We start from the raw sequence: 72,089 nt of genomic DNA, 5'->3' as shown, positions 1-72,089 counted from the left end.
GCCTTTACAATAAGCCCATCCTCCTATAGCTCATCCCACCAGCATCCACTCGTTGGGAGCTACCAAGGGGTTCCTATGTGGATGTGCTCCTCTACTTGTGCTTAAACACCCACCTCATGGTAGTTCTTGCTGTGCCAGTTCTTCCACAAGTGCCAGTGGCCCTCCAACTGAGAGTCAAACATAGGGGTCGCATACACAGCGCTCATACAGAGCACCAACACTGCCAAGTACAGGGACATCATGGTCAAACAACTGTGGAGAGAGAGAGAGAGCAGAGCTGAGTCAGCCTTGTATTTTCAGTGTAAAGAAGCTATATAGCATAAAATGTTGAATTTGTACCTTTGAAACAACGGCATATCTTCAACGTTATATACAACAACAAAAAGTCTGGGCAGCACCTCCTACTGGAGAGTTGATCAACAACTATCCATTTGGTCTCCCATCCAGTGTTTTAACCAAGGCCAGTTTAGCTTTGACATGTCACTGACTACTACCAATGTGGTATCTTGTGAATGATTGAAACAACATTATATCCACCAACAATCACATCATTAATTTTACTGACACAAAAAGACTCCACCTAGTCTAGACTATTTTGTGTTTAGAAAGTTAACTGAAAAATTGTTTCCATCAGGTGTGTCATTACTTTTCTCCGACATGTTCTTTACTTGCTATACAACCGTTGGATGGAAATGTGGTTTGTGAGAACAAAACAAAAAACCTCCAAACTTCCTTCTGCTCGACTCAAGAAAAAATATTAAACATAAGGAACTAGGATACTACACTACCGGTATTCCAAATTAAATACATTGATATCAATTACTTTGTGATATCCAGAAATATTCGAGGAAAAGTTCGGTAACAGCCGGCAGAAAAAGCAACATCAGAAACGGTAGACTAATATTGTCTTTCTGTATCAATCAAATCAAGGAGCAAATGCCCCTGGTAAATGTAAATGTCCATAACCCAAGATCCTAACACTGTACAAAGAACAGAATGGAAAGCTGTACTTACTTTTCCCCGTCAATTTGCAGTAGCAGGGTGATGATATTTGCTGCTGTTGTTGTGTAGTCAGTGAACAAGACACGACACTTTATACAGCCAGCTATATGTCATATAGTGGTGGGGGCTGGCTTGTGATTGGCTGAAAGGGGACCGTATATCACACCGCCCGCCCGCTGAAAGATAATTTAAAGATCTCAGGTCCCGCCCGGTGTAAATAGCCCAGCATGTGATTCCTGAGCACTTGACCATTTTCATCGACTCCGTAAAGATAAAACATCAAATTTGATTAAACATCTTTAGTGGGTGGATTAGATTACTGGGAAGCAAAAGGGTAGAAAGACACATTATAACATCGAGTCAGTTTCCCTTACCATTTTTTCATCTTCGGTTACTTTGTAACAGTTCTCTCATCATGTGCGCGCGCGGAGGAGATGAGAGCATGGCACGCTGATGTTCATTGAACAGTAATGACATGAATATGGGAAGAAATGTTACATGTAGTCTAGTACCTGAAACTGAGTGGCCAACAACAAACGCCACATATGTTCCTGCTCTGTGAAGCATACAACAGCTTCAGTGTTTGTTCATGTCCTAATATGATAGATTCAAATAATAGCCTGAAGTTGAGAGAATGAACAAATTAACCTACATTTATCTAGCTGAAATATTTAGATTACCTGCATTCTTTAGATACTGATGAGTTATTGTGTGATACTCTGCTGTGTCAAGAAAGTTCTGATGGGCTTGTAAATCACTTGTTTGTGTCAATAATCATTCCAATTTAATTTGAAAGGTTTCTTACAAGCCTTTCAGTGTTTTCCTACCTCTTCTGCACATTCTCCTTTTGTTTTCTTTTTAAACATTGATAATGCATTTTAAACCCACTAAATCAAAACACACAGAAAACACACTAAATCAATACATTGTTTCTAAACAATTGTGTAACGTCACTTTTGCCTTGTCAGCTTTAGGAATTTCTGCCTGTCAACCAAACATTCACACAGGAAGAAGGGGAGGGATTCTCTTCTTGGGCTGCTGCTGAATCTGTTGTTACTGATAGGACACACACACACACACACACACACACACACACACACACACACACACACACACACACACACACACACACACACACACACACACACACACACACACACACACACACACACACACACACACACACACACACACACACACACACACGATAGATGTGTGGTTCGTAAAATGATTGGTTTTGGGGTGGCAGGGTAGCCTAGTGGTTAGAGCATTGGACTCGTAACCGAAAGGTTGCAAGTTCAAATCCCCGAGCTGACAAGGTACAAAAACTGTCGGTCTGACCCTGAACAGGCAGTTAAACCACTGTTCCTCAGCCTTCATTGAAAATAAGAATTTGTTCTTGCCTAGTAAAATAAAATAAAAAAAATTTGGTGTGTCTACAAAAACACTACAGGGAAATCAATGAATGGATGGGTATTGAATAGTTCATTTGGTTTGTTTAAGATTTCCTAGTATTGATCGATCATACAAAGAAGTATGTTTTGATAACAATGCAGTAATGTATCTGTGTAACTTCAAACTTTTGCTGACACTGATTTACAATCGAACAGAAACAGATGCACTTACTCCCCGTGTCAGACATGAAGTGTACTGCAGGTAATGTGACAGTCATGATCATGTGTAATTCCCTTCTCCCAGTTGCTTGTTCCATAGCACCTCTCACTCACATGGCTCTCAGATATCTAAATTCTAAATTCTTATTAACCAATGCTTCTCAAGTGATCAGATTCTTCTCACGTGATCAGATTCTTCTCACAGGCATCTGCCAGGCACATCGGGGACGCAACTGATTGGGTCCTTCTTATCGAGTTCCCGAGGTGCATATTGAAGATATTGGAAGAACTGTCCACATTTACTTTCGTCAGCCAACAAGACGAGTAGGCCTAACGAACAGCAAAAGTACTAGCCTATGTCAATCTACTATCCCCCATAGTATAAAGTTGACCTATTCTATTGGTCAATTTATCCTTCAGTGTGAGAACGAAATATTCAAAACTCAAATTAATAGAACCACTCGCATCAATAAAACATTTCAAAAGCAATGAGGCTGATGCAAAGATCATAATGTTTATCTTAAAATGTTCATAAACGATTAGGCTTTTTCTTCACATTATAAGCGCAGTAATGCACAAACGGCAGTAGGCTATGTGCGAATGTTCCTAAATGCAATCAATTAGCGGGAAACCACCATTCTCAAAAGTGACCACAAATGCTATTATGCATGTAATGCTTTATTATAAAGGTGCATTTTTTATGGTGAAAATGATCTTCCACAAAACCTGAAACTCCGCGCCGCCTCAGGATGCCAGTTAGGTTCTGGACCGGTTGTAAAGCAGATTAATGTTCTTAATTTCAATTAGTTATTTGGTCACTTAGTAGTGATATAAACTTTATCAAAAACATATAGGCCTGTGGACTAGGCTACATGAGGTGTGAGACTATGATGTGAATATATCGTAAGAAAAAGGCATGTGCTGTTTCTTGCCTTACTTGCCTACACAAGCCGGGCATCACTCACAAATTATAATATATCATTGACAAGTGATAGGCTAGTATAGTCATCCATCACACTATTATTGATTTAATATTGTCTTAAAATATACTAAATAATACGTGGGAATTTTGTTTTGATTTAGAATGGACTATTATCATGCACCGGTTTCAGAACAGGGGAAAAATACATGTCATCTATGCACTTAAATAGCGAATGGAGGACTTAATTGTCACGCTAGCCAGGTAGGTTATATTCCTGTTGTAAAGCAAAACAATGTGCTTAATATTAGGGAAGTTGAGAAATATAGTCAGCCTAAACGAAGCTGAAGATCATATTTTTAATAGAAGCCATCACTGTTTCCTCACGCAATTCCATAGCTTGTAGAAATGTTGCGCAACATGAGCTCATGGGCTCTAATGAAGTGTTTGATTAGATTTTTATACACATTTGCATTGATGTCAGAGAGGATTAGAGGGACAATAGAGTGCTGAGTACCAGACAGTTAGCAAGTTTGGTGGGCGAATGACCATCAGCAGCACCAGAGTTTGGAGAAGCCTAATTACCATGACCACAGTAAATAAAAATGTAGCATGACCGTTGAGTCATAGTAATCTCCTTTTATGCACTCTGGACAGTAAATTGGTAGTACCCAACTTGCTAAAGACCATCGGGTCGCTAATGGACTGATACTCAGGGCTCCATTGTTCTTCTTAACCACTCCTGACATCAATTCAAATGCAATCGATAATCACGGCAAACAGTATCTTGCTTTTAAAACTCACCTCACTGTGATTGATCAATTTGAAGAAAGAAGTTTAACAGCAGGTTGAAACTGAGTCGAACAAATGGTCGTTGTGGGTGTTTTTTCAACGCCGAACACAACGACAGTGCTTCCTACGGTTATGATTCATTCAAAACACCCATACGCATATTGGACCCCCCCCCCCCCCCCCCACAAACAATTAAAATAATAATTGTGTCGTTAGCTTTTTGTGTGAAATAAGCTTTTTGTGCATATGGAACATTTCTGGGATCTTTTATTTCAGTTCATGAAACATGGGACCAACAATGTACATGTTGCATTTACATTTTTGTTCAGTGTACATGTCTGATGCCATACCATTTACTTCGTTCCATACATTATTATGTGCCGTCATCCCCTAAATAGTTTCCACTGGCGTCAATAGACTCTTAAGGGTTTTAACCTGCCTCCTCCCTTCATCTAAACTGATTGAAGTGGATTTAAGGGATCCCAGCTTTCGCCGGGATTCTCCTGGTCAGTCTTTGTCATGGAAAGAGCAGGTGTTCCTAATGTTTTGTGCACTCGGGAGTATGTCGCCATGTATCTGATGCTGTGTGGTCAGAAAGAGTATGACATGCCATGCTCTTTTTCTCCAGACAGAATCAGATACATGGTCTAAACAGAGGCTCTATATGAGATTGAACGTCTTTCTGTCTGCTCACGTCTCGGTCAAATAAATGACCAACTCTCAAATATTTGATCTGGATGAGCAAAGCGGTACTGCAGGGCGGAATCCCGAAGGCTCACCGATAAAACACCGTCCATGCAATGCATCTGTAATCAAAAGCTGCCTAAGTTACCGTAACCTATTCTAGACGCAACCGACCGAAAACAGAATAACACACACTCCCGTCTTTCCAAACTAAGAGAGAAAGAGCAAGTGAGCCAGGGAGGGAGAAGAGGGGCAGGCAGACAGACAGTCGGAACCGTGCGCAGAGGCTATGTTTGCATTCCAAACACTTAAAAGACACACCCTATCCCCTCAGCCCTGAAATTAAGTGGATACTTCTGATGACGTTTCATGACGTCTGACGAGTATATACTTCAAATCAATGTTTATTTGTCACGTGCGCCGAATTCAACAAGTGTTGTACATGCTTACTTACATGCTCTAACCAATAGTGCAAAAAAGGTATGAGATGAACAATAGGTAGGTAAAGAAATAAAACAACAGTAAAAAGACAGGCTATATACAGTAGCGAGGCTACATACCAACACCGGTTAGTCAGGCTGATTGAGGTAGTATGTATATGTAGATATGGTTAAAGTGACTAATCATATATGATGAACAGAGAGTAGCAATAGCATAAAAGAGGGGGTTGGCGGGTGGTGGGTGGGACACAATGCTGTTTGCCCGGTTAGCCAATGTGTGGGAGCACTGGTTGGTCATTGAGGTAGTATGTACATGAATGTATAGTTAAAGTGAATATGCATACATACAGTGGGGGGAAAAAGTATTTAGTCAGCCACCAATTGTGCAAGTTTCCCACTTAAAAAGATGAGAGGCCTGTAATTGTCATCATAGGTACACTTCAACTATGACAGACAAAATTAAAAATAAATAAATATTCAGAAACCAGAAAATCACATTGTAGGATTTTTAATGAATTTATTTGCAAATTATGGCGGAAAATAAGTATTTGGTCACCTACAAACAAGCAAGATTTCTGGCTCTCACAGACCTGTAACTTCTTCTTTGAGATGCTCCTCTGTCCTCCACTCATTACCCGCATTAATGGCACCTGTTTGAACTTGTTATCAGTATAAAAGACACCTGTCCACAGCCTCAAACTGTCACACTCCAAACTCCATTATGGCCAAGACCAAAGAGCTGTCAGAGGACACCAGAAACAAAATTGTAGACCTGCACCAGGCTGGGAAGACTGAATCTGCAATAGATAAGCAGCTTGGTTTGAAGAAATAAAATGTGGGAGCAATTATTAGGAAATGGAAGACATACAAGACCACAGATAATCTCCCTTGATCTGGGGCTCCATGCAAGATCTCACCCCGTGGGGTCAAAATGATCACAAGAACGGTGAGCAAAAATCCCAAAACCACACGGGGGGACCTAGTGAATGACCTGCAGAGAGCTGGGACCAAAGTAACAAAGCCTACCATCAGTAACACACTACGCCGCCAGGGACTCAAATCCTGCAGTGCCAGACGTGTCCCCCTGCTTAAGCCAGTACATGTCCAGGCCCGTCTGAAGTCTGCCAGAGAGCATTTGGATGATCTAGAAGAAGATTGGGAGAATATCATATGGCCAGATGAAACCAAAATATAACTTTTTGGTAAAAACTCAACTCATCGCGTTTGGAGGACAAAGAATGCTGAGTTGCATCCAAATAACATCATACCTACTGTGAAGCATGGGGGTGGAAACATCATGCTTTGTGGCTCCCTTCTGCAAAGGGACCAGGACGACTGATCCGTGTAATGGAAAGAATGAATGGGGCCATGTATCGTGAGATTTTGAGTGAAAACCTCTTTCCATCAGCAAGGGCATTGAAGATGAAATGTGGCTGGGTCTTTCAGTATGACAATGATCCCAAACACACCGCCCGGGCAACGAAGGAGTGGCTTCGTAAGAAGCATTTCAAGGTCCTGGAGTGGCCTAGCCAGTCTCCAGATCTCAATCCCATAGAAAATCTTTGGAGGGAGTTGAAAGTCCGTGTTGCCCAGCAACAGCCCCAAAACATCACTGCTCTAGAGGAGATCTGCATGGAGGAATGGGCCAAAATACCAGCAACTGTGTGTGAAAACCTTGTGAAGACTTACAGAAAACGTTTGACCTCTGTCATTGCCAATAACATTGGGTATATAACAAAGGATTGAGATAAACTTTTGTTTTTGACCAAATACTTATTTTCCACCATAATTTGCAAATAAATTCATATAAAATCCTCCAATGTGATTTTCTGGATTTTTTTTCTTCTCATTTTGTCTGTCATAGTTGAAGTGTACCTATGATAAAAATTACAGGCCACTCTCATCTTTTTAAATTGGAGAACTTGCACAATTGGTGACTGACTAAATACTTTTTTTGCCCCACTGTATATGATAAACACAGAGTAGCAGCAGCGTAAAAAAAGAGTGGATGGGGAGGCACACAATGCAAATATTCCGGGTTGCCATTTGATTACCTCTTCATGAGTCTTATGGCTTGGGGGTAAAAAATGTTGAGAAACCTTTTTGTCCGAGACTTGGCACTCCGGTACCGCTTGCCATGTGGTAGTAGAGAGAACAGTCTATGACTGGGGTGGCTGGGGTCTTTGACCATTTTTAGGGCCTTCCTCCCACCGCCTGGTGTAGAGGTCCTGGATGGTAGGCAGTTTAGCCCCAGTGATGTACTGGGCCGTACTCACTACCCCTGTAGTGCCTTGCGGTCGGAGGCCGAGCAATTGCAGTACCAGGCAGTGATTGAAACCAGTCAGGATGCTCTCGATGTTGCAGCTGTAGAACCTTTTGAGGATCTGAGGACCCATGCCACATCTTTTTAGTTTCCTGAGAGGAAATAGGCTTTGTCGTGCCCTCTTCCAAACTGTCTTGGTGTGTTTGGACCATTCTAGTTTGTTGTTGATGTGGACACCAAGGAACTTGAAGCTCTCAACCTGCTCCACTACAGCCCTGTTTATGAGAATGGGGGCGTTCTCGGGCCTCCTTTTCCTGTAGTCCACAATCATCTCCTTAGTCTTGGTTACGTTGAGGGATAGGTTGTTATTCTGGCACCACCCGGCCAGGTCTCTGACCTCCTCCCTATAAGCTTTCTCGTCGTTATCGGTGATCAGGCCTACCACTGTTGTGTCGTCTGCAAACTTCATGATGGTGTTGGAGTCGTGCCTGGCCATGCAGTCGTGGGTGAACAGGGAGTACAGGAGGGGACTGAGCATGCACCCCTGGGGAGCTCCAGTGTTGAGGATCAGCGTGGCAGATGTGTTGCTACCTACCCTCACCACCTGGGGGCGGCCCGTCAGGAAGTCCAGGATCCAGTTGCAGAGGGAGGTGTTTAGTCCCAGGATCCTTAGCTTAGTGATGAGCTTTGAGGGTACTATGGTGTTGAACGCTGAGCTGTAGTCAATGAATAGCATTCTCACATAAGTGGTCCTTTTGTCCAGGTGGGAAAGGGCAGTGTGGAGTGCAATAGAGATTGCATCATCTGTGCATCTGTTTGGGCGGTATGCAAATTGGAGTGGGTGGTAGTGTTTCTGGGATAATGGTGTTGATGTGAGCCATTATCAACTTTTTAAAGCACTTCATGGCAACGGACGTGAGTGCTACGGGTGTGTAGTCATTTAGGCAGGTTGCCTTTGTGTTCTTGGGCACAGGATCTATGGTGGTCTGCTTGAAACATGTTGGTGTTACAGACTCAATCGGGTCACTGGGCAGTGTCACTGGGCAGCTCGCGGCTGTGCTTCCCTTTGTAGTCTGTAATAGTTTGCAAGCCCTGCCACATAAGACGAGCGTCAGAGCCGGTGTAGTATGATTTAATCTTAGCTCTGTATTGACGCTTTTCCTGTTTGATGGTTCGTCGCAGGGCATAGCAGGATTTCTTGTAAGCTTCCGAGTTAGAGTCCCGCACCTTGAAAGCGGCAGCTCTACCCTTTAGCTCAGTGCGAACGTTGCCTGTAATCCATAGCTTGGTTGGGGTATGTACATACGGTCACTGTGGGGATGACATCATCAATACAACTATTGTATTTCCGGCGCCGACAGAGATGGCCGCCTCGCTTCACGTTCCTAGGAAACTATGCAGTTTTTTGTTTTTTTACGTGTTATTTCATACATTAGTACCGCAGGTCATCCTAGGTTTCATTACATACAGTCGAGAAGAACTACTGAATATAAGATCAGCGTCAACTCACCATCAGTACGACCAAGAATATATTTTTCGCGACGCGGATCCTGTTTTCTGCCTTACAAACAGGACAACGGAATGGATCGCATGCAGCGACCCAAAAAAACGACTCAGAAAAAGAGGGAAACGAGGCGGTCTTCTGGTCAGACTCCGGAGACGGGCACACCGTGCACCACTCCCTAGCATTCTTCTTGCCAATGTCCAGTCTCTTGACAACAAGGTTGATGAAATCCGAGCAAGGGTAGCATTCCAGAGGGACATCAGAGACTGTAACGTTCTGTGCTTCACGGAAACATGGCTCACTGGAAAGACGCTATCCGAAGCGGTGCAGCCAACGGGTTTCTCCACGCATCGCGCCGACAGAAACAAACACCCTTCAGGTAAGAAGAGCGGCGGGGGCGTATGCCTTTTGGCTAACGAGACATGGTGTGATGAAAGAAACATACAGGAACTCAAATCCTTCTGTTCACCTGATTTAGAATTCCTCACAATCAAATGTAGACCACATTATCTACCAAGAGAATTCTCTTCGATTATAATCACAGCCGTATATATCCCCTCCCCCAAGCAGACACATCGATGGCTCTGAACAAACTTTATTTAACTCTTTGCAAACTGGAAACCATTTATCCGGAGGCTGCATTCATTGTTGCTGGGGATTTTAACAAGGCTAATCTGAAAACAAGACTCCCTAAATTTTACCAGCATATCGATTGCGCAACCAGGGGTGGAAAAACCTTGGATCATTGTTACTCTAACTTCCGCGACGCATATAAGGCCCTGCCCCGCCCCCGTTTCAGAAAAGCTGACCACGACTCCATTTTGCTGATCCCTACCTACAGACAGAAACTAAAACTAGAGGCTCCCACGCTGAGGTCTGTCCAACGCTGGTCCGACCAAGCTGACTCCACACTCCAAGACTGCTTCCATCACGTGGACTGGGACATGTTTCGTATTGCGTCAGATAACAACATTGACGAATACGCTGATTCGATGTGCGAGTTCATTAGAACGTGCGTTGAAGATGTCGTTCCCATAGCAACGATTAAAACATTCCCTAACCAGAAACCGTGGATTGATGGCAGCATTCGCGTGAAACTGAAAGCGCGAACCACTGCTTTTAATCAGGGCAAGGTGTCTGGTAACATGACCGAGTACAAACAGTGCAGCTATTCCCTCCGCAAGGCTATCAAACAAGCTAAGCGTCAGTACAGAGACAAAGTAGAATCTCAATTCAACGGCTCAGACACAAGAGGCATGTGGCAGGGTCTACAGTCAATCACGGACTACAGGAAGAAATTCAGCCCAGTCACGGACCAGGATGTCTTGCTCCCAGGCAGACTAAATAACTTTTTTGCCCGCTTTGAGGACAAAACAGTGCCACTGACACGGCCTGCAACGAAAACATGCGGTCTCTCCTTCACTGCAGCCGAGGTGAGTAAGACATTTAAACGTGTTAACCCTCGCAAGGCTGCAGGCCCAGACGGCATCTCCAGCCGCGCCCTCAGAGCATGCGCAGACCAGCTGGCCGGTGTGTTTACGGACATATTCAATCAATCCCTATACCAGTCTGCTGTTCCCACATGCTTCAAGAGGGTCACCATTGTTCCTGTTCCCAAGAAAGCTAAGGTAACTGAGCTAAACGACTACCGCCCCGTAGCACTCACTTCCGTCATCATGAAGTGCTTTGAGAGACTAGTCAAGGACCATATCACCTCCACCCTACCTGACACCCTAGACCCACTCCAATTAGCTTACCGCCCAAATAGGTCCACAGACGATGCAATCTCAACCACACTGCACAGTGCCCTAACCCATCTGGACAAGAGGAATACCTATGTGAGAATGCTGTTCATCGACTACAGCTTGGCATTCAACACCATAGTACCCTCCAAGCTCGTCATCAAGCTCGAGACCCTGGGTCTCGACCCCGCCCTGTGCAACTGGGTACTGGACTTACAGTGGTAGGCTTGATTACCAACAATGACGAGACGGCCTACAGGGAGGAGGTGAGGGCCCTCGGAGTGTGGTGTCAGGAAAATAACCTCACACTCAACGTCAACAAAACTAAGGAGATGATTGTGGACTTCAGGAAACAGCAGAGGGAACACCCCCCTATCCACATCGATGGAACAGTAGTGGAGAGAGTAGCAAGTTTTAAGTTCCTCGGCATACACATCACAGACAAACTGAATTGGTCCACTCACACAGACAGCATCGTGAAGAAGGCGCAGCAGCGCCTCTTCAACCTCAGGAGGCTGAAGAAATTCGGCTTGTCACCAAAAGCACTCACAAACTTCTACAGATGCACAATCGAGAGCATCCTGGTGGGCTGTATCACCGCCTGGTACGGCAACTGCTCCGCCCTCAACCGTAAGGCTCTCCAGATGGTAGTGAGGTCTGCACAACGCATCACCGGGGGCAAACTACCTGCCCTCCAACACACTGACACTGACTCAACTCCAGCCACTTTAATAATGGGAATTGATGGGAAATGATGTAAATATATCACTAGCCACTTTAAACAATGCTACCTTATATAATGTTACTTACCCTTCATTATTCATCTCATATGCATACGTATATACTGTACTCTATATCATCGACTGCATCCTTATGTAATACATGTATCACTAGCCCCTTTAACTATGCCACTTTGTTTACATACTCATCTCATATGTATATACTGTACTCGATACCATCTACTCTATCTTGCCTATGCTGCTCTGTACCATCACTCATTCATATATCCTTATGTACATATTCTTTATCCCCTTACACTGTGTATGAGACAGTAGTTTAGCAATTGTTAGTTAGATTACTTGTTGGTTATTACTGCATTGTCGGAACTAGAAGCACAAGCATTTCGCTACACTCGCATTAACATCTGCTAACCATGTGTATGTGACAAATAAAATTTGATTTGATTTGATAAAGCCAATGACTGATGTGGTGTACTCCTCAATGCCATCAGAAGAATCCTGGAACATGTTCCAGTCTGTGATAGCAAAACAGTCCTGTCGTTTAGCATCTGCTTCACCTGACCACTTTTTCATAGACCGAGTCACTGGTGCTTCCTGCTTAAAGTTTTGCTTGTAAACAGGAATCAGGAGGATAGAGTTGTGGTCATATTTACCAATTGGAGGGGGAGGGAGAGCTTTGTAGGCGTCTCTGTGTGTGGAGTACAGGTGATCTAGAATTTTTTTCCCTCTGGTTGCACATTTAACATGTTGATGGAAATTTGGTAGAACTGATTTAAGTTTCTCTGCATTAAAGTTTCCGGCCACTAGGAGTGCCGCCTCTGGGTGAGTTGTTTCCTGTTTGCTTATTTCCTTATACAGCTGACTGAGTGCCGTCTTAGTGCCAACATCTGTCTGAGGTGGTAAATAAACAGCCACGAAAAGTATAGCTGAAAACTCTCTAGGCAAGTAGTATGGCCTGCAGTTTATCACAATATACTGTACTTCAGCAAAATCCAGAGATTTCCTTAGATTTTGTGTACCAGCTGTTGTGTACAAATATGCACAGACCGCCCCCCTCGTTGTTCTATCTTGCCGGTGCAGCGTATATCCCGCTAGCTGAGCGGTGAGGGAGGAAGGAATGCTTTTTAAATGGACCGCCCTTGCCCGGAAATTCGTCACCTGTTCATCCCGCAATGGTTGTTTTCAGCTACCCGTAGTTTGTGGGTGCTTTATGTGCTCTACAATCAATTATGATTGCATGTCTATTTATATTAACTATATAATTATTAATATACGCCTACTGTATGATAGCTAGCAAATTAATTAGCTAACTAACGTAAACTCACTCACTTTTGTACATTGCCTTGGTTCATACAATTGACCTTATTTTAGCGCCCAAAAAACGTAATACTTCCAGATCAACTGTAATGTCAATACCATTGTAAAGCACAATTTCTCCCCTTTCCAACAGAATTCATGCCGAGACCTCCACGCTGTCCGTTTCTGCATAATTCAACAAGGCAATGAGCTCCGTCGGGTCTTTAAAAAAATGCCGGGTGGGGAAGCGAAACTAATGCGTGGTAGTGAGAAGGGAAAACTGTGCGGGAAAACTGCTTTTTTTCACTCGATCTGTCCAACTTATCACCTTATCGCCTCTAAAACACCATAGTACCCTCCAAGCTCGTCATCAAGCTCGAGACCCTGGGTCTCGACCCCGCCCTGTGCAACTGGGTACTGGACTTCCTGACGGGCCGCCCCCAGGTGGTGAGGGTAGTTAACAACATCTCCTCCCCGCTGATCCTCAACACTGGGGCCCCACAAGGGTGCGTTCTGAGCCCTCTCCTGTACTCCCTGTTCACCCACGACTGCGTGGCCACGCACGCCTCCAACTCAATCATCAAGTTTGCGGACGACACAACAGTGGTAGGCTTGATTACCAACAATGACGAGACGGCCTACAGGGAGGAGGTGAGGGCCCTCGGAGTGTGGTGTCAGGAAAATAACCTCACACTCAACGTCAACAAAACTAAGGAGATGATTGTGGACTTCAGGAAACAGCAGAGGGAACACCCCCCTATCCACATCGATGGAACAGTAGTGGAGAGAGTAGCAAGTTTTAAGTTCCTCGGCATACACGTCACAGACAAACTGAATTGGTCCACTCACACAGACAGCATCGTGAAGAAGGCGCAGCAGCGCCTCTTCAACCTCAGGAGGCTGAAGAAATTCGGCTTGTTACCAAAAGCACTCACAAACTTCTACAGAGGCACAATCGAGAGCATCCTGGCGGGCTGTATCACCGCCTGGTACGGCAACTGCTCCGCCCTCAACCGTAAGGCTCTCCAGAGGGTAGGGAGGTCTGCACAACGCATCATCGGGGGCAAACTACCTGCCCTCCAGGACACCTACACCACCCGATGTTACAGGAAGGCCATAAAGATCATCAAGGACATCTACCACCCGAGCCACTGCCTGTTCACCCCGCTATCATCCAGAAGGCGAGGTCAGTACAGGTGCATCAAAGCTGGGACCGAGAGACTAAAAAACAGCTTCTATCTCAAGGCCATCAGACTGTTAAACAGCCACCACTAACATTGAGTGGCTGCTGCCTACACACTGACACTGACTCAACTCCAGCCACTTTAATAATGGGAATTGATGGGAAATGTTGTAAATATATCACTAGCCACTTTAAACAATGCTACCTTATATAATGTTACTTACCCTACATTATTCATCTCATATGCATACCTATATACTGTACTCTATATCATCGACTGCATCCTTATGTAATACATGTATCACTAGCCACTTTAACTATGCCACTTTGTTTACATACTCATCTCACATGTATATACTGTACTCAATACCATCTACTGTATCTTGCCTATGCTGCTCTGTACCATCACTCATTCATATATCCTTATGTACATATTCTTTATCCCCTTACACTGTGTATAAGACAGTAGATTAGGAATTGTTAGTTAGATTACTTGTTGGTTATTACTGCATTGTCGGAACTAGAAGCACAAGCATTTCGCTACACTCGCATTAACATCTGCTAACCATGTGTATGTGACAAATAAAATTTGATTTGATTTGATTTAAAATGTAAATAAAATACTATAAAGAGTTTATATAATGTGTCATTACATACCTCTTTAGATGTTTATGTCAAATTTGAATCGTGTTTTTAGGGCGGTGCTAAAGTGACCTTCAGAAGTAAACAGCGGCTTTGAGAGTCATGATAGCTTGCAGTGATGACGCAAAAAATAACTAGGTACCCCCCCTTACCCCGTCACTGTCCATTTCTTGTTTTTAAACGATGAGAGAAGTGCTACACCTGGTGGAGAGAGATTGTAAGACAGAAATAGTTTCTTTATGCGTGCTGTACGTTATGGCATGACACATCACGATGTAACGGAGGGTCAGTTTTTTCAACTTTTCACCAATACTATAGAGCCATTACCATGTCGATCAATGCTTGAATAGAAACGTAGTTCACACCCCAGATTTTGAAGTCAACACAGTCGCTACAGTCCCATTAGTTTTCTTTGCAGCCTCGTTTGAATGTCGTGGTTGCGCACATTTGTACGGAATGAGGTGAGTTTACGTTAGCGTTAGCCTGCCTAGCTACTGGGAAAATGTTTGATTTCTACAATTTCCAAAAGCTCAACAAATAAAAACATCATTCCTTTAATGAGAGGTGTTTGTAGCACAATTTCTAACTTATTTACATTCGTTTTTACTTACACTTGTATGTTGACTCCATATTGACGTTGAGGTTTTAAGTTTCACCAAAAGTGTATTAAAGTGTATTTTAGGCTACTGTTGGGGTTCGTTTCCTTGTTCCTTGTCAATCATTGGCTCCATTGGTGAAATTAGCATTATGACAATATCTTGAATAAATCATTCAAAACCCGTTATTAATGTAATTGCAGACAAGAAGTTGACAAGAGGAACATAACGCATGTTTCCGAGTAAGTTCTGCATAAAAGAAAAGGTCCCAAGTTATTTTATTAAACCCGAAGTCCAGCCCTAGTGATGTCACTGCCTACGTCATTATCTTTTACTCATGAGACCAAAACCATGCCTACTCAACACTAAAACTGTTGTTTATATAGCTATCTGAAAGCTTAGCAGCAAATGTCCAAGTTAATTTATAGTGGAATGTCTGACTAATCTCTGATCCCCTTACAGTCCCCTGCAGAGTTCTGTCTTCACAGTCGCACATTTCTGGGGTCTCTTTATAAGACGCAAAGAGACCAGAAAACAACTGTGAAACAATACTAAACCTCTATAATGAATATATATTGTTAATCTGTAGTCTAGGACCCTATAAATGTAAGGAGGGCAGGGTCTTATTACCCCCCTTCTATTAATACAACATAAGCATAATCAATTATTATAATATATCAAACATGTGGTACAGCCCCTATCATGACCCCTAGGTGAACCCCTTTCACTACCAATGAGTGTGACTAAGCTATTCTACATTGTGCCAGTGAATTGAAGTTGAGCATCACTAAATGTGTCAGTTTAATTAGGCCTAAATGTGCAATACAAATTATTGTGCCTATATCTTATTTAATGAAACCCGGCTGTTGATATCCTAGGCAATAGATCACAAAGCATGGCATCCCCGATTCCTGACTGAGTTAAACTTTTTGATAATGTTAAGTTCATTTTCTTATCCATAAATCGTTAAAATGCATCTCAAGAGCAAATACTGTTCAGCATCTCAAATCAGCAGGGTGGCTGGCATTTTTGTTTGGAGTGATGTCTATCATGGATTGCTAAAATAATGATGATCACACTTCCTCAATTTAAGTATTATAGGGACACCTATATATTTAACAGCCAAGCAAGAATTATCGGTGTAGCCTATTATCGTCTAGACATGACGTTGAGAATAAATGTAAAAGGCTGTTGGTGGAAGAAGGTGAGGACCAAGGTGCAGCGTGGTACATGTTCATACTTTTAATAATGAAACTGAACACTGATTAACAAAAACAACAACAAGAACAACCGAAACAGCTCTGTCTGGTGCAGACACAAAAACAGAAAGCAACTACCCACAAACACAGGTGGGAACAGGCTACCAAAGCATGGTTCTCAATCAGAGACAACGATTGACAGCTGCCTCAGATTGGGAAGCATACCAGGCCAAACACATAGAAGTACAAAACCTAGAACAAAACCTAGAATGCCCACCCCAACTCACGCCCTGACCAAACCAAAATAGAGACATAAAAAAGGAACTAAGGTCAGGACGTGACAATAAAAACCTCCACTCCAAGCTTCCATCAACAGAGTCAATTGAATGAAAAAAATTATAGAACTACAGGGGGCCGTTTGGAAAAACGAATCACATTCGAATCGTCTCCTGCAATAACCTACATGCTTTGTTAATTACTTAACCAACTTCTTTAGTAATACTAGTCCCATCCGAATAGGGCTAGCATGTAGACCTATAACAGTGGAGGCTGCTCAGAAGAGGAAGGGGAGGACCACTGCAGTGCATAACATGTGGTGAGTAGTTGACTCAAAGTGAGAGAAAGAGACTGGTGAGAAAGAGACTGGTTGAACAGTTTTGAACAAATGAATTTCTTCCAAATTTAAGAAAAAGGAAGAGAGAGAGAGAGGTATTTTTTAAAACCTTCACTTAGCTAGTGAATGTAGCTAGCTAGTTTAGCCTCCTCAAACAACCGTTTCGAAGTAACAAAAGTTTATTATAAAAACAGGGGGGGGCAGGCAAACAACAGGTCAAGGGCAGGCAGAGGTCAGTAATCCGGAGCAGAGTCTGAAAGGTACAGAATGGCAGAAATGGTCAGGGCAGGCAGAGGTCAGAAATCCAGGGTGGTTTGACAGGGTACAGAATGACAAGCATACTCAGGGTCAGGGCAGACAGAATGGTCAAAACCGGGAAAACTAGAAAACATGAACTAGAAAACAACAGGAGCACAGAAAACCGCTGGTAGGCTTGACAAAACAAAACGAACTGGCAACAGACAAAGAACACAGGTATAAATACACTTGGGATAATGGGGAAGATGTGCACATCTTTAGAGGGGTGGAGACACGCACAAAGACAGGTGAAACAGATCAGGGTGTGACAGGGTAAAACAGAGAAGGATGATATGTTAGTTAGCTGGCTATCCTACAGTGAAACTCTTCCAAGTCAAGGTATGTTTTTTCACCTGGTCACAGACAGCTGATTTGTTAAGCACTGAAGCACACAAGCGAAGAGAAAAGTTGAGAGGATGAGAGTGTGTAGATAGTTGTGAGAATGAATTATATATACAGTACCAGTCAAAAGATTGGGCACACCTACTCATTCAAAGTACATCGTAGAATAATAGTGAAGATATCAAAACTATTAAATAACACATATGGAATCATGTAGTAACCAAAAACGTTTTAAAACAAATCATAATATATATTCTATTTTAGATTCTTCAAAGTAGCCACCCTGTAACGATTCTCGTTGGTGGAAGGAGAGGAGGACCAAAATGCAGCGTTCGTCATATTTTAATTGAAAAACTGAACACTACACAAAATAACGAAGAGAAAATGAAACAGTTCTGCCAGGTGAACAGACACTAAAAAGAAATTAAACACCCACAACCAAAATGTACCCCCCCAAAGGTGCGGACTCCGGCCGCAAAACCTGAACCTATAGGGGAGGGTCTGGGTGGGCGTCTGTCCGCGGTGGCGGCTTTGGCGCGGGACGTGGACCCCACTCCACCATAGTCTGTGGCAGCGCCGGAGTGACGGGCGGCACTGGCAGCTCCTGACTGACAGGCGGCTCTGGCAGCTCCTTACTGACGGGCGGCTCTGGCAGCTCAGGACAGACGGACAAACCTGAAGGGAGGAGACAGAGACAGCCTGGTGCGTGGAGGAGGCACCAGATGGACTGGGCTGTGGGTGAGCACTGGAGCTCTGGTGCGCAGCCTTGGCACCACTCCTCCAGGCTGGATGACCACTTTAGCCCGGACCATCCAGAGTGCAGGCACAGGTTGAACCGAGCTGTGGGTGAGCACTGGAGATCTGGTGCATACTACTCGCACCTCTTCATTAGGCTCAATGCCCACATTTGCCTGGCACGGGCAGGCATAGTACGCACTGCACCCTCCCAGCGCCCCGGAGACACAGCAGAGCCGGCGCAGGATAACCCGTGTCGAAACGGCGTACCGGAGACCAGACACGCTGAGCTGGCACAACACGCCCTGGCTGGATGCCCACACTCGCATGGCACTTGCAGGGGGCTGGCCTATAGCGCACCGGGCTATGAGCGCATACTGGCGACACTGTGCGCTTGACCGCACACAGTACTGTGCTTCCTCCGGTAAGCACGAGGAGTGGGCTCAGGTCTCCAACCTGACTCCGTGTACCGCACCCAAAAGATTTTTTGGGGCTGCCTCTCGTGCCTGTCGCTGCCGCACCTCCTCATATCGACGCCGCTCAGCGCTTGCTGCCTCCAGTTCTTCCTTGGGGCTGCGATATTCCCCAGCCTATGCCCAGGGTCCTTACCGTCTAAAATCTCCTCCCATGTCCATGAGTCCAGAGAACGCTGCTGCTCGATACCACGCTGCTTGGTCCTTGGTTGGTGGGTGTTTCTGTAACGCTTCTCGTTGGTGGAAGGAGAGGAGGACCAAAATTCAGTGCGGTAAGTGTTCGTCATATTTTAATTGAAAAACTGAACAGTACACCTAATAACAATGAAGAGAAAACGAAACAGTTCTGCCAGGTGAACAGACACTAAACATAAATTAAACACCCACAACCAAAATGGGGAAAACAAGCTACCTAAGTATGAGTCTCAATCAGAGACAACAAACGACACCTGCTTCTGATTGAGAACCATACTAGGCCAAACAACCTAGAAAAAGGACATAGACTACCCACCCCAACTCACACCCTGACCAACCTAACACAAAGACATAAAAATGGAACTAAGGTCAGAATGTGACACACCCTTTGCCTTGATAACAGCTTTGCACACTCTTGGCATTCTCTCAACCAGCTTCACCTGGAATGCTTTTCCAACAGTCTTGAAGGAGTTGCCACATATGGTGAGCATTTGTTGGCTGGTTTTCCTTCTCTCTGCGTTCCAACTCATCACAAACCATATAAATTGGTTTGAGGTTGGGAGAATGTGGAGGCCAGGTCATCTGATGGAGCACTCCATCACTCTCCTTCTTGGTCAAAAAGCACTTACACAAACTGGAGGTGTATTCAATCATTATCCTGTAGAAAAACAAATGATAGTCCCACTAAGCGCAAACCAGTAAAGCACCCCCACACCATCACTTCACCTCCACCATGCTTCACTATGGAAATCACACATGCAGAGATAATCCGTTCACCTACTCTGGGTCTCACATAGACACGGCGGTAGGAACCAAAAATCTCACATTTGGACTCATCAGACCAAGGGACATATTTCCAATGGTCTAATCCATTGCTCATGTTTCTTAGCCCAAGCAAGTCTCTTCTTATTATTGGGGTCCTTTAGTAGTGGTTTCTTTGCATGAAGGCCTGATTCACGCTGTCTCCTCTGAACAGTTGACATTAAGATGTGTCTGTTGAACTCTGTGAAGCATTTATTTGGGCTGCACTTTTCTGAGGCTGGTAACTCTAATGATCCTCTGCAGCAGAGGTGACTCTGGGTCTTCCTTTCCTGTGGCTGTCCTCATGAGAGCCAGTTTCATCATAGCACTTGATGGTTTTAAAGTAATGATGGACTGTTGTTTCTCTTTGCTTATTTGAGCTGTTCTTGCCATAAGATGTACCATCTTCTGTATACCACCACTACCTTGTCATAACACAACTGATTGTCTCAAACACATTAAGAAGGAAAGAAATTCCACAAATTAACTTTTAACAGGGCACACCTGTTAATTGAAATGCATTCCAGGTGACTACCTCATGAAGCTGGTTGAGAGAATGCCAAGAGTGTGCAAAGCTGTCATCAAGGCAAATGGTGTCTACTTTGAAGAATTTCAAATGATTCCATATGTGTTATTTCATAGTTTTGATGTCTTCACTATTATCATACACTGTAGAATATAGTAAAAATAAAGAAAACCCTTGAATTAGTAGGTTTCCAAATATACCAAAAAATATACGGGGGATTGGAAATTATGCAGACAATTAATTCAATTGATGGAAGCTACAATCTATCTGCGGTATTAAAGCTGATCTACCCTTTAAAAAATGTATTCAATAATAATAATATCTAACTCTCTCTAACAGTACATCAACTGGTGAAAGCTAGCCAAGTTCATTTACTTCTGTTGAAACGGGACAAAACAAAGAATACAAAACATTTCCATACAAACAACAGTTGTTATATAGTAATAATAGCCACCTGAAGCTGAACCGGCTGTGGCAAATTAGCTACTAGCTAGCTAATTTATTCACTTCAGTCTGAGAGGGATTAAGCATTAGCTAACGTTACATGGTAGTTCCTCTAGCTAAAAACTTGTGCACTGGGATTAAACACTAGTTTAGTCTTTTTCTGTTAAGTTAAACAGCAGTTACCTTGCCAGCTACATCACTGATGATGATCAGTCAACTAAAGAGTAGCCAGTTTCTACTCTACTTGCTTTTACAACTTGGAGAAAGAGAGCAACACACTGACAACAGCTGCCTTTTTTCAACTCTCCATTGCTGGTCCAGCCAGCCTTCCGGAAGCTTGCTTTCACACAGCCTGTCCGGCCTGTCCGCCTGCTCTGTGGTGTCCGCATTGTCCTAAATCCAGCAAGCTGAGGTGTCCACATGGTCCTAAATTACACCGGGGACGCTTTTTGTCTCACATTGCATGACCCCCTGTCCCCAGTGAAAGTTGCGTCCCAAGTCATGATTGGCATTCATGTAGTGCTGAGCAATCGCATAGTAGATATTTGTGGTGTGGTTAGCTGTTTTGTGTTCAGCTATTCTTAATTTAAGTGTGTGTTTCCTCTGACCAATGTAAACAAGCCCAAATGGGCATTTGAGCATGTAAACAACAGCTTTAGTCTCAAAATCAATTGATTTGCTGCCGTTTCACCTTAGTCTAAGGAATTCACCAGTTGGAATATTACCTGTTAGAGGTTTATGCCTCATATCCACCGGATGCATCAAACTCTTTGCGTTCTGGCAGAAGTCATTCAGTGTCAATGGAGCAGTCGGGAACCCTACGTGGGGGGTTCCCCACTAGGCTGCAGTGCGTTCTGTGTTTAATATTTTAAGTTGTGCTTTGCCCTGCCATGCAGTGGTACAAACGGAAGTGCACACAGACTCCAACTAGCTAGCTTTTAGCTAGTTGAAAAGCAAAGCATATGCGTCAAGTACGGAAAATGCGGGCTAGACATCTGACAAAACGCGTATGCATCTGGTGGATATGGGCATGAGGATGATTACTATCATATTTTAGGAGCGTGTTCTTACTGCAAGATTTGTGAAAAATAGTAGTTTCAAGCATATCACCGTTGCTTTTTAAAATAGCTAGGTCGAGGAAATTGACAGAGGAAGTGCAATGCTCTTCTGTAAATGATAAATGGGGATTAGTATGAAAAATCGACAAATTGGGATAGGGGTTCTGTAAGGCTATAATTACCAGAGACTTTAGGCCTCAGAGGAGTTTCAGATAGTTTCTTGTGAATCTTAGGTAGGCCACAGTAAGCTGCACATACTGGGTGAAGGGTGATGAGGAAATCAGTAATCCAACCTTAGCCTAAAGGACTGTTAGTATATGCATCAATTTCACTGTTAATACAATCCGTAGAGTTTGCACGTAAGGGGTCATAGAATTCGCTTTTGTTCAGATGACTCACAATGCCCTTGTGATATTGTTCATAGCTTTGTACAGCAACAGCACCCCCCTTATCAGCAGGGAGAACTACAAGATTACCATTGTTTTGTAGACCTTTGAGTGCTACAATCTCTTCTGCCCTGAGGTTACCTTAAGAGTATTCTTAATTTTCTGGCTCTTTTTAAGTCACAGTGACACTGTTTTTGGAAAATCAGGAGAACACTGATATTGCAACCAATCATGAGGGATAATTCCTACCCCTTTCAAAAAGAAGTCTACCTTTTCACCATTCTCTAATCTGAGCCCCTCTATTACCACACAATGTACAATCACCTGGTTGAAAATGACCTTAGAGAAGATGCCAGTAAGCATATATACTCTAAAGGTAACCTCGGTGCAGAAGATCTCAGTACCAAAGGTCTACAAAGGTCTACAAAACAACTGTAATCTTGTCATTCTCCCTGCTGATAAGGGAGGCACTGTTGTGGTACAAAGCTATGAACAATATCACAAGGGCATTCTGAAGTCATCTGAACAAAAGATAATTCTATGACCCTTTATGTGCAAACCCTACCCTATTAAGAGTGAAATTGATGCATATATTAACAGTGCTTTAGACCAAGGTTGGATTACTGATTTCCTCATCACCCCTCACCCAGTATGTGCAGCTCGGCTGGGGGCACGTAAAACCTCTGCCATCCTCTCCGGCGCCATCTTACAGATACCTTATTTACAGATACCTTATTTACAGATACCTTATTTACAGATACCTTATTTACAGATACCTTATTTACAGATACCTTATTTACAGACCCTTTGTTATGAGACTCGAAATTGAGCTCAGGTACATCCTGTTTCCATTGGTCGTCCTTGAGATGTTTCTACAACTTGATTGGAGTCTACCAGTGGTAAATTAAATTGATTGGACATGATTTGGAAAGGCACACACCTGTCTATATAAGATCTCACAGTTGACAGTGCATGTCAGAGCAAAAACCAAGCCATGAGGTCGAAGGAATTTTCCGTAGAGCTTTGAGACAGGATTGTGTCGAGGAACAGATCTGTGGAAGGGTACAAAAAATGTCTGCAGCACTGAAGGTCCCCAAGAACACAGTGGCCTCCATCATTCTTAAATGGAAGAGGATTAAAACCATGAAGACAATTCATAGAGCTGGCTGCCTGGCAGCCTTGTTCAGGGAGGTGACCAAGAACCCAATAACCTAGCCATGTTGTCGAAGGAATTATCCGTAGAGCTCCGAGACATTGAATGTCCCCAAGGACACAGTGACACCCTCATTCTTAAATGGAAGAAGTTTGGAACCACCAAGACTCTTCCTAGTTCTGGTTGTCTGACCAAACTGAGAGATCGGAGGAGAAGGGCCTTGGTCAGGCAGGTAAACAGGAACCCAATGGTCACTCTGAAAGAGCTCCAGAGTTCCTCTGTGGAGATGGGAGAACCTTCTAGAAGGAGAGCCATCTCTTCAGCACTCCACCAATCGGGCCTCTATGGTAGAGTGGCCAGACGGATGCCACGCCTCGGTAAAAGGCACATGACAGCCTGCTTGGAGTTTGCCAAAAGGCACCTAAAGGACTCTCAGACCATGAGAAACAAGATTCTCTGGAAGGTTCTGCAAGATTGGACTCACTGGCATGGTTCCCCTTCCAACAAACAACGACCCTAAGCACAAAGCCAAGACAACGCATGAGTGGCTTCAGGACAAGTCTCTGAATGTCCTTGAAAGGCCCAGCAAGAGCCCGGACTTTAACCCGATCAAATATCTCTGGAGAGATCTGAATATAGTTGTGCAGCGATGTTCCCCATCCAACCTGACAGAGCTTGAGAGGATCTGCAGAGAAAAATGGGAGAAACTACTAAAAAAAATGTGTGCCAAGCTTGTAGCGTCATACCCAAGAAGACTCTAAGCTGTAATCGCTGCCAAAGGTGCTTCAACAAAGTACTGAGTAAAGGGTCTGAATACTTATGTAAATGTGATATGATTTTTAATAGATTTGCACAAAATTCTAAAAATGTGTTTTTGGTTTGTAATGATGGGGGGGTTGTGTGTAGATTGATGAGAACAAAAGAAAACAATTTAATCCATCCTAGAATAAGGCTGTAACGTAATAATATGTGGAAAAGATCAAGGGGTCTGAATTTGTTCCTGAATGCATTGTATATCATGCCCAGTTGTTTAGAGGTTGAGGTGATTTGTTGATCAGATAATCGGTGCAGTGCTTTCTTCCGGCTGATCCTTGTGAACAAGCAGAATAGTATTTTTACCTTCACCATCAGATCTGACCATCTGACCAACCAGGTCTGTGACCAAAGACACTGGAGGGGGAAAGAGTATATGGGTAGTCAGTCAGAGTCTGTGTCACGGCCGTTGAATGAAGAGGACCAAGGTGCAGCGTGGTGAGCGTACATATTCTCTTTATTGGAAAAGACTCCGAACAAAACAATAAACACTACCAAACAAACCGTGAAGCTAAAGGCTATGTGCCATAAACAAAGTTAACTTACCACAAAGAAAGGAGGGAAAAAGGGATACCTAAGTATGGTTCCCAATCAGAGACAACGATAGACAGCTGTCCCTGATTGAGGACCATACCCGGCCAAAACATAGACATGCAAAATCATAGAACAACAAAACATAGAATGCCCACCCCAAATCACACCCTGACCAAACCAAATAGAGACATTAAAAGGCTCTCTAAGGTCAGGGCGTGACAGTCTGAAGTGGCTTTTGCTTATCTTTTCCTCTCATCTGACAAGATCAGAGATGGGGAAGAGAGGGGGGAAGCCTAATTGCTTTGTTGTTTGCTTTGTTTGTTCGTTTCCATATTATGTCTATCTCTGAGAAGCTCCCAGGAAAGAGCTAAAAATAGCCCATATATGTAGCCTTACAAATAAGATCCATAAAATCAATAACTTGCTAAAATCAGATAACATTCAAATAAACCAAAAAGTTTGATTTGATATTAGCCATTACTGAGACTCACTTCGTTAACTCTGTTGATGATACAGCAGTAGCAATACAAGGATATAACATGTATAGAAGAGACAGAAATGCTTATGGGGAACGTGTAGCTAAATAAACAGTACCAGTCAAAAGTTTGGACACACCTACTCATTCAAGGGTTTTTCTCTATTTTACTATTTTCTACATTGTAGAATAATAGCAGACATCAAAACTATGAAAAAACACATATGGAATCATGTAGTAACCAAAAAAATGTTAAACAAATCCAAATATATTTTATATTGAAGATTCCTCAAAGTACCCAGTACCCTTGATGACAGCTTCACCCACTCTTGGCATTATCTCAATCAGCTTCATGAGGTAGTCTCCTGGAATACATGTCAATTAACAGTTGTGCCTTGTTAAAGGTACATTTGTGGAATATCTTTCTTTCTTAATGCATTTGAGCCAATCAGTTCTGTTGTGACAAGGTAGCGGTGGTATGTAGAAGATAGATAGAAGATATTTGATGAAAGACCAAGTGTCACGCCCTGACGTTAGAGATCCTTTTAATTCTCTATTTGGTTAGGTCAGGGTGTGACTAGGGTGGGCAATCTATGTTTTCTATTTCTTTGTTGGCCTGGTATGGTTCCCAATCAGAGGGAGCTGTCTATCGTTGTCTCTGATTGGGGATCATATTGAGGCAGCCTTTTCCCACATGTTGTTTGTGGGATCTTGTTTTTGTGTAGCTGCCTGTGAGCAGCCCAGAACATCACGTTTCGTTTTCTTCTGTATTGTTTTTGGTGAGTTTCATATTTCATATTTCATATTAAATAAGTGGAACTCTAAGTACGCTGCACCTTAGTCCATTCATTCAGACGAGTGTGACACCAAATCCATATTATGGCAAGATCAGCTCAAATAAGCAAAGAGAAATTTTAAGACATGAAGGTAAGTCAATCCGGAAAAGTTCAAGAAATTCTAAAGTTTCTTCAAGTGCAGTCGAAAAAACCATCAAGCGCTATGATGAAACTGGCTCCCATGAGGGACGCCACAGGAAAAGAAGACCCAGAGTTACCTCTGCTGCAGAGGATAAGTTCATTAAAGTTACCAGCCTCAGAAATTGCAGCCCAAATGCTTCACAGAGTTCAAGTAACAGACACATCTCAACATCAACTGTTCAGAGGAGACTGCGTGAATCAGACCTTCATGGTTGAAATGCTGCAAAGAAACCACTACTAAAGGACACCAATAAGAAGAAGAGACTTGCTTGGGGCCAAGAAACACTAGAAATCATCATCAGATCATTGGAAATCTGTCCTTTGGTCTGATGAGTCCAAATTAGATTTTTGGTTCCAACCACTGTGTCTCACAGGTGAACGGATGATCTCTGCATGTGTGGTTCCCACCGTGGAGCATGGAGGAGGAAGTGTGATAGTGTGGGGGTGCTTTGCTGGTCACACTGTCTGGGATTTATTTAGAATTCAGAGCACAATTCATCAGTGTGGCTACCACAGCATTCTGAAGCCATAGTGGTGAAGAGGGCACGACAAAACCTATCCCCCCTCAGGAGACTGAAAAGATTTGGCATGGGTCCTCAGATCCTCAAAAGGTTCTTTAGCTGCACCATTGAGAGCATCCTGGCTGGTTGCATCACTGCCTGGTATGGCAACTGCTCGGCCTCCGACCGCAAGGCACTACAGAGGGTAGTGTGAATGGCCCAATACATCACTGGGGCCAAGCTCCCTGCCATCCAGGACCTCTATACCAGGTGGTGTCAGAGGAAGGCCCTAAAAATTGTCAAAGACTCCAGACACCCTAGTCATAAACTGTTCTCTCTGCTACCACACGGCAAGCGGTGCCGGAGCGCAAAGTCTAGGTCCAAGAGGCTTCTAAACCATATGTTTAAGCCACATGACTCCTGAACACCTAATCAAATGGCTACCCAGACTATTTAATGTGTCCCTCCCCCACCCCCTTTTACTCCGCTGTTACTCTCTGTTGTTATCATCTATGCATAGTCACTTTAATAACTCTACCTACATATAATAATAATAATAATAATAATATATCCCATTTAGCAGACGCTTTTGTCCAAAGCGACTTACAAGTCGGCTGGGGCCACTACTTTTACATATGGGTGGCCCTAGCGGGAAACGAACCCACGACGCTTGGCGTTGCAAGCGCCATGCTCTACCGACTGAGCCACACAGGACCCCCTCTTATCCGTACATGTACATATTACCTCAACTAACTGGTGCCCCTCCCCCGCACATTGATCCTGTACAGGTACCCCGCTGGATATAGTCTCACAATTGTTATTTTACTGCTGCTCTTAAATTACTTGTTACTTTTATTTCTTATCCGTATTTTTTTAAACTGCATTGTTGGTTAGGGGCTCCTAAGCAAGCATTTCACTGTTCTATTCCGCGCATGTGACTAATTAATAATTATTTGATTTGATACACCAACCCATCTGTAATGACAAACCTCCTGGCATTGACAACTTAGAAGGTTACTGGGGATGGTAGCTGATTCTAGTGGAAGGTGTTTGTCCACAGGCCGGAAAGCCAAAGTCATTCCGCTACCCAAGGGTGGTAAAGCAGCATTTACTGGTGCTAACAGAAGACCTGTTGCCAGGTCTTAGTACAATTTTGGAATAATTGTGTTTGAGCAAATACAATGCTATTTCTCTGTAAACAAATTGACATCAGACTTTTAGCATGCTTATAGAGAAGGGCATTTTTTGACACCACACTCCACACAGCAAGTCCCGCATGGACTTATCTTAATTATTGTCCAGCCATGTGATCAAGTGCTGCTAAGAAAGACCTAGTTAAGTTGCAGATGGCCCAGAACAGAGCAGCATGTCTTGTGATTCATAATCAGAGGGCTAATATAAATGATATGCATGCCAGTCTCTCTTGGCTAATAGTTGAGGAGAGACTGACTGCATCACTTCTTCTTTTTACAAGAGACAATGTGTTGAAAATTCCAAGTTGTTTGCATAGTAAACTTATGCACAGCTCTGACATACACACTTATCCCACCAGACATGCCACCAGGGGTCTTTTTACAGTCTGCAAATCCAGAACAAATTCAAGAAAGCGTACAATATTATATAGAGCCATTATTGCATGGAACTCCCATCTCATATTGCTCAAATGAACAGAAAACCTGATTTCAAAAAACAGATAAAGCAACACCTCACAGCACAACGCCTTTTCCCTATTTGACCTACATACACTGAACAAAAATATAAACGCAACATGTCAATGCTGGTCCCATTTTTCATGAGCTGAAATAAAACATCCCAGGATTTTTCCATACGCAACAAAAGCTTATTTCTCTCAAATATTGTGGACAAATTGGTTTACATCCCTGTAAGTGAGCATTTTATCCTTGGTCAAAATAATCCATTCATCTGACAGGTGTCGCATATCAAAAAGCTGATTAAACAGCATGATCATTACACAGGTGCACCTTGTGCTGGGGACAATAAAAGGCCACACTGAAGATATCTCAAGTTTTGAGGGATCGTGCAATTGGCATGCTGACCATGCAGATGAGGATGTGCAAGTAGAAATACTGGTGTGCAAAAGAGCAGAAAAACTCAAATGAATATGGGGATGAGGTAGGTAGTTGGTTGGATGGGCTATTTACAGATGGGCTGAGTACAGCTGCATCTATCGGTAAGCTGCTTTGACAGTTGACGCTTAAAGTTAGTGAGGGAGATATGTCTCCAACTTCAGTGATTTTTGCAATTTGTTCCAGTCATTGGCAGCAGATAACTGGAAGGAAGGGCAGCCAAAGGAGGTGTTGGCTTTGTGGAGGACGAGTGAAATGGAGCGCGTGCTACGGGTGAAATGGAGCGCGTGCTGCTGGTGATAGTATGGTGGAGCTTTACCTTATAGACCTATAGATGACCTGGAGCTAGTGGGTTTGGCGACAAATATGTAGTGAGGACCAGCCAACGAGAGCATACAGGTCGCAGTGGTGGGTAGTATATGGGGCTTTGGTGACATAATGGATGGCACTGTGATAGACTGCATCCAATTTGCAGAGTAGAGTCTTGGAGGCTATTTTGTAAATGACATCGGCAAAGTCAAGGATCGGTAGTATAGTCAGTTTTACGAGGGTGTTTGGCAATAGGAACCCTATTCTAGATTTAAATTTGGATTGTAGATGCTTATTGGGAGTCTGGAATGAGAGTTTACAGTCTAGCCAGACACCTAAGTCAGAACTGTCCAGAGTAGTGATGCTAGTCGGTCGGGAAGGTGCGGGCAGCGATCGGTTGAAGAGCATGCATTTAGTTTTATTAACATTTAAGAGCAGCTGGAGGCCACGAAAGGATTGTTGTATGGCGTTGAAGCTTGTTTGGAGGTTTGTTAAAACAGTATCCAAAGAAGGGCGAGATGTATACAGAATGGTGTCGTCTGTGTAGAGGTCGATCAAAGAGTCACCCGCAGCAAGAGCGACATTGATTTATACAGAGAAATGTGTCGGCCCAAGAATTTAACCCTGTGGTACCCCCATAGAGAACATGAGGTACGGACAACAGGCCCTCCGATTTGACACACTGAACTCTGAGATGTAGTTAGTGAACCAGGCGAGGCAGTCAGAAACCAAGGCTGTCGAGTCTGCCGATAAGAATACGGTGATTGACAGAGTCGAATGCCTTGGCCAGGTCGATGAATACGGCTGCACATTACTGTCTGTAGGCCGCACAATGTTAAGGTTTTAAATTACTGCACGGTCTGTTCTTCACTCCAGACTGGCTATTATTTAAATTAGGACCAGCTAAACATACCAAAATACAGTACACTTTACTAACAGTTAAGAAGTCTGCATTTTAAAGGCCCAATGCAGCAGTTATCTAAAAATGTCTGGGTAATAAAAGATGCACTATGCAGAAAAAGCTTTGGCCATTTCCCGGTGGCTCAAATAATTTGTTTGTTACAAAGTAGTGTGGAGAAGCATTGTTTCATCTAAACCTCTGATATATATTTTCCAGAACCAAAAATATTGTATTTTCAGCAGTTCAAAACCAAAATTAAGACGCAAAAACTAAACTTAAGAACAGCTGTCATTTCCTGGTGGCTAAAATGCAACACTGTTCACTAAATTTAAGTTGAGGAAACAAGCACTGAACAGTGTAGAGAATCCTTGTCCCATCAAAAATCACTGAAATATATTTAAGTAAAAATCTCAAGTAGGCGTACCATGTTACAGGGAAATGGGATGCAGGGGAGATTTTGAAACAGCCTAGTGCTGTTGAAATTCACCTAGCTTCCAAATGACATGTGTGTTTGAGAGTCAGCCTTCACTGACTGTCATAATAGCTGCTAGATAGTGCCAACATTTAAAGAATTTATGCTACATCGTAGAAAAATGTAGTCGATTAGTACCACAAAGTAGCCTCACAAATCAATTTTAAAAATGTTTATTTTGCTGATGTACAAAACAGTTGTAAAAGCAGAAAATGAGGAATGTACACAGGTTACACCTGTAACATTCACTTGGCTCAAGATGCATAGACATAAAAATGTAGAAAACAAAAATGGGTAGAATTTCATAAATTCCCTAAATGTGCTTCTTTAAAACCCGAGCAGCAGGTTCTCATGCACCTTTCACGGATGTATTTATTAAGGCAGCACTGTAACCATGACCCGTTTTCCAGAACTTTCATCAAACATTTCCAAAACTAAGGTCTAGTGTACTAGAACCTCCAGGTTGTAGAACACTAGACCAGTGGGTAGCTGGCTGCCGTGGCAATGCCACAGTGGTTCTTTCTGTCTTTGGCCATGTAGATGTAGCCTTTGTCTCCCCACTTATCACTCCAGCTGAGGAAGAGACAAAACATGTTAGTCCCACAGTTCTAGTTATTAGGAAATTATAGATTCACTGCTGCTTTAGAGAAATGTATGACTTAGACCATGGTATCAGGACAACACCAACACTGTATTCAAATAAAGGCAATGTAGAGATGCATATTCCCCGATGAGGGAATCAACCAATCCCGTAGTGGTGACGTAACAAACAAAAGACATCCTAGGACGATACTATGTACTGTACCTGTTCTTGACAATCCAGAATTTCTTGCCATCTACATCCTCTCCTTCAAAACCGTATCCCACCACCAGAACTCCATGGTCAAGCTCCTCACTGCTGCACTCCTCCTCATAATAGATCCCTACAGGGAGAGATCAAAGTTAAATTAGTGGGCTAAGATGCTGGGTTTACCTCAGTATGTAAAACCACCGGATCTCAAAGCTAAAGGTCGTTAGGTAGCGTGTAGCTATTTACTAGACGGCAAAACTGAAATATTGGTGACAAACAATTAACTTCAAAGATGATGCCATTTGTAAATCTTAACTAGTGTAATAGGGACAGACCAGAATAGCTCACTGCTACCCAAAAATAGTAGGTAGAGAATCCAATCCTTGCAAATATTCTAACACAATTTAAGTTGCCCCTGCTAAGTGCTTCTCACCAGAATGGTAGAACTGGAAAGATTCATGGCTGCCATCGATGGCGACAGAGACGGGGCCGACAGACGCCACAGCCTTCATCAGAGTGTGCTCCTTGCCACTGGGGATGTCCACGTAGCCGGTTTCATTGACGGCACTGAACTCTGGTCGGTAGTGGCAAAGTTCATCATCCTGAGTAACCAGATAAGCCCAACGGCCATGATTAGTAAAAAATAAATAAAAATGCTCCAATTATTCAAGCAAGTCAGTCATCCTTGCAGACATAAATCCCACTGTAATGTATATTTCTAAGTTGTAAGTCATTCCAAAATAACAACCATAGGAGTTGGTTTTACAGCAAACTGCATTATTTGGGACCAGACTAAGAGAACACAGGGCCTTACCTTGCCCACATAGGGGTAGGACGCCTCTGTGTCCAGGCCACCGTTGTCCATTACATACTGGAACGCCTGGTCCATGAGTCCTCCTTCACAGCCATCGTTGCCCTGGGGTCTGGAGCAGTCCACCAAGTTCTGTTTACTCAGAGACACCAGATTGCCAGTCTTCTTGAATAGCTGGCCCTCTATGGCTCCGGTGGAACTGAACGCCCAGCAAGACCCACATGTGCCCTGGAGGAAAGATTGTTAAACATCTTGTTAGTATTTCATGTCAGAACACACTGACATGCGCATGTAAGTAATAACTATGTATACTTAATTTGCCGCCTTATCTTCTGTATACTGTAAATTACAATCATGGTAACCAGCACGCAAGAGCCAGACAGTTCTCTGGAAGATATGCATTTATTAAGTGACACAGCAGTGTGTGTGGATAGGAGTCATGACTCATGAGTGATTCAGATCTCACCTGGTCCATGACGGGAGTGACGTAGCCCTTCTCTCTCCAGTCCACAGCTTTAGGGGCCTGCAGGTAATTGGGCTCCATGAACAGAGAGCCCTTGTACTTCCTCTCAGTCGTCTGCTTGTAGCCGTTCATGAGCTGCCCGAACTCTTCGTTGGTCTAGGGGAGGAAAGAATCAGAACGCGTTGAAACATAATGTCTTCCCTGGCCAGATGTGGTTTGTAATTTAACTTGGATCATGTTAGTTTGTTGGTGATGTGGACACCAAGGAACTGGAAGCTCTCAACCTGCTCCACTGCAGGGGGTGGGAAGATGAGAATGGGGGGGGGGGGGGCATGCTCGAAATGTAGTTTTTTTTAATGTCTTAGGACTGTTTTAAAAGTTGTGCACTGAACCATGAATCTAGTGTGCATCTTTAAGACTAAGTTTCAATTCCCTTCTCAGGATATCTATTCCATTGCTGCTTGATAGTTAAAGAAACCTAAACTGCGAGTCTGAATACATTCCTGCCTTCAATGTCAACGCTGATACATGTGTATTGTCAAAGTGCCTGTGAAATAGTTCATACTATGTGCTTCAGCAAATATATGGCATGGCAACTAAAAGATCCAGCTGTAGCACACACACAGTATGGGAAAGAGCTGCTGAAAAGTAGCTCCTGCTCCACAGTAAAATGTCCCAGCAACAGACTTGGACAGAAGCTCAGTGGAACTGATATCATCACCTGAAACTTTCTACTGCTTTAGTTCCTGCACCTCATAGAATATTAGCGCAACAGTCCTGCAGAGTTCTTGGATATAAATATATACAGTACAGGCCCCCAGAATGAGTAGCGGCACCCATTTCATCCATGTCAAGCACTGCTCAGCAAGGTGATTCTTCTTACCATGTCACCAAAGTTGTTCATGCCCAGACGGTAGGAGTGTTTTCCCATAGAATGGTCCAGGTTGTGCATCTCAATCTTCTTCAGGTTCTTTTCCCAAACCATCCTCCTCCAGCCCTCCTCGCTCTGTAACAATGAGTGAGAAAATATACACAATCATATACTGTCCCAGAACTATGTGCACAATCCATGCAATTAATGATATATAGGTGTAATTTACAGCTACATGTATGCACCAATTGATCAATTTGAGCCCCTTGTTGAGAGCAGTGGAGGATGGTGGAAGGAGTCAAAGGAGGACAGGCTCATTGTACTGGCTGTAATTGAATTAATGGAACGGAGTCAAACGTGGTTTCCAAATGTTTGATACCATTCCAGAAATTCCATTCCAGCCTATACCATAAGCCCATCCTCCTATAGCTCATCCCACCAGCCTCCACTCGTTGGGAGCTACCGAGGGGTTCCTGAGGATGTGCTCTTCCATTTGTGCTGAAACACCCACCTCATGGTAGTTCTTACTGTGCCAGTTCTTCCACAAGTGCCAGTGGCCCTCCAACTGAGAGTCAAACATAGGGGCCGCATACACAGCACTCATACAGAGCACCAACACTGCCAAGTACAGGGACATCATGGTCAAACAGCTGTGGAGAGAGAGAGAGAGCAGAGCTCAGTCAGCCTTGTATTTTCAGTGTAAAGAAGCTATATAGCATAAACTGTTGAATTGTACCTTTGAAACAACGGCAGATCTTCGACATTATATACAACAAAAAGTCTGGGCAGCACCTCCTACTGGAGAGTTGATCAACAACTATCCATTTGGTCTCCCATCCAGTGTTTTAACCAAGGCCAGCTTAGCTTTGACATGTCACTGCCTACACATGTGCTGTCATGTGAATGATTGACTGCATCACTTCTTTTTATAAGAAACAGTGTGTTGAAAATACTTTGTTTGCATAGTCAACTTACACACAGCTCTGACACACACTTATCCCACCAGACATGCCACCAGCGGGCTTTTCACAGTCCCCAAATCCAGAACAAATTCAAGAAAACATACAGTATTATATAGAGCCCTTATTGCATGGAATTTCCATCTCATATTGCTCAAATAAACAGCAAACCTGGTTTCAAAAAAGTAGACACCTCCCGGCACAACGCCTCTCCCCTATTTGACCTAGATAGTTTGTGTGTATGCATTGATATGTAGGCTACGTGTGCATTTAAAAGAAAATGGATGTAGTTCTCTCCTTGAGCTGTTATTGTCTAATGATGCTCTGTATTATATCATTCTGTATTATGTTTCTAGTTGTGTGGACCCCAGGAAGAGTAGCTGCTGCTTTTGCAACAGCTAATGGGGATCCTAATAAAATACAAATGTTTTAAAAAATCAAGTCATTGCAAAGTGTATCTTTAACAGAAAATGAAATGTAACCATCCTTTATAAGTCATATCAATTGTAATATTGACGCCAATAAATCACTTGTGAAGTCATCAGCAGCTATTGTTTTAATTCAATCTAAGGTTCACAAACACATCACCTTGCACTTTCACCATCCTGTGACGTTAATTCATCATAATTGATTTAATCTGCAGCCTAATAAACTGTGTCCACACTACTACTCAAAGTTTACTTCGATATAATAACCATCATTTGGTCATAAAAGCATTCTTACCAACAATCATCGCATAATTAATTTTACGGACACAAAAATACCACTTGTCTAGAGTATTTTGTGTTGTCGACATTTGGAAAGTTTACCGGAAAATGATGTTGTCATCAGATTTGCTGTATCAATCAAATCAAAGAGCAAATACCCCTGGTAAATGTAAATGTCCATAACCCAAGATCCTAACACTGTACAAAGAACAGAATGGAAAGCTGTACTTACTTTTCCCCGTCAATTTGCAGTAGCAGGGTGATGATATTTGCTGTTGTTGTGTAGTCAGTGAACAAGACACGACACTTTATACAGCCAGCTATATGTCCTATAGTGGTGGGGGCTGGCTTGTGATTGGCTAAAAGGGGACGGTATCTCACACTGCCGGCCCGCTGAAAGATCATTTAAAGATCTCAGGTCCCGCCCGGTGTAAATAGCCCAGCATGTGATTCATGACCACTTGGCCATTTTCATCAACTCATCAAATTTAATTAAACATCACTCAGTGAGTTGATTAGATTACTGGGAAACAAAAGGGTGAAAATATACATTATAACATCGAATCAGTTTCACTTAACATTCTTTCATTGTCGGTTACTTTGTAACAGTTCTCTCATTATGTACCGGCGCGGAGGAGATGAGAGCATGGCACGCTGATGCTTATACAGCAATGACAAAGAAATTACCAGAAAAAAATGCAAAACATGTTCATTGAACAATAATGACATGAATTTAGGAAGAAATGTTACATGTAGTCTAGTACCAGAAACTGAGTGGCCAACAGCAAACGCCACATATGTTCCTGCTCTGTGAAGCATACAACAGCTTCAGTGTTTGTTCAACCATGTGTAGTGTTTTTGTAGACACACCAATACCAATCAAGGAGTCGACGCGGAATGTTGACCGGGTAGTTGGAGTTCTACTCTGGGAGCTAATGATTACAACCACATAACTATTGTGTGTGTGTGTGTAGGTCAGTACCCATCCATCCATTGATTTGTGTGTTTTTGTGTGTGTGTGTGTGTGTGTGTGTGTGTGTGTGTGTGTGTGTGTGTGTGTGTGTGTGTGTGTGTGTGTGTGTGTGTGTGTGTGTGTGTGTGTGTGTGTGTGTGTGTGTGTGTGTGTGTGTCTGCCCTATCAGTAACCACATAGATTTAGCAGCTGCCCAAGAAGAGAATCCATCCCTCCCCTTATTCCTGTGTGATTGTATTTCGTTGACAGGCAGTATTTCCTAAAGCTGACATGCAAAAGTGACATTACACAATAGGTATTTCTTTAGAAACAATGTATTGATTAGTGTGTTTTCTGTGGGTTTCGATTCAGTGGGTTTCACAATTAAAATAGTTTAATAAATGGGTAAGTTATCACCTCCCTGACCAAGTCCCTTCACCCCCCTGATTGCGCAGTTTGGCCGGGCGGCCAGCTCTAGGAAGAGTCTCGGTGGTTCCAGATGTCTTACATTTAAGAATGATGGAGGCCACTGGGTTCTTTGGGACCTTTAATGCTGCAGAAATGTTTTGGTACCCTTCACCAGATCTGTGCCTCGAAACAATCGTATCTCTGAGCTACGGAAAATTCCTTCTACCTCATGGCTTGGTTATTGCTCTGACATGCTCTGTCAACTGTGGGACCTTAGATTGACAGGTGTGTGCCTTTCCAAATCATGTCCAATCAATTTAATTTACCACAGGATCAATGGAGACAGGATGCACCCGAGCTCAATTTCGAGTCTCATATCAAAGCGTCTGAGTACTTATGTAAATAAGTTCATTCTTTTTTTATTTGTAAAACATTAAGAAAAAATGTCAAAACAATTATATTCACTGTGTCATTATGGGGTATTGTGTGTAGATTGCTGAGGATGTTTTTTCTTTAATCGATTTTGGAATAAGGCTGTAACATAACAACATGTGGATAAGTAATGGGGTCTGAATACTTTCTGAAGGCACTGTAAGTACCTCACTGTGATTGTTTCCAATTCAAATTATACTTTCTTTTATTTACAAGCAAGAATTAAGCTAGGACTGTCTGGTAGTGGTCTGACTGGGGAGGGGAAACTTGAAAATGAGCTGTTCTTGGCAGAGAGGTTTAGAACTCTCTTTCTTATTGGTCTGTTAACTAATTTACCACCTGGTGATGTCACCAGGCAGGCCAAAACTCCATCCCAACAAAACAGGCAGACATTTCAGGCATTCTTTTCAAACAGTTCTTACACTAAAATGGCATTATCATAATTTCCACAATTTCAGAGCGTTATTCCAACCTCATAATGTGGAAATATATACAGTTGAAGTCGGAAGTTTACATACACCTTAGTCATATACATTCACATTCAGTTTTTCACAATTCCTGACATTTAATCCTAGTAAAAATTCCCTGTCTTAGGTCAGTTAGGATCACCACTTTATTTTAAGAATGTGAAATGTCAGAATAATAGTAGAGAGAATGATTTATTTCTGCTTTTATTTCTTTCATCACATTCCCAGTGGGTCAGAAGTTTACATACACTCAATTAGTATTTGGTAGCATTGTCTTTAAGGTGTTTAAATTGGGTCAAACGTTTTGGGTAGCCTTCCACAAGCTTCCCACAATACGTTGGGTGAGTTTTGTCCTATTCCTCCTGACAGAGCTGGTGTAACTGAGTCAGGTATGTAGGCCTCCTTTCTCGCACACACTTTTCAGTTCTGCCCGCAAATTTTCTATGGGATTGATGTCAGGGCTTTGTGATACCTTGATTTTGTTGTCCTTAAGCCATTTTGACACAACTTTGGAAGTATGCTTGGGGTCATTGTCCATTTGGAAGACCCATTTGCGACCAAGCTTTAACTTCTTGACTGATGTCTTGAGATGTTGCTTCAATATATAGTATCCACATAATTTTCCTTTTATTTTTTTTATTTTTTTATTTCACCTTTATTTAACCAGGTAGGCTAGTTGAGAACAAGTTCTCATTTACAACTGCGACCTGGCCAAGATAAAGCATAGCAGTGTGAACAGACAACACAGAGTTACACATGGAGTAAACAATTAACAAGTCAATAACACAGTAGAAAAAAAGGGGGAGTCTATATACAATGTGTGCAAAAGGCATGAGGAGGTAGGCGAATAATTACAATATTGCAGATTAACACTGGATTGATAAATGATCATGTACAGGTAGAGATATTGGTGTGCAAAAGAGCAGAAAAGTAAATAAATAAAAACTGTGGGGATGAGGTAGGTGAAAATGGGTGGGCTATTTACCAATAGATTATGTACAGCTGCAGCGATCGGTTAGCTGCTCAGATAGCTGATGTTTGAAGTTGGTGAGGGAGATAAAGGTCTCCAACTTCAGCGATTTTTGCAATTCGTTCCAGTCACAGGCAGCAGAGTACTGTAACGAAAGGCGGCCGAATGAGGTGTTGGCTTTAGGGATGATCAGTGAGATACACCTGCTGGAGTGCGTGCTACGGATGGGTGTTGCCATCGTGACCAGTGAACTGAGATAAGGCGGAGCTTTACCTAGCATGGCCTTGTAGATGACCTGGAGCCAGTGGGTCTTGCGACGAATATGTAGCGAGGGCCAGCCGACTAGAGCATACAAGTCGCAGTGGTGGGTAGTATAAGGTGCTTTAGTGACAAAACGGATGGCACTGTGATAAACTGCATCCAGTTTGCTGAGAAGAGTGTTGGAAGCAATTTTGTAGATGACATCGCCGAAGTCGAGGATCGGTAGGATAGTCAGTTTTACTAGGGTAAGCTTGGCAGCGTGAGTGAAGGAGGCTTTGTTACGGAATAGAAAGCCGACTCTTGATTTGATTTTCGATTGGAGATGTTTGATATGGGTCTGGAAGGAGAGTTTGCAGTCTAGCCAGACACCTAGGTACTTATAGGTGTCCACATATTCAAGGTCGGAACCATCCAGTGTGGTGATGCTAGTCGGGCAAGCGGGTGCAGGCAGCGATCGGTTGAAAAGCATGCATTTGGTTTTACTAGCGTTTAAGAGCAGTTGGAGGCCACGGAAGGAGTGTTGTATGGCATTGAAGCTCGTTTGGAGGTTAGATAGCACAGTGTCCAATGACGGGCTGAAAGTATATAGAATGGTGTCGTCTGCGTAGAGGTGGATCAGGGAATCGCCCGCAGCAAGAGCAACATCATTGATATATACAGAGAAAAGAGTCGGCCTGAGAATTGAACCCTGTGGCACCCCCATAGAGACTGCCAGAGGACCGGACAGCATGCCCTCCGATTTGACACACTGAACTCTGTCTGCAAAGTAATTGGTGAACCAGGCAAGGCAGTCATCCGAAAAACCGAGGCTACTGAGTCTGCCGATAAGAATATGGTGATTGACAGACTCGAAAGCCTTGGCAAGGTCGATGAAGACGGCTGCACAGTACTGTCTTTTATCGATGGCGGTTATGATGTCGTTTAGTACCTTGAGTGTGGCTGAGGTGCACCCGTGACCGGCTCGGAAACCAGATTGCATAGCGGAGAAGGTACGGTGGGATTCGAGATGGTCAGTGACCTGTTTGTTGACTTGGCTTTCGAAGACCTTAGATAGGCAAGTCAGAATGGATATAGGTCTGTAACAGTTTGGGTCCAGGGTGTCTCCCCCTTTGAAGAGGGGGATGACTGCGGCAGCTTTCCAATCCTTGGGGATCTCAGACGATATGAAAGAGAGGTTGAACAGGCTGGTAATAGGGGTTGCGACAATGGCGGCGGATAGTTTCAGAAATAGAGGGTCCAGATTGTCAAGCCCAGCTGATTTATACGGGTCCAGGTTTTGCAGCTCTTTCAGAACATCTGCTATCTGGATTTGGGTAAAGGAGAACCTGGAGAGGCTTGGGCGAGGAGCTGCGTGGGGGCCGGAGCTGTTGGTCGAGGTTGGAGTAGCCAGGCGGAAGGCATGGCCAGCCGTTGAGAAATGCTTGTTGAAGTTTTCAATAATCATGGATTTGTCGGTGGTGACCGTGTTCCCTAGCCTCAGTGCAGTGGGCAGCTGGGAGGAGGTGCTCATTGTTCTCCATGGACTTCACAGTGTCCCAGAACTTTTTGGAGTTGGAGCTACAGGATGCAAACTTCTGCCTGAAGAAGCTGGCCTTAGCTTTCCTGACTGACTGCGTGTATTGGTTCCGGACTTCCCTGAACAGTTGCATATCGCGGGGACTGTTCGATGCTATTGCAGTCCGCCACAGGATGTTTTTGTGCTGGTCGAGGGCAGTCAGGTCTGGAGTGAACCAAGGGCTATATCTGTTCTTAGTTCTGCATTTTTTGAACGGAGCATGCTTATCTAAAATGGTGAGGAAGTTACTCTTAAAGAGTGACCAGGCATCCTCAACTGACGGGATGAGGTCAATGTCCTTCCAGGGTACCCGGGCCAGGTCGATTAGAAAGGCCTGCTCACAGAAGTGTTTTAGGGAGCGTTTGACAGTGATGAGGGGTGGTCGTTTGACTGCGGCTCCGTAGCGGATACAGGCAATGAGGCAGTGGTCGCTGAGATCCTGATTGAAGACAGCGGAGGTGTATTTGGAGGGCCAGTTGGTCAGGATGACATCTATGAGGGTGCCCTTGCTTACAGAGTTAGGGTTGTACCTGGTGGGTTCCTTGATGATTTGTGTGAGATTGAGGGCATCTAGCTTAGATTGTAGGACTGCAGGGGTATTAAGCATATCCTAAGTTTAGGTCACCTAACAGAACAAACTCTGAAGCTAGATGGGGGGCAATCAATTCACAAATGGTGTCCAGGGCACAGCTGGGAGCTGAGGGGGGTCGGTAGCAGGCGGCAACAGTGAGCGACTTATTTCTGGAGAGAGTAATTTTCAGAATTAGTAGTTCGAACTGTTTGGGTATGGACCTGGAAAGTATGACATTACTTTGCAGGCTATCTCTGCAGTAGACTGCAACTCCTCCCCCTTTGGCAGTTCTATCTTGACGGAAGATGTTATAGTTGGGTATGGAAATCTCAGAATTTTTGGTGGCCTTCCTGAGCCAGGATTCAGACACGGCAAGGACATCAGGGTTAGCAGAGTGTGCTAAAGCGGTGAGTAAAACAAACTTAGGGAGGAGGCTTCTGATGTTGACATGCATGAAACCAAGGCTTTTTCGATCACAGAAGTCAACAAATGAGGGTGCCTGGGGACATGCAGGGCCTGGGTTTACCTCCACATCACCCGCGGAACAGAGAAGGAGTAGTATGAGGGTGCGGCTAAAGGCTATCAAAACTGGTCGCCTAGAGCATTGGGGACAGAGAATAAGAGGAGCAGGTTTCTGGGCATGGTAGAATATATTCAGGGCATAATGCGCAGACAGGGGTATGGTGGGGTGCGGGTACAGCGGAGGTAAGCCCAGGCACTGGGTGATGATGAGAGAGGTTGTATCTCTGGACATGCTAGTTGTAATTGGTGAGGTCACTGCATGTGTGGGAGGTGGGACAAAGGAGGTATCAGGGGTATGAAGAGTGGAACTAGGCGCTCCATTGTGAACTAAAACAATGATAACTAACCTGTACAACAGTATACAAGGCATATTGACATTTGAGAGAGACATACAGCGAGGCATACAGTAATCACAGGTGTTGAATTGGGAAAGCTAGCTTAAACAGTAGGTGAGACAACAACAGCTAATCAGCTAGCACAACAACAGCAGGTAAAATGGCGTTGACTAGGCAACTGGGGCCGACAGATAAAACATAAACAAGCAGAATGAGGTACCGTGATTAATGGACAAGAGGAATGAGTCCAGCGTGCATCAGCTATGTAGCCAGGTGATCAGTGTCCAGGGGGCAGGGAAGCTGGATTAGTGAGTGTTATCCAGGTTGAAAAAAACTAACAATGACTAAATAGCTTGTAGCTAGTTAGCTAGTTAGCTTCTGGAGGTTCTTGGAGTGTGTTCTAAAAATTAAGGTAAATAATAGCGATTCCGTATCACATTGGGTGAGGCAGGTTACATATTTTGAAAATCTGAGGAAGGTATAAACAAATTAAAAATCGGAAAGAGATAAGAGAGTAAATATGGGATGCATCAGGGAGGTGGAGTTATTTAAATGACTAAATAGCTTGTGAGAACAATAATAGCGATTCCGTCACATTGGGTGAGGCAGGTTACAACAAATTAAAAATCGGAAAGAGATAAGAGAGTAAATAGTCCGTTTGGGACGAGGCGATTCAGACGGTTAGCAGGCCTGTGCTAACAAGCTAACAGTTAGTAGGCCGGGGCTAAACAAGGTAGCAGTTAGCAGGCCGAAATAGCAAGCCAGGGATAGCAAGGGCTAGAGAGTTAGCCTTTGGGGGACGTCGCGATGGGGTGAGTCTGTTTATTCCTCTTCATGCGGTGACATCGATAGACCGGTCGTGGGTCCGGGTAATTGTAGCCCAGGAGTATGCTACGGTGGTAGGTATTGTAGCACAGGTGCTCTGGCGGGGCTAGCTTCAGGCTAAGTGGGTGGAAGCGCTAGCCAGCAGTAATCGTCCGGGGTTGCGGTTTAGCTAAATAACTAGTTGTGAAGATCCAGATGTTCCGTTTGCGGCGGGAATCCGGGGGTAAAAAAATAAAAAAATAAATAGGTCTGTTATGCTCTGGTTAGAGTCGCATGAGCTTTTCGTGCTAAAGGTTAGCTGATGACCGGTTAGCCGAAGACCGCTAGCATAGCTGGTAGTTAGCTGGCTAGCTTCAGTTGAGGGGTTCCGGTTCCGAAGTAAATATAAATACTAAATACTTTAGGAAAAAAGAAAATAGCTACATTGGGTGAGGCGGATTGAAGGAGAGTATTTGGAAGCTGAGGTTTAGTGAAATGTTTTAAAAGATATGCGAAGAAAAAATATGTAAAAACGAAAAAAGACGAAATATACACGGGACAAGGGACACGACACGTCTTACTGCTACGCCATCTTGGATGTCTTGGATTCCTCTCTCATGATGCCATCTATTTTGTGAAGTACACCAGTCCCTCCTGCAGCAATGCACCCCCACAATATGATGCTGCCACCCCCGTGCTTCACAGTTGGGATGGTGTTCTTCGGCTTGCAAGCATCCCCTTTTTTCCTCCAAACATAAGGATGGTCCTTATAGCCAAACAGTTCCATTTTTGTTTCATCAGACCAGAGGACTTTTCTCCAAAAAGTACGATCTTTGTCCCCATGTGCAGGTGCAAACCGTAGTCTAGCTTTTTTATGGCTGTTTTGGAGCAGTGGCTTCTTCCTTGCTGAGCGGCCTTTCAGATTATGTCGACATAGGACTCGTTTAACTGTGGATGTAGATACTTTTGTACCTGTTTCCTCCAGCATCTTCACAAGGTCCTTTGCTGTTGTTCTAAGGTTGATTTGCACTTTTCTCACCAAAGTACGTTAATCTCTAGGAGACAGAACATGTCTCCTTTCTGAGCGGTATGATGGCTGTGTCGTCCCATGGTGTTTATAGTTGCGTACTATTACTTGTACATATGAACGTGGTACCTTCAGGCGTTTGGAAATTGCTCCCAAGGATGAACCAGACTTGTGGAGGTGTACACTTTTTTTCTGAGGTCTTGGCTGATTTTTTATGATTTTCCCACGATGTCAAGCAAAGAGGCACTGAGTTTGAAGGTAGGCCTTGAAATAGATCCACATGTACACCTCCAATTGACTCAAATTGTAACGGCGTTCTTCGTTTGTCGAAAGAGAGTCGGACCAAAATGCAGCGTGTTGGTTACTCATGTTTTTAATAGAACAAATGAAGATACATGAAATAACAAAAACAACAAACGTGAAAAAACCTATACAGCCTGTCTGGTGAACACTAACACAGAGACAGGAACAATCACCCACGAAATACAAAGTGAAAATCAGGCTACCTAAATACGGTTCCCAATAAGAGACAACGAGAATCACCTGACTCTGATTGAGAACCGCCTCAGGCAGCCAAACCTATGCAACACACACCCCTAATCAGCCACAATCCCAATAACTAAAAAAAACCACTAAGAAATACAACAAACATAAACCCATGTCACACCCTGGCCTGACCAACTAATTAACTAAAACACAAAATACTAAGACCAAGGCGTGATAGAACCCCCCCCTAAGGTGCGGACTCCCGGACGCACCTCAAAACCATAGGGAGGGTCCGGGTGGGCGTCTGTCCATGGTGGCGGTTCCGGCTCGGGACGTGGACCCCACTCCATAAATGTCATAGTTCCTCCCCTTCGCGTCCTGGGATGATCCACCCTCGCCGCCGACCATGGCCGAATAGTCCTCACCCAGAACCCCACTGAACTGAGGAGCAGCTCGTGACTGAGGGGCAGCTCGGGACTGAGGCAGCTCGGGACTGAGGGGAAGCTCGGGACTGAGGGGCAGCTCGGGACTGAGGGGCAGCTCGGGACTGAGGGGCAGCTCGGGACTGAGGGGCAGCTCGGGACTGAGGGGCAGTTCGGGACTGAGGGGCAGTTCGGGACTGAGAGGAAGCCCAGTACTGAGAGGAAGCCCAATACTGAGATGAAGCCCAGCCAGGCAGTTGAATCCGGCAGATCCTGGCTGACTGGCGGATCTGGAAGAGTCTGGTTGACTGGCAGATCTGGAAGAGTCTGGTTGACTGGCAGATCTGGAAGAGTCTGGCTGAATAGCAGATCTGGAAGAGTCTGGCTGACTGGCAGATCTGGAAGAGTCTGGCTGACTGGCAGATCTGGAAGAATCTGGCTGACTGGCTGATCTGGAAGAGTCTGGCTGACTGGCAGATCTGGAAGAGTCTGGCTGACTGGCAGATCTGGAAGAGTCTGGCTGACTGGCAGATCTGGAAGAGTCTGGCTGACTGGCAGATCTGGAAGAGTCTGGCTGACTGGCAGATCTGGAAGAGTCTGGCTGACTGGCAGATCTGGAAGAGACTGGCTGACTGGCGCTGGGCAGACTGGCGGCGCTGGGCAGACTGGCGACGCTGGGCAGACTGGCGACGCTGGGCAGACTGGCGACGCTGGGCAGACTGGCAGCTCCTTGCAGACTGGCAGCTCCTTGCAGACTGGCAGCTCCATGCAGACTGGCAGCTCCATGCAGACTGGCAGCTCCATGCAGACTGGCAGCTCCTTGCAGACTGGCAGCTCCTTGCAGACTGGCAGCTCTAGCTGCTCCATGCAGACTGGCAGCTCTAGCTGCTCCATGCAGACTGGCAGCTCTTTGCAGACTGGTAGCTAATTGCAGACTGGCAGCTCTAGCTGCTCCATACAGACTAGCAGCTCAGGCTGCTCCGAACAGGCAGGAGGCTCCGGCAGCGCTTGAGAGGAGAAAGGCTCCGACAGGGCAGGAGAGGCGAGGCGCACTTTAGGCCTGATGCGTGGTGCTGGCACTGGTGGTAATGGGGCGAGGACACGCACAGGAAGCCTGGTGCGGGGAGCTGCTACCGGAGGGCTGGGGTGTGGAGGTGGTACTGGATAGACCGGACCGTGCAGGCGCACTGGAGCTCTTGAGCACCGAGACTGCCCAACCTTACCCGGTTGAATACTCTCGGTCGCCCTGCCAGTGCAGCGAGGTGGAATAGCCGCACTGGGCTATGTAGGCGAACCGGAGACACCGAGCGCAAGGCTGCTGCCATGTAAGCCGGCCCAAGGAGACGCACTGGGGATCAGATGCGTAGAGCCGGCTTCATGGCATTTGGCTCGACGCTCAATCTAGCCCGGCCGATACGCGGAGCTGAAATATACGCACCGGGCTATGCACCCGCACTGGGGACACCGTGCACACCCTTGCATAACACGGTGCCTGCCCGGTCTCTCTAGCCCCCCGGTAAGCACAGGGAGTTTGCGCAGGTCTCCTACCTGGCGTAGCCATACTCCCTGAAAGCCCCCCCCCCCCCAAGAAATATTTGGGGCTAATTCCCGGGCTTCCATCCACGTTGCCGTGCTGCCTCCTCATGCCTCCTCGCCTCTCCGCTTTAGCCGCTTCTAGTTCCTCCTTGGGGCGGCGATATTCACCAGGCTGAGCCCAGGGTCCTTTTCCGTCCAGTTCCTCCTCCCATGTCCAATTCTCCAAATGGTGTAGCCTCTCCCACTGAAGCTGCTTCTGTTGCCTCTCGTGTAGCTCCTGCCTGTTAACACGCTGCTCGGTCCGTGTGTGGTGGGTGATTCTGTAACGGCTACACTCCCCTAATCAGCCACAATCCCAATAACTAAAAAACCCCACTAAGAAATACAACAAACATAAACCCATGTCACACCCTGACCTGACCAACTAATTAACTAAAACACAAAATACTAAGACCAAGGCGTGACACAAATGATGCAAATTAGCCTATCAGAAGCTTCTAAAGCCATGACATAATTTTCTGGAATTGTCCAAGTTGTTTAAAGGCACAGTCAACTTAGTGTATGTACACTTCTGACCCACTGGAATTGTGATAGACTGAATTATAAGTGAAATAATCTGTCTGTAAACAATTGTTGGAAAAATGACTGCACAAAGTAGATGTCCTAACCGACTTGCCAAAACTATAGCTTGTTAACAAGAGATTTGTGGAGTGGTTGAAAAACAAGTTTAAAGGACTCCAACCTAAGTGTATGTAAACTTCAACTGTATAAAACACAGGCAAATCCCATTTTTGACTGCACTGGGCCTTTAAATTATTAAGACACATCCCACGTGTCTTACAGTGAACCATGATTTGTTTGGATCACTAAACTGAGGGACCAACCCCCTCATAGACCAAATATAACCTCAGCCTCCCCCTCCTAATGGAGGGTTATTGTGCCATTTGCACTGGTTGACCTGAAGGATGTTTTGAATAAAACCCAATGTAAAAATCCCTCCACTTGTTGTCCATGTTGTGTTGCTGACTCACTAGCATGGGGACGTATAACTAACCCAAGATAGACAACAGCCTGTCATTTCCAACGGGAGCAAATTAATCAAAGTGGGTAGCACATGCAAGGAGATGGGCAGAGCCAAACACGAGCTAGCGATGCAAGGAGATGGGCAGAGCCAAACACGAGCTAGCGAGAGCCTTTTGGCAACATGTATTTCCGTTAGGGAATGCCTACCCTGTGAAGTGTGTGTGTGCAATAACTCAATTTACCCTTTGAAGTCCTAAACAATGCAATTTTGTAAAACTTTGGCAACGGATTGAGTCTATAAAACCTAGTCCACTCTGCTCTTTACATATTGTAGTTTTTCAAACTGAAAACTGTACTGAGAGCAAATGTTTTGTCGATGAGAAAATGATCAGAATGTTGGCCATAAATGTATGTCGGGCCATCTTCTCCCACTGCCGGCCACTGGGCTTCCTCTTACCACTATATGGAGTCGAAAAGCCAACCAGATGCTTCACATTTATATATCCGGTGAAATATCTGTCTAATATTTCTATCTGTGGCTCAATACAGTCTGTCAAACCATGAGAAATGTTGGATTATAATATTAACAACAGCAGGTGGTGCATTGGTAATTCTTTGCTCTCAGTTCTCAATCCTATATGATCCTTAAATACTAATTTGACATGGGTGCTAAAGACAACACTAAGTACTTTTAGTAAAAAATGTATAGTACTCTGGTAACCACCATGCCAAAGCTATGTACTGTATGCAGTGGTGACCTGTCATTCAGGGCATGGGGGGGCTTGCCTGTTCTGCTTGTTATTTTGGCATAAATACGTGTCACATATCAGTTCGCAAACAATGTAAAAAACAAAACAAATTGAGTTAATAAAGCCTCGTACAAACGTGGTCTCTTTTTTGATTTCTTGAGTAAGGCAGCTCCAAAATGCAGGTGTTTCAGCCAAGCTCAGTGCTTTCTGTGGTGGTGGAGCTTGCCAGCGGGCAAGACAGAGCATTGTGCCTGATTAGCTCAGTTTTCTGTCATGATTGGCTCAGTTTTGTCACTCATGGGACAGTCGGTCATCCCCAATTCTAAGGTTAGATTTCGAAAATGTTAGCCCCTTGGGTTCTGCCATAGAGTTATATTAGAAGTGCCCATCCAAGAAGGCTCAAGGTCATTGGCCACAGATAGAATGACATCAAATCATGTTATATATACAGTAGCTTTGATTGGACTGATCATGTCAACATCATACTTTCAAAATCTTATCTAGCAAGCTAGCAGTCGTCACCGTGAATCAAGTTAACAATCAAATCCTTTTCCATTTTTGTCATATGAAGAGAAATTAGAGATAAAACGTCTCGGTGCTCATCGGCGTTTGGACAAACATTATACAACAAATTGGAAATCGCATATTCAACAATGAGTGGTTTGGGAAGGAATCAGTGGCTAACTGTGAGTTCAAGACAACTGGGAACTTGGGAAAAATTAGCTACAATTGGGAAAATACGTTTCTCTTTGATGACTAAATCTGCCCACGAAGAACCACCGCGCCACTTTCCTGTTCAAGCACGTCACAACATGAGTCAAAAAATGTTTTATGCTGCTTCAGAAATTATATAGGATGCCAGAGAGATATGTATACTGAAAGTAAAGTAATTCTCAGTGTATGTTGTGTAGTAAGCTGTCAGTAGCCCATGTGCCTCACTCTAATAATTTGGTATATTTTCCTATAACCTGTTTTAGAGAAACGTAATCATCGAAAATTGTAAGAGCTTTCATTGTCTGTTAATATGTAAGAACGGCCCATGTTCTGAATTCTGTCGCTGTACATTTCAAAAGTGCTGAACAAATACTTATACTGACTACTGTTAGAGTTGCGTAAATTCGAATCTGGTATCAGGATAAATATAACAATGAGTCACCGATTGTATACTATGTATTTTTTATTAGCTAAGTAATAAATTGCAAATGCAACTTTTGTATATACGGGCTCACTGTAATACCACGCAGGGCAGAACAGAGAACTGACAAGATGTATGTGAACAGTATACTTTATACTGTGATAGACAGTATTTATTTTTATTTTTTTATTTTACCTTTATTTTACTAGGCAAGTCAGTTAAGAATAAATTCTTATTTTCAATGACGGCCTAGGAACAGTGGCCTGTTCAGGGGCAGAAAGACAGATTTTGTACCTTGTCAGCTTGGGGGTTTGAACTTGCAACCTTTCGGTTACTAGTCCAATGCTCTAACCACTTGGCTACACTGCCGCCCCAGTAGAGACTGGGTGTGGTTTAAACTTGCTCAGCCTATTGCAGGCGCTCAGGCGGGTCCCCGCCTCTTGGCGCATCTGTTGATAGATGTAACTGTTACTGTAAAGAACATCCATGCGCTCATACCGTTATCTCGCACCTGGCTCCTGTTATCTAACAAAAGACCACTTATTCTCGCAACACCCCGCTCTGAATGTGCCCCCCTCCCAACTCAATGAACAGTTCCTGTCTTCATGCTTCTCTGTATTTTTCCATCATGAGAAAGTCCCATGGCCCTGACACTTTTAACAATGTTTCAAGTCAGCTATGTTGCATAACACATACAGTGCCTTGCGAAAATATTCGGCCACCTTGAACTTTGCGACCTTTTGCCACATTTCAGGCTTCAAACATAAAGATATAAAACTGTATTTGTTTGTGAAGAATCAACAACAAGTGGGACACAATCATGAAGTGGAACGACATTTATTGGATATTTCAAACTTTTTTAACAAGTCAAAAACTGAAAAATTGGGCGTGCAAAATCATTCAGCCCCTTTACTTTCAGTGCAGCAAACTCTCTCCAGAAGTTCAGTGAGGATCTCTGAATGATCCAATGTTGACCTAAATGACTAATGATGATAAATACAATCCACCTGTGTGTAATCAAGTCTCCGTATAAATGCACCTGCACTGTGATAGTCTCAGAGGTCCGTTAAAAGCGCAGAGAGCATCATGAAGAACAAGGAACACACCAGGCAGGTCCGAGATACTGTTGTGAAGAAGTTTAAAGCCGGATTTGGATACAAAAAGATTTCCCAAGCTTTAAACATCCCAAGGAGCACTGTGCAAGCGATAATATTGAAATGGAAGGAGTATCAGACCACTGCAAATCTACCAAGACCTGGCCGTCCCTCTAAACTTTCAGCTCATACAAGGAGAAGACTGATCAGAGATGCAGCCAAGAGGCCCATGATCACTCTGGATGAACTGCAGAGATCTACAGCTGAGGTGGGAGACTCTGTCCATAGGACAACAATCAGTCGTATATTGCACAAATCTGGCCTTTATGGAAGAGTGGCAAGAAGAAAGCCATTTCTTAAAGATATCCATAAAAAGTGCTGTTTAAAGTTTGCCACAAGCCACCTGGGAGACACACCAAACATGTGGAAGAAGGTGCTCTGGTCAGATGAAACCAAAATTGAACTTTTTGGCAACAATGCAAAACGTTATGTTTGGCGTAAAACCAACACAGCTCATCACCCTGACCACACCATCCCCACTGTCAAACATGGTGGTGGCAGCATCATGGTTTGGGCCTGCTTTTCTTCAGCAGGGACAGGGAAGATGGTTAAAATTTATGGGAAGATGGATGGAGTCAAATACAGGACCATTCTGGAAGAACTTGATGGAGTCTGCAATAGACCTGAGACTGGGACGGAGATTTGTCTTCCAACAAGACAATGATCCAAAACATAAAGCAAAATCTACAATGGAATGGTTCAAAAATAAACATATCCAGGTGTTAGAATGGCCAAGTCAAAGTCCAGACCTGAATCCAATCGAGAATCTGTGAAAAGAACTGAAAACTGCTGTTCACAAATGCTCTCCATCCAACCTCACTGAGCTCGAGCTGTTTTGCAAGGAGGAATGGGAAAAAATTTCAGTCTCTCGATGTGCAAAACTGATAGAGACATACCACAAGCGACTTACAGCTGTAATCGCAGCAAAAGGTGGTGCTACAAAGTATTAACTTAAAGGGGCTGAATAATTTTGCACGCCCAATTTTTCAGTTTTTGATTTGTTAAAAAAGTTTGAAATATTCAATAAATGTCGTTCCACTTCATGATTGTGTCCCACTTGTTGTTGATTCTTCACAAAAAAATACAGTTGTATATCTTTATGTTTGAAGCCTGAAATGTGGCAAAAGGTCGCAAAGTTCAAGGGGGCCGAATACTTTCGCAAGGCACTGTACATACATCCACACAAGCCAACAGCAGATAATATTCAATCATATATATACTAATGGCTATAATGTAAAACACAGGATCCAACACTACGTCCATCGTCTCTCACTCATGAATGTCTTAATTGAAATGACGGATTGCCTCTTATCCGCTTGTCGTCCCCTTATGCCATAGTTTGTACATCTCAATTGTCAGTAGAACATAGATTTGTTTAAGTAAGTCAGACGTATCAGCTATGTTTTTTTAAAGGCAGTAAATGAGGCTGAATGAACTGTAGCAGTACTACCAATACTGGTTCATAATATGTGAAAGACCAACACCTCACAGGGCTTCTTCTCTCTAAGCGGAGACCTTGAAAATTAGATATCTTTCATTCTCAAAACAAGGACTGAGCATACTGCCAAATTGCAGATACTGATAAGTGAGGATTTGTTCAATCAGTCACTTGCATGAAAACAGAAATTGTTTTTTAGAACAGCACATGAACAGAACACATAAATAAGTAATAAGAAAAGCACATGTACAACATTTCCATCACGTCACAATGCTTTTGAAAATCCAGACCAGCAGAAAGTAGGCCTGTCTGGACAATGCCTCTAGTAGTCATCAGCATGACTACTAGAGGCATCAGAAATGTGTGATGACAGTATTCAAATAGGGGCCCTGTTATCAATGCAATGCTGTTGATCTTGCCATGCAAATTAGATTTGAGTTACTTAGTTACTCTCCTTGGTGATAAGATCACATCTCATCTTAATGATTTTACAGCAATGCATGTCTGTTCCAAATCAAACTTTATTTAAAGCTCAAATTTCTTCCAGGGGATGCATTAACGTGCTTTACAAATAAAATGATTAAAAAAATAAATGCGTTTTGTAAACAAGACAAATGAAAATAGTAAAACAATATTAAAATAAACAGTGGACATGAGAGACTAATGCATTCAAATAGAAAATAAATAATATGTATATAGAATGGGAGAAAATATATAAAACAGATCGTATGACTAAAAGCACAGCTAAAAGAGTGTCATAATATCTTTGTTAAAAAATGTCAAAGGTATCAGGGTCTGTGGATGGGGAACAGAGTATTGGGTAAGAACATTACAATCTAAATAGCATAGCAAAGCCTGCTTTTCGCCGTGAGTCATTTCGCTTTAGACAAGACATTGTCAATTCTACTGATACCATGAAGAACAACAACAAAAGAGCAGTTCAGACCAGTTCCGCCATTACAAACACACCCATAAAAATAGTATAAGGGTATTAATCAGGCGATGTCATTGTTATCAATATATCACTATGACTTGATGACATACATTGATTGACATACCACTTGAAATGGGCCTGAATATAATGCGTCTCTTGTCCCCTCTTTTGTTTGTTCTTGTTTCAACTGTGTGCTCCACCAGTGATTCAAATACAGTGGAACATAATCCATCATTCGTGTGAATGGACTTGTTGTCCCATGGAGCCACATATTGCAGTGAATGGGAGACGTTGTGGGTGCATCTTGAATGGGGAGCTGTTTTAGTTAACAAAAGTCGATCTTAAGCGAGTGGTTGATGCTGACTTTGTACGTGTGAAGAGGTTAGCATAAGTATCAGCTTTCTCCAGCGTAAGAAAACTGGTCTATCAAACGGTTGTTGCTCTGCCTCTATTAGCTGTAATGAATGACTTTACTGGAAGTGGAACATCAAGCTAAACGAAACAAGTTGTACTATTCGAATAAAGTGTTCATTTTTACTTGTTACACATTTGTGACTTTCTCAGCCGTGTGTGTGTGTGTGTGTGTGTGTGTGTGTGTGTTTCAGATAGAACAGAATGTCCTACAACTCCTCTCTCTACCGTGAGGTATAGAAGTCTCTACAACACTAGGCTGTTGTCTCCACATTACCATGCACTGCCCTTAATCAACAAACAAACACTAGCTGCAGATAAAAAGCAGCACAGAGGAAACAGACCCAGCTGTACTTTTCTCTCTTCCTGGTGTTTTCCCTCCCTTTCAGGGACAAACTCAGTCATTTCAGAGCTCTAGTCTTCCTCAATGTCTTCTCAGTGGCTGTTGCTCTGAGCTCCTCACATAAGGCGCCAGTTAGAAATCGACTGTATCTCAGATTAGATTAGAGAGTTAAATAGTCACATTTACAGGGTTGCAGATGTAATTACATTGTACCATGAAAATCTTAAGCTCCGAGCTCCAACCATGCAGAAAGTGAAAAATAAATTAAAATAGATACAATAAAAATAGATAATATTATATACACATTAACTGTGGAAATGATAAATGTCCATTGGGGGGGGAGCAGCAGGGAGGGGAGGGCAGGTAGTTGACTAGGGTATGTATATATCCTGTATCTATAACAGTGTTGTAAACAGACATGCCAGCAGTAAGCACAAACGGACTTATGTGCTGGTGAAGCTTAAAACTAACTTAATGCTGAGTGACAAATGTCTCTTCACATACTGTTGATCTTGTTTGCAAAGTCACAGAACCTCCTGTAGTAAGCATGTAGGCCGTACAAGGTTTTAAATTACTGTAGTCTGTTCTTCACTCCAGCCTGGCATATTTAAATTAGGACTAGATAGACATACCAAACACAGTATACAGAAACAATAATTTAATTTTCTGCATTTTTAAGGCACAATGCTGTTTCTTTTAGATAGACAAATCTTAGAATTTCTGGGTAATAATTAAAGATGCACTATGCGAAAATAGCTCTGGCCATTTCCTGGTTGTTAAAATTCAGTTCATAATTTGCCTAATTTCAGTTTGTGACAACATAAGTAAAGCATAGAGAATCATTGTTCCATCTAAACCTCTGAAATATATGTTCCATAAACAAAAACATTTTTGCTGTTTGAAGCTGGTGTTAACCTAAATTAAAAGATGCAAAAACTAAAGTTAACAGGATGCATAGAAATACCTCAGAACAGAGCTCCCACTTCTTAGACTTGCTTTCAATGAGAATGACCAACATTTGTGTGAATAAGGCACGGTCGCACAAGTGTTACATATTACAGCCTTACTGTAATGGTTTTCCATTGAAGTAGTCAGAGTTTTTAGCAAAAACCTATCGGTCAAGCAAGAATGTCGCTAGGACTGTCTTGGAGTGGTCTGAGTGGAAAGGGCACCAAAGAGTAGCTCAATCCACCAGAGATGAAGAGCCTAATGGGGAGGAATATGTATTCCAACCTGAAAACAAGCCGTTATTAGAAGAGAGATTTGGAACTGGTCTGTTAACCAATAATGCAACTCCTCATGCAAAACCTGATTAAAACATCCGGTGTCGATTGTATATTCAACCAGCAGCTATTGGGAAATAACAGCTGAAAGGATTTTACTGAATTTTGACTGCACTTGGCCTTTAAAGGTTTGCCATTTCTCATGGCCTCTGGAAGATTTGTAGGAAACAGTGTAGCAGTCTTAAGGACAATATAGGAAAGACAATGGGTGTGAAATTGTTTAAAGCATGTTTCGGTCAATTGTAAAGAAACGATTTGTTTGGCTTGCCACTTCGTATATGATTAACTGTGGGTGCACATGAAGACTATTGAAAGACGGTCAAAATGCTCAACGTGAAAGCAAATATCTTATACAAAGCCGTTTATTAGCTTTTATCCATAAGGCCCAGGCATAAAATGAGCCTCGTTAAGCTTGTCTGAGCCAGAATTGCCATTTAGGGGCAAAAGCCCATCCTGTTTCTGCAGGGTGAAGCAGCTTGATGTACAAGTACACCCGCTGAATAGGGTCTCATCCCCCCCTCAACATCCATCTAAATGCATCAGTTCTTATTCACTACTGTGCAGCAAATCCCACAACCGTTAAAAAAAAACGTAGTCGATTAGTACCACAAAACAATTTTAAAGTTTATTTTGTTCATGTACAAAACAGGTGTAAAAGCAGAACTAGGAATGTAAACAGGTGACACACTTGACACAGGCATACACAAAATAAAGTATAAAATAAAATTCCCTAAATGAGCTTCTTTAAAACCCAAGCAGCAGGTTCTCATGCACCATTCACAGATTTAGTTAAGGCACTGTAATCATGACCCTTTTTCCAACACTTTCAAATGTTTTTAAAACTAAGGTCTAGTGTACTAGAACCTCCAGGTTGTAGAACACTAGACCAGTGGGTAGCTGGCTGCCGTGGCAATGCCACAGTGGTTCTTCCTGTCTTTGGCCATGTAGATGTAGCCTTTGTCTCCCCACTTATCACTCCAGCTGAGGAAGAGACATGTTAGTCCCACAATTAGATTTACTGCCGCTTTAGAGAAATGTATGACTTAGTATTAGGATAACACCAACACCGTATTCAAATAAAGGCAATGTAGAGATGCATATTCCCCGATGAGGGAATCAACAAATCCCGTAGTAGTGACATAACAAAAAACATCCTAAGAAGATACTATGTACTGTACCTGTTCTTGACAATCCAGAATTTCTTGCCATCTACATCCCACCACCAGAACTCCATGGTCAAGCTTCTCACTGCTGCACTCCTCCTCATAATAGATCCCTACAGGGAGAGGTCAAAGTTAAATTAGTGGGCAAAAATGCTGGGTTTTCCTCAGTATGTAAAACCACCGGATCTCAAAGCTAAAGGTCGTTAGGTAGCTATTCACTACATGGAAAAACTGAAATATTTGGTAACAAACAATTTACTTCAAAGATGAAACCATTTGTAAATATGAACTAGTGTGAAAAGGACATACCAGAATAGCTCACTGCTACCCAAAAATAGTAGGTAGGGAATCCAATCCTTGCAAATATTGTAACATAATTTAAGTGGCATCGCTAACTGCTACTTACCAGACTGGTAGAACTGGAAAGATTCGTGGCTGGCATCGATGGCGACAGAGATGGGGCCGACAGACGCCACAGCCATCATCAGAGTGTGCTCCTTGCCATTGGGGATGTCCACAAAGCCAGTTTCATTAACGGCACTGAACTCTGGTCGGTAGTGGCAAAGATCATCATCCTGAGTAACCAGATAAGCCCAACGGCCATGATTAGTAAAAAAAACAATTATTCAAGCAAGTCAGTCATCCTTGGAGACATAAATCGAACTGTAATGGAAAATGTAATTTATTTTTCAAAGTTGTAAGTCATTCCAAAATAATAACCATAGGAGTTGGATCTACAGGAAATTATCTGGGACCAGGCTAAAAGAACAGGGCCTTTTAATAAATGTATCTTCATACACTATAATATTTGAATTCAGAGACTAATAGAACACAGGGCCTTACCTTGCCCACATAGGGGTAGGACGCCTCTGTGTCCAGGCCGCCGTTGTCCTTTACATACTGGAATGCCAAGTCCATGAGACCCCCATTACAGCCCTCGTTGCCCTGGGGTCTGGAGCAGTCCATCAGGTTCTGTTCACTCAGAGACACCAGATTGCCAGTCTTCCTGAATTGCTGGCCCTCTATGGCTCCGGTGGAACTGAATGACCAGCAAGACCCACATGAGCCCTGGGGGAAAGATTGTTAAACATCATGTTAGTATTTCATGACAGAACACTGACATGTGTATATTAAGCCAGTGTATGTAAGTAATAACCCATTTGCATACACAATTTGCCACATAAGCATGCAAACAAGACAGACATTTCCTGGATGTAAGAACTCAGGAAAGCCTGCATTAACCTCTTACACCTATGGTGGCGCTATTTCATTTTTGGAAGAAAAACGTTCCCGTTTTAAACAAGATATTTTGTCACAAAAAGATGCTCGACTATGCATATAATTGCTACTGTTCGAAAGAAAACACTCTGACGTGTCCAGAAATACAAATATCTTCTCTGTGCGTGCCCTTTAACGTGAGCTTCAGGCAAAACCAAGATGACTTGGCATCCAGGAAATGACAAGGATTTTTGAGGCTCTGTCTTTCATGATCTCCTTATATGGCTGTGAACGCAAGAGGAATGAGTCTGCCCTTTCTGTCGTTTCCCCAAGGTGTCTGCAGCATTGTGACGTATTTGTAGGCAGATCATTGGAAGATTGACCATAAGAGACCACATTTACCACGTGTCCGCCCGGTGTCCTGCGCCGAAATTGGTGCGCAAAAGTCACCTGCCAGTATTTTTCCATGGGGCACAGAGAGAGAAGCAAGCTTCCACGAACTGCATGTCAATGAAGAGATATGTGAAAAAACACCTTGAGGATTGATTCCAAACAACGTTTGCCATGTTTCGGTCGATATTATGTAGTTAATCCGGAAAAAGTTTCACGTTGTAGGTGACTGCATTTTCGGTTCGTTAGCCAGGCGCAATGTAGAAAACGGAACGATTTCTCCTACACACAGACGCTTTCAGGAAACACTGCGCATCTGGTATGTGGCTGGGAGTCTCCTCATTGAAAACATCAGAAGCTCTTCAAAGGTAAATGATTTTATTTATTTGGTTATCTGGCTTGTGAAAATGTTGCGTGCTACATGCTACACAAAATGCTATGCTAGCTTTGCATACTCTTACACAAATTAGTCAATTTCTATGGTTCAAAAGCATATTTTGAAAATCTGAGATGACAGTGTTGTTAAGAAAAGGCTAAGCTTGAGAGCAAACGCATTATTTAAATTTTATTTGCGATTTTCAGAAATCGTTAACGTTGCGTTATGCTAATGAGCCTGAGGCTTAGTCACAATCCCGGATCCGGGATGGGGAGTTTCAAGAGGTTAAGTGACAGAGCATTGTGTGTGGATATGAGTCATGAATCATGAGTGATTCAGGTCTCACCTGGTCCTTGACGGGAGTGACGTAGCCCTTCTCTCTCCAGTCCACAGCTTTAGGGGCCTGCAGGTAATTGGGCTCCATGAACAGAGAGCCCTTGTACTTCCTCTCAGTAGTCTGCTTGTAGCCGTTCAGCTGCCTGAACTCGTCGTTGGTCTAGGGAGGAAAGAATTCAGAAAAACACATTGAAATGTAGTCTACCTGGCCATGTGTGTTCTGTAAGTTACTATCTGAATTTAACATGTAGGTTTAATGTTTTACAAATGTTTAAAATAAAGTTATTCATTGAACGGGAAACATGGTGCGTCGTTAAAAAAAAAGTGTACATTTCAGTTCTCTTCCTTCAGAACCTGATAGCGGAAGAAACCTAAACTGAGTGATTACATCCTGCTTTAGTTGTCAACGCTGACACCTGTGTTTATTTTCAAAGTGCCTGTGAAATATTTCATGCTGTAGCCAATGCAGGGGCGGCAGGTAGCCTAGTGGTTACAGTGTTGGGCCAGTAACCGAAAGGTTGCTAGATCGAATCCCAGAGCTGACAAGGTGTATAAAAACAATCTGTCGTTCTACTTCTGAACAAGGCAGTTAACCCACTGTTCCGAGGTCACCATTGTAAATAAGAATGTTCTTTACTGAATTGCCTAGTTAAAAAAAAAAAGTAATGACAACAAAACAATTCAGCATGGGACAAGACTTCTGAAATGTACCACCTGCTCCACCCTTAAAAAGGTCTCAGCAACAAAGCTCGACTTGGGCAGGAGCTAACCAGAATTGATATTTGCACCTCAAACTTTCTACTGCTTGAGTTCCTGCACCTCAGAATATTAGCTCAAAGTACTGCAGATTTCCTGCACCTTAATATAAAAAGTACTGGCACCCAGAATGAGTAGCGGCACCCATTTCATCCATGTCAAGCACTGCTCAGCAAGGTGATTCTTACCATGTCACCAAAGTTGTTCATGCCCAGACGGTAGGAGTGTTTTCCCATAGAATGGTCCAGGTTGTGCATCTCAATCTTCTTCAGGTTCTTCTCCCAAACCATCCTCCTCCAGCCCTCCTCCCTCTAACAATGAGTGAAAAACAATCAAAAATACACAATCCATGTAATATTGTTAAACCAAGTTAATTGTAATTTACAGCTACATGTATGCAAAGGCACAAATTAGAGCCACTGAGGGGTTCCTATGTGCTCCTCTACTTCTGCTTAAAAACCCACCTCATGGTAGTTTTTGCAATGCCAGTTCTTCCACAAGTGCCAGTGGCCCTCCAACTGAGAGTCAAACATATGGGCCGCATACACAGCACTCATACAGAGCACCAACACTGCCAAGTAGAGCGACGTCATAGTCAAACAACTGAAGGGAGAGAGCAGAGCCATCAGTCAGCCTTGTATTCAGTGTTAAGAATATATACATTCTTTAAAAAAAAATGAAGTCGTACCTTTGAAACAATAGAGCTTCAATGTTATAGCCACTACCAGAAGAAAATAGAGGCTGGGCAGCACCAACTTTTCAGTAGAAGAGCTACAACTATCCATTTGGTCTCCCACCAAGGGTTTTAACCAAGCCCTGCTTAGCTTTAACATGTCACTGACTACTACCCATGTGGTACAGTGAGACATCTCTTAACTTCAGATTCACTGTTGCTAGCAGAGCCATTCCAAAGGAAAGGTTTAACAGAAACAATGAAATGTCACCCTACATATCAATGACACTATACAGGCATATATAAGATTTGTGAAGGCACCAGCAGAGCTATTGTTCCAAGTCAACTGAAAATAGACACATCTAGAGTTAAGCTTCACTTGATTTAAAAAGTAATCTTAAATTAGGCCATGTTGGATTCACATCTTCCTCAACAAATAGCTAAGTTAAAGAACAGGACTAAATCAAACTTAAGACCTATTCTTTAACTTTTGGTTGAGCTGGAGCTGTGAATCAATCATTAATATGTAGACAAGCCAAAATTAAAGCCATGACACAAAATATACAAATCCTTCAAAATGTTGATAATTGGTTGCATTGACAAAACATTTAGATTTGTGCAATACAGTAAATAGCCTAAAATTGTGGCTCTTAAACTAATATAACACTATTTACTCAACTAAAATGAGTAAACACATCCGTGCCACATTCGAGATGAGTCACTATAAAATGTCTTATTTACATATCAAAGTTTGTCACGTGCGCCGAATACAACATGTGTAGACCTTAAATTGAAATGCTTACTTATACAGGGTCTAACCAATGCAAAAAAAGTGTGACAGCACTGAACTAATTAATCATGCATTCAAGATAGCGTGTCAAGGTCGTAGGTCTGGAGATATTCACAATTGCTATAATAATCTGCACACTGAAAATGGCATTGATCACCGGCACCAAATAACGCAGTTAATGAAATCAACAGCAATTAAGGTCATGTGGTTGTGCTTTTAGATGAAGCACAGTAATTAAAATTGTTTATATATTTGTTTCATGTTTGAAAGCGCAGTGTAAAACACACTTCGATAGATTATTGGATTAATTCACGGTTTCCATAGAATTTGGGTTGTACTTTGACGGTTGAAAGCAGTGATAACACAGGAATCAAACGCCGGTCTCCTTTTAAATTGCTGAAAATCTCATTAAAAAACACCTCATCCAAATATTAGCCGCATTTGTACTGTTTCCTATATCGCAACAACGTATAAAAACGATAACACTGGAGACATTTCTTATGTGAGAACTCCATATTCTAAAAATCTAGCGCAACAGTAAATTAAACTGAAGGAAAAAAACAAAATGGGACGTTACTGTCGTTATTCCAAATTATATCAAGTAATGCTTTTCCAAATGATACATGTTGATATCCGAGATATTCAAGGGAATGTTTGGTAACAGCCGGCAGCAATAACATCAGAAACTGTATTTTAACGCTGTTCGGCATTGTTGTATCAATCGAAGAGCAAATGCCCCTGGTAAACGGCCATAACCCAAGAAGACCGACCGAACACTGTATAACAAACCTAGCTCAATACTTACTTTCCGTCAATTTGTAATAAAGGTGAGTTGATATATGCTGTTGTTGTGTAGACAAATGCTTACTAAACACAACACTTTATACAGCCAGCTATATGTCGTGATAGTAAGGGAGGCCTGTGATTGGCTAAAAGGACCTCGATATCACACAGTGTATCTTGGGATTGGCTGAAAAGGGAATTCAAAAATCTCAGGTCCCGCCCTCGAGTAAATATCCCAGCATGTGATTCCTGCTCAAGTGACCGTTTTATCCTTCAGCTGAATTTGATGAAACATCTTTAGAAGTTGATTAGATTACTGGGAGACAAAGGGTACAATTATACATTGTAACGTCGAACCAGTTTGCATTAACTATCTTTCATATTCGGTTACTTTGTAACAGTTCTCTCATCATGTGCCGGCGCCGAGAAGATGAGAACGTGACACGCTGCTGCTCAAACAGCAATAACAAAGAAATGGTCAGTAAAAAAAGACAAGACATGTTCACTGCACAAGGACGACATGAATTTAGCTAGAAAGTGATTCATAACTTGACATCATTCTTTGACTCAGCAGTGGGTTACATACCCGATACACATCTTCGTGTTAGTTTGGGGTTTTAGGATGTGTTCCTGTATATACACATTGTGACAATGCAGATGTAAAAAGGTCTTGAAAATACATTTGATTAGATTTAGGTCCCTGGGCATATTTATTTTATACTACATTAGGCCTGAAAATACAGGTATAAAATATAATAATCAACAGGTTGATGTCCTTACTTTATAAGTACACCAATTGATGTAGCAACTGCAGATTGCCCCTTTAATGCTAAAATACATGAGATTGTCTGCATTCTTTAAACTGATTAATTATTGTGTGATAGCCTGCTGTGTCAAGACCGCATTCTAATGGCCTTGTAAATAACCATTCCAATTTCATTTGAAAGGGGAGGTATCTTGCAAGCTGTTCGGGGTTTTCTACCTCTTCTGCACGTTCTCTTTTTGTTTTCCTTTTAAACTATGATCATATTGTTTTCTATTTTTTGGAGCTCATACAGATTAAATAGCAAAGCATTAATGTACCTATTTAAATTATTAAACCCACTAGATTAAAACCCACAGCAACACACTAATCAACACATTGTTTCTGATCAATACCTATTGTGTAATGTTGCTTTTTCCTTGTCAGTGATAGGAAATACTGCCTGTCAACCAAACACAATCACACAGGAAGAAGGGGAGGGATGGATTCTCTTCTTGCGCAGCTGCTGAATCTACATGTAGATATCTAGTTACTGATAGGACTACTTGATTGGCATTGGTGTGTCTACAGAAACACTGGGAAATCACACACATTCCTAAGGTAAGGAGTTTTTCTCTCTAAATACAATCAGTATAGATTTAATTTGTAGTATAATTCAGTCAAGAAGAAGTGTTGATTGATTACATTGGAACTCATCTCATTCCCAGACACTTACCCCCAAATGCGCAAATCCCCAAAAGTCTGGTGGACCAACACCTCAAACGTTGCCTTCGTTAGGCAATACAGAAACACTCGGCCTACCTACTTCTTACCCATCATCACTACAACAAATTATCACTCTGACAATTTTGGAATTACCTGTAGAGGGATGTTCAGGTCAAGTTTCTCTCATCCACCAAGAAACCCCAGTCACTGTTTACCTATTTCTATATTTACTGATCTGTGTCAGATTGCAAGTCAGTCACGTGGACTGGGATATGTTCCTGGTAGCCTCAGACAATAACATCAATGTATACGCTGACTCGGTGAGTGAGTTTATTAGGAAGTGCATTGGAGATGTTGTCCCTACTGCGACTATTAAAACCATCCCGAACCAGAAATTGTGGATTGATGGCAGCATTCGCTCAACTGAAAGCACGAACCACCGCATTTAATCATGGCAAGGCGACTGGAAACAGTGTATTTATTCCCTCGGCAAGGCAATCAAACAAGCAAAGTGTCAGTGTAGAGACAAAGTAGATTCGCAAATTCAATGGCTCAAACGTGAGACATATGTGCCAAGGTCGACAGACGATAACGGATAGCAAAAAGAAAACCAGCCCCGTCGCGGACATCAACGTCTTGCTCCCGGACAAATTAAACAACTTCTTTCCTCACTTATACAGTGCCACCGACACGGCCCTCTTCCAAAGACTGTGGGCTCTCCTTCTCTGTGGCCTATGTGAGTAAAACATTTAAACGTGTTAACCCTCGCAAGGCTGCAGGACCAGATGGCAACCGTAGCCGCGTCCTCAGAGCATGTGCAGACCAGCTGGCTGGTGTATTTACAGACATATTCACTCAATCTCTATCCCAATCTGCTGTCTCCACATGCTTCAAGATGGCAACCATTGTTCCTGTTCCTAAGAAAGCTAAGGTAACTGAACTAAATGACGATCGCCCCGCAACACTCTCTTCCTTCATCATGAAGTGCTTTGAGAGACTAGTCAAGGATCATAATACCTCCACACTACCTGATACCCTAAACCCACTCCAATTTGCTTACCTCCCCAATGGGTTCACAGACGATGCAATCGGCATCACACTGCCCTATCTGGACAAGAGGAATACCTACAGTTGAAGTAAGAAGTTTACATACACCTTAGCCAAGTACATTTAAACTCTTTTTTTCACAATTCTTTACATTTAATCCTAGGAACAATTCCATGTCTTAGGTTAGTTAGGATCACCACTTTATTTTAAGAATGTGAAATGTCAGAATAAAAGTAGAGTGATTTATTTCAGCTTTTATTTCTTTCATCACATTCCCAGTGGGTCAGAAGTTTACATACACTCAATTAGTATTTGGTAGCATTGCCTTTAAATTGTTTAACTTGGGTCTAACGTTTCGGGTAGCCTTCCATAAGCTTCCCACAATAAGTTGGGTGAATTTTGACCCATTCTTCCTGACAGAGCTGGTGTAACTGAGTCAGAATTGCAGGCCTCCTTGCTCGCATACAATTTTCAGTTCTGCCCACACATTTTCTATAGGATTGAGGTAAGGGCTTTGTGATGTCCACTCCAACACCTTGACTTAGTTGTCCTTAAGACATGTTGCCACAACTTTGGAAGTATGCTTGGGGTCGTTGTCCATTGGAAGACCCATTTGAGACCAAACTTTAACTGATGTCTTGAGATGTTGCTTCAATAAATCCACATAAGTTTCCTCCCTCATGATGCCATCTACCAGTCCCTCCTGCAGCAAAGCAGACCCACAACATGATGCTGCCACCCCCGTGCTTCGCAGTTGGGATGGTGTTCGTCGACTTGCAAGCCTCCCCCTTTTTCCTCCAAACATGAAGATGGTCATTATGGCCAAACTGTTCTATTTTTGTTTCATCAGACCAGAGGACATTTCTCCAAAAAGTACGATCTTTGTTCCCATGTGCAGTTGCAAACCATAGTCTTGCTTTTTTATGGCGGTTTTAGAGCAGTGGCTTCTTCCTTGCTGAGCGGCCTTTCCAGGTTGTGTTGATATAGGACTCGTTTAACTGTGGATATAGATACTTTTGTACCTGTTTCCTCCAGAATCTTCACATGGTCCTTTGCTGTTGTTCTGGAATTGATTTTCACTTTTGCACCAAAGTGCGTTCATCTCTAGGAGACAGAACGTGTCTCCTTCCTGAGCTGTATGATGGCTGCGTGGTCCCATGGTGTTTATACTTGCGTACTATTGTTTGTACAGATGAACGTGGTACCTTCAGGCGTTTCGAAATGGCTCCCAAGGATGAACCAGACCTGTGGAGGTCTACAATTTTTTTTCTGAAGACTTGGCTGATTTCTTATGATTTTCCCATGATGTCAAGCAAAGAGGCACAGAGTTTGAAGGTATGCCTTGAAATACATCTACATTGACTCAAATGATGTCAATTAGCCTATCGGAAGCTTCTAAAGCCATGACATCATTTTCTGGAATTATCCAAGCTGTTTAAGGGCACAGTCAACGTAGTGTATGTAAACTTCTAACCCACTGGAATTGTGATACAGTGAATTATAAGTTAAATAATCTGTCTGTAAACAATTGTTTGAAAATTACTTGTCATGCACAAAGTAGATGTCCTCACCAACTTGACAAAACTAATTAACAAGAAATTTGTGGAGTGGTTGAAAAACAAGTTTTAATGACTCCAACCTAAGTGTATGTAAACTTCTGACTTCAACTGTATGGAAGAATGCTGTTCATTGACTACAGCTCAGCATTCAACACCATGGTACCCTCCAAACTCATCATTAAGCTTGAGAACCTCGCTCTCGACCCCGCCCTGTACACCTGGGTCCTGGACTTTCTTATGGTCCGCGCCCAGGTGGTGAAGGTAGGAAACAACATCTCCACCCCGCTGATCCTCAACACTGGGGCCCCACAAGGGTGCGTTCTCAGCCTTCTCCTGTACTCCCTGTTTACACATGACTGTGTGGCCATGCACGCCTCCAACTCAATCATCAAGTTTGCAGACGACCCTACAGTCGTAGGCTTGATTACCAACAACAACTAGACAGCCTACAGGGAGGAGGTGAGGGCACTCGGAGCGTGGTGTCAGGAAAACAAACTCTCACTCAACGTCAACAAAACAAAGGAGATGATCGTGGACTTCAAGAAACAGCAGAGGGAGCACCCCCCTATCCACATTGATGGGACAGTAGATGAGAAGGTGGAAAGGTTTAAAACCTCTTGGAACTCCCCATCCCGGATCCGGGATCGTGACTAAAGCCTCAGGCTCATTAGCATAACGCAACGTTAACGATTTCTGAAAATCGCAAATAAAATGAAAATAATGCGTCTGCTCTCAAGCTTAGCCTTTTCTTAACAACACTGTCATCTCAGATTTTCAAAATATGCTTTTGAACCATAGAAATTGACTAATTTGTGTAAGAGTATGCAAAGCTAGCATAGCATTTTGAGTAGCATTTAGCACGCAACATTTTCACAAAAACCAGATTAAAGATTAAAATCATTTACCTTTGAAGAGCTTCTGATGTTTTCAATGAGGAGACTCTCAGTTACATACCAAATGCGCAGTTTTTCCTGAAAGCGTCTGTGTGTAGGAGAAATCGTTCCGTTTTCTACATTGCGTCTGGCTAACGAACCGAAAATTCAGTCACCTACAACGTAAAACTTTTTCCGAATTAACTACATAATATCGACCGAAACATGGCAAACGTTGTTTGGAATCAATCCTCAAGGTGTTTTTTCACATATCTCTTCATTGATATATCGTTCGTGGAAGCTTGCTTTCCTCTCTGAATCCCATGGAAAAATACTGGCAGCTGACTTTTGCGCACCAATTTCGGCGCAGGACACCGGGCGGACACCTGGTAAATGTGGTCTCTTATGGTCAATCTTCCAATGATCTGCCTACAAATACGTCACAATGCTGCAGACACCTTGGGGAAACAACAGAAAGGGTTGACTCACTCCTCTCGCGTTCACAGCCATATAAGGAGACAATGGAAAACAGAGCCTCAAAAATCCTGCTCTTTTCCTGAATGCTGTCTCATCTTGGTTTTGCCTGAAGCTCACGTTCTAGGGCACGCACAGAAAATATCTTGGTAGTTCTGGACACGTCAGAGTGTTTTCTTTCGAAAGCTATCAATTATATGCATAGTCGAGCATCTTTTTGTGACAAAATATCTTGTTTAAAACGGGAACGTTTTTCATCCAAAAATGAAATAGCGCCCCCAGAGCATCAACAGGTTAAGTTCCTCGGCTTACACGTCACGGACAAACGGAAATGGTCCACCCACACTGACAGCGTGGTGAAGAAGGCGCAACAGCGCCTCTTCAACATCAGGAGGCTGAAGAAATTTGGCTTGTCACCTAAAACCCTGACAAACTTTTACAGATTCCCGATCGAGAGCATCCTGTCAGGCTGTATCACCACCTGATACGGCAATTGCACCTCCCTCGACCCCAAGGCTCTCCAGGGGGTAGTGCGGTCTGCACAATGCATCACTGGGGGCAAACTACCTGCCCTTCAGGACACCTACAGCACCCTGTGTCACAGGAAGGCCAAAAAGATCATCAAGGACAACCACCTGAGCCACTGCCTGTTCACCCTGCTATCACCCAGAATGCGAGGTCAGTACAGGTGCATCAAAGCTGGGACCGAGAGACTGAAAAACATCTTCTGTCTCAAGGCCATCAGACTGTTAAACAGCCATCACTAACATAGAGAGGCTGCTAGCAACATACAGACTCAAATCATTGCCAACTTCAATAAAGGTATCCATGGTAACTTAAAATAATGCCACTTTAATAATGTTTACATATCCTACATTACTCATCTCATATGTATATACTGTATTATATACCATCTATTGCCTAAGCTGCACAGCCATCGCACATCCATATACTTATATGTACATATTCTTATTCCATCCCCTTACATTGTGTGTATAAGGTAGTTGTTGTGAATTTATTAGAATACTTGTTGGATATTACTGCACTGTCGGAACTAGAAGCACAAGCATTTCGCGAAACTCGCATTAACATCTGCTAACCATGTCCTATGGCGTTCTGCATTAGCAACGAACAGCCCCCGTGGTATGCAGCTGTTCAGGGAAGCTAGAAACCATTATACACAGGCAGTTAAAAAAGCTTTTTCAAGCAGAAATTTGCTTCCTGCAAAAGTTCTGGGACACTGTAAAGTCCATGGAGAATAAGAACACCTCCCAGCTGCCCACTGCACTGAAGATAGGAAACACTGTCACCACTGATAAATCCACCATAATTGAGAATTTCAATAAGCATTTTTCTACGGCTGGCCATGCTTTCCACTTGGCTACTCCTACCCCGGTCAACAGCACTGCACCCCCCACAGCAACTCGCCCAAGCCTTCCCCATTTCTCCTTCTCCCAAATCCGTTCAGCTGATGTTCTGAAAGAGCTGCAAAATCTGGAACCCTACAAATCAGCAGGGCTAGACAATCTGGACCCTTTCTTTCTAAAAAGTATCTGCTGAAATTGTTGCCACCCCTATTACTAGCCTGTTCAACCTCTCTTTTGTGTCGTCTGAGATTCCCAAAGATTGGAAAGCAGCTGCGGTCATCCCCCTCTTCAAAGGGGGGGACACTCTTGACCCAAACTGCTACAGACCTATATCTATCCTACCATGCCTACCAAGCCAAGTCAACGAACAGATTACCGACCATTTCGAATCTCCCAATACCTTCTCTGCTATGCAATCTGGTTTCAGAGCTGGTCATGGGTGCACCTCAGCCACGCCTAAGGTCCTAAACGATATCTTCTGCCATCGATAAGAAACATTACTCTGCAGCCGTATTCATTGATCTGGCCAAGGCTTTCGACTCTGTCAATCACCACATCCTCATCGGCAGACTCGACAGCATTGGTTTCTCAAATGATTGCCTCGCCTGGTTCACAAACTACTTCTCTGATAGAGTTCAGTGTGTCAAATCGGAGGGTCTGCTGTCCGGACCTCTGGCAGTCTCTATGGGGGTGCCACAGGGTTCAATTCTTGGACCGACTCTCTTCTCTGTATACATCAATGAGGTCGCTCTTGCTGCTGGTGAGTCTCTGATCCACCTCTACGCAGACGACACCATTCTGTATACTTCTGGCCCTTCTTTGGACACTGTGTTAACAACCCTCCAGGCAAGCTTCAATGCCATACAACTCTCCTTCCGTGGCCTCCAATTGCTCTTAAATACAAGTAAAACTAAATGCATGCTCTTCAACCGATCGCTACCTGCACCTGCCCGCCTGTCCAACATCACTACTCTGGACGGCTCTGACTTAGAATATGTGGACAACTACAAATACTTAGGTGTCTGGTTAGACTGTAAACTCTCCTTTCAGACCCATATCAAACATCTCCAATCCAAAGTTCAATCTAGAATTGGCTTCCTATTTCGCAACAAAGCATCCTTCACTCATGCTGCCAAACATACCCTTGTAAAACTGACCATCCTACCAATCCTCAACTTTGGCGATGTCATTTACAAAATAGCCTCCAATACCCTACTCAACAAATTGGATGCAGTCTATCACAGTGCAATCCGTTTTGTCACCAAAGCCCCATTTACTACCCACCATTGCGACCTGTATGCTCTCGTTGGCTGGCCCTCGCTTCATACTCGTCGCCAAACCCACTGGCTCCATGTCATCTACAAGACCCTGCTCGGTAAAGTCCCCCCTTATCTCAGCTCGCTGGTCACCATAGCATCTCCCACCTGTAGCACACGCTCCAGCAGGTATATCTCTCTAGTCACCCCCAAAACCAATTCTTTCTTTGGCTGCCTCTCCTTCCAGTTCTCTGCTGCCAATGACTGGAACGAACTACAAAAATCTCTGAAACTGGAAACACTTATCTCCCTCACTAGCTTTAAGCACCAACTGTCAGAGCAGCTCACAGATTACTGCACCTGTACATAGCCCACCTATAATTTAGCCCAAACAACTACCTCTTTCCCTACTGTATTTAATTCATTTATTTATTTTGCTCCTTTGCAGCCCATTATTTTTATTTCTACTTTGCACATTCTTTCATTGCAAATCTACCATTCCAGTGTTTTACTTGCTATATTGTATTTACTTTGCCACCATGGCCTTGGAATTTTTTTTGCCTTTACCTCCCTTATCTCACCTCATTTGCTCACATCGTATATAGACTTGTTTATACTGTATTATTGAATGTATGTTTGCTTTACTCCATGTGTAACTCTGTGTCGTTGTATGTGTCGAACTGCTTTGCTTTATCTTGGCCAGGTCGCAATTGTAAATGAGAACTTGTTCTCAACTTGCCTACCTGGTTAAATAAAGGTGAAATACTTTTTTTTTTAAATGTGTGTGTGACCAATAAAATTTGAGTTGATTGAACTTGTAAAAGTCTGTGTTTCAGGTGGTGAGGCCTCCTCGTTTACATCAAGCAGTCCTCAAGAAGCTGTTGACCTTGATCTATGTATTTAACATTGGAAAGAGGATACATCTCATAGTTATTTATATACTTGGCATAGCTAATTCTAATAGGCTATACTGTACCTACTGCTGTACATATCATTCTTAGTATATCTTGTGTAAATCCATCTATTGTATACACCTGTAGATTGCATTTGTATTACAGTGCTATTTGGGATGTTAATTGGATTCCGCTGGCATTTCTTGAATTTTTATATTTTTTCTTGTTTTATTATTTGTGAAGTGTACTTTCACATTGAGCTGCACTGTTTGGAGCTACCCACTGGGCACACACTGGTTGACTCAATGTTGTTTCCATGTAATTTCAATGAAATTACATTTCAACCAACGTGAAATGGACGTTGAATAGTGTCCAGGGGCTAGTAACATTAAGCATTTCGCTGCACCCGACATCTATTTTTAACGATGAAACTAGCAGGAACACACTGATCAATACATTTGTTTCTGATCAACACCTATTGTGTCATGTCACTTTTGCCTTGTCAGCTTTAGGAAATACTGCCTGTGAACCTAATGAACTTGACTACAGTATTCTGAAGGAGACAAAACAAAAACAAATACTTTGTAAAGGGGTGTTTGCAACTCCAGCAAAATATAGTCTGAAGGAATAATAATAAGAATACAGTAAATAACCGATATTAGAAAGGTTACCTCATGAAAGAGAAACGGAGTGAAATAGATTGTCAAAACCCTCTTAATAGTCACAGTCGGGGGCAGAAGCACATTTGATCTGAATTGATTCATTCGAAAGGCTTGTCCGTCTCTGACACCACATTACAGTTGCCTATCTGACTGGGCAAACACAATCACACAGGAGAGAGATATATTATCTTCTTGGGGAGCTGCTGAATCTACCTGTAGATATGTTATTTTTTAATTGAACTGATATTTAACTAGGCTTGTCAGTGAAGAACACATTCTTATTTACAGTGACAGCCTACCCCGGGCAAACCCAGACGACGCTGGGCTAATTGTGCACCGCCCTTTGGGACTCCCAATCACGGCTGGATGTGATACAGCCTGGCTTTGAACCAGGGACTGTAGTGACGTGTTTTGCACTGAGATGCAGTGCCTTAGACTGCTGCACCAGTCGGGAGCCCAAAATATGTGGTAATAGGACTACTTGATTGGTATCTACAGAAAGAGGGAAATCAATGGGTTTATTTATGATAAGTGTTAGTTACTAGTATTAAGAATGTTTTTATTACAATGCAGTACTGACCATTACCTCATCCATGCAACTGACACTGATTACAGTCAAACAGAAAAAGAAGCACTTCCTCCACCTGTTAGCCATGAAGTGTACTGCAGGCAATGACCATAATAAATCGAATCGATTTTATTTGTCACATGAGCCAAATACAACAGGTGTGAAATGCTTACTTTACGAGCCTTTAATCAACAATGCAGTTCAAGAAATAGAGTTAAGAAAATATTTAGTAAATAAACTCAAGTCAAAAATGAAAATTAACACTAGAATTACATAACAAAAACAAGGCTATATACAGGGGGTACTGGTACCGAGTCAATGTGTGGGGGTCCAGGTTAGTCGGGGAAATGTGTACATATAGGTAGGGGTAAATTGACTTAGTCAACGATAGAGTTGACTAAGTTCTAATGTCACATGCACAAGTACAGTGAAATGCCTTCCTTGCAAGCTCCAAACCCAACAATGCAGTAATCAATGACTATGTAATACTAGAAATAACAAGGTAGAACAAACACACAAGTAAGTAAGCATACTACACAGAGTGGACAAAAAATTAGGAACACCTGCTTTTTCCAGCCCATAGACTCACCAGGTTAATCCAGGTGAGCGCTATGATTGAAGTGTTAAATCCACTTCAATCAGTCTAGATGAAGTGGAAGAGATGGGTTACAGAAGGATTTCTAAGCCTTGAGACATTGATTGTGCATGTGTGCCATTTAGAGGGTGAATTGCCCATACAACATATTTAAGTGCCTTTGAACGGGGTATGGTAGGAGTTCCCAGGCACACCGGTTTGAGTGTATGAAGAACTGCAATGCTGCTGGGTTTTTCACGCTCAATAGTTTCCTGTGTGTATCAAGAATGGTTCAACACCCAAAGGACATCCAGCCACCGTGACACAACTGTGGGAAGT

General features: G+C 43.0%; 2 protein-coding genes and 1 pseudogene across 2 annotated transcripts in view; all 3 read right to left on the bottom strand.

The window, feature by feature from the left end:
- Positions 1–1,068, bottom strand: part of LOC135517661 (procathepsin L-like) — a 4,201-nt gene extending 3,133 nt beyond the window's left edge. Inside the window, exons 1-2 of the mRNA XM_064942166.1 lie at positions 1,015–1,068; positions 114–252 (exon numbers count right to left, since the gene is read on the bottom strand). Coding sequence (XP_064798238.1) covers positions 114–242 — 129 coding nt within the window. The 5' untranslated portion in view covers positions 243–252; positions 1,015–1,068. The remainder of the gene's footprint in view (positions 1–113; positions 253–1,014) is intronic.
- Positions 1,069–31,130: 30,062 nt separating this feature from the next.
- On the bottom strand, positions 31,131–35,576 carry LOC135517660 (procathepsin L-like). The gene is made up of 8 exons (XM_064942164.1): positions 35,540–35,576; positions 34,153–34,291; positions 33,654–33,776; positions 32,774–32,926; positions 32,311–32,535; positions 31,930–32,098; positions 31,512–31,629; positions 31,131–31,279 (listed from the first exon to the last, which is right to left on the bottom strand). The coding sequence occupies exons 2-8, from the start codon at positions 34,279–34,281 to the stop codon at positions 31,180–31,182; spliced, it is 1,017 nt and encodes a 338-aa protein (XP_064798236.1). The 5' UTR covers positions 34,282–34,291; positions 35,540–35,576; the 3' UTR covers positions 31,131–31,179.
- An 18,795-nt stretch (positions 35,577–54,371) lies between these two features.
- LOC135517659 (procathepsin L-like) lies at positions 54,372–61,126 on the bottom strand (annotated as a pseudogene).
- Between the last annotated feature and the right edge of the window lie 10,963 nt (positions 61,127–72,089).

Source organism: Oncorhynchus masou, chromosome 28, assembly GCF_036934945.1.
Source record: "Oncorhynchus masou masou isolate Uvic2021 chromosome 28, UVic_Omas_1.1, whole genome shotgun sequence".
In the NCBI taxonomy this organism is placed as follows: domain Eukaryota; kingdom Metazoa; phylum Chordata; class Actinopteri; order Salmoniformes; family Salmonidae; genus Oncorhynchus; species Oncorhynchus masou.
The sequence above is the reverse complement of the archived record's forward strand: the minus strand, read 5'-3'. Positions and strand labels throughout refer to the sequence as shown.

Coding starts and splice junctions, on each gene's coding strand:
- LOC135517660 (XM_064942164.1), bottom strand. CDS start 34,281: ATGATGTCCCTGTACTTGGCAGTGTTGGTGCTCTGTATGAGTGCTGTG. Junction 32,536..32,773: donor TCACTCCCGTCATGGACCAG/GTGAGATCTGAA, acceptor TCTTTCCTCCAG/GGCACATGTGGGTCTTGCTG. Junction 31,630..31,929: donor TTTCCAGTTCTACCATTCTG/GTGAGAAGCACT, acceptor CTCTCCCTGTAG/GGATCTATTATGAGGAGGAG.